Source organism: Octopus sinensis, linkage group LG6 (assembly GCF_006345805.1).
Source record: "Octopus sinensis linkage group LG6, ASM634580v1, whole genome shotgun sequence".
NCBI lineage: Eukaryota > Metazoa > Mollusca > Cephalopoda > Octopoda > Octopodidae > Octopus > Octopus sinensis.
This window is the reverse complement of record NC_043002.1, coordinates 18,936,251-19,005,432: the sequence shown is the minus strand read 5'-3', so window position 1 is coordinate 19,005,432 and position 69,182 is coordinate 18,936,251. Positions and strand designations below refer to the sequence as shown.

Genomic DNA, 69,182 nt, shown 5'->3' with positions numbered 1-69,182 from the left:
GCTAGCTCCATTCCTATTAGGTTCTAACGACTTCCAACTCAATCTACTTGGACAGTAAATGTATGACAGTGGTAGTGATATAAAATCTGCAATGTTGAATTACTATATTGTTCAATTACCAGTTTTATCTTACTGCTTCTTTTCCCATTTCAGAATATCACAACATGTTGATGTGAAAGAAATCTCTCCATTCAGAAGTGTCTTTGATATTCTCATCACCTAAATGAAGACTGTATATTTGTAAGGAGCATTCATGAATAAGTCAACCTCTGTATATAAATACAGTCTATAACAAAGAACAGCGAAATATTTTTTTTCTTTCTCTGGAATGTATGGAAGAAACATTGCATTAAATTATTCTCTGAATATAGAGACACAAGTGAACAGAAATGTATTCATAGAAATGAAAAACACATTATCAATGTGATGTGTATGATAAATAATTCTCTCATAATGAATAATTTAATTAAACCAGAAAACCCTGATACAGAGAAAAAGGCATATCACTGTAATATCTGTGGTAAATCATTCCTTCAGTATTGTTGCTTTACTTATCACCAATGGATTCACGCAGGAGGGAACGGACAGCAGTGTGATATTTGTGATAAATCATTTTCTAACAGTAGTGACGTTGCTAGACACACACATACACATACAGGAGAGAAGCCATATCATTGTGATATCTGTGGTAAATCATTTCTTCAGTATTGTTGCTTTACTTATCACCAATGGATTCACACAGGTGGGGACGGGCAGCAGTGCGATATCTGTGATAAATCATTTTCTAACAGTAGTGACGTTGCTAGACGTACACATACAGGAGAGAAGCCATATCATTGTGATATCTGTGGTAAATCATTTTCTTACAGTAGTGAAGTTGCTAGACACACACGTACACATACAAGAGAGACGCCATATCATTGTGATGTCTGTGGTAAATCATTTCCTTACAGTAGTAGCGTTGCTAGACACAAACGTACACATACGGGAGAGAAGCCATATCATTGTGATGTCTGTGGTAAATCATTCTCTCAAAGCAGTATCTTGACTAATCACAAAGCTACACACACAGGAGAGAAACCTCATCATTGTGGTATCTGTGGTAAATCATTCTCTCGTAATAGTGAATTGGTTACTCACAGTCGCATTCATACAGGAGAGAAACCTTATCATTGTCGTGACTGTGGTAAATCATTCTCTTGTAATAGTCATTTGGTTGCTCACAATCGCATTCATACTGGTGAGAGACCATACCATTGTGATATTTGTGGTAAATCATTCTATCAAAAAAGTCACTTGACTAGTCACAAGCCTATCCATACAGGAGTGAAACCTTATCATTGTGAGATCTGTGGTAAGACATTTTCTCAAAGGCGTCAGTTGAATAGACACACAAATATACATACAAGAGAGGAACCATAATCTTGCATTAGTTGTTGTAATCCATTTTTTGCAAATGGTGTTGTAACTATACACGAAAATGTTCATACCAGACACAACCTATGTAATGGTCGTGTCTGTGGTAAATCATTCTCTCATAGACTTGACTTAACTGTACATGAACGAATCCCTACAAGAGAGTAGCTATGTCATTGTGACGTGTGGCAAATCATTCTCTCGAAAAAGCCACATGCATAAACATGTAGGTATTCACAGAGATGTGTTAATGTCTCAATGTCAAAATTTATTAAGTCATAACAATAATTAACACTATTTGGTCTGCTAAAACACGGGCTTTTTCCTTTCATCAATTACAGGAATTTATTAAAGAAGAATAATGAATAAAATATTTATTTTGTGCTTGTTTTTTTACTCTATATCTAGACCCTGTTCCCTTTCTACCATAAACCTGTCAACTGGCACAAAGTGACATTCCTTCAATACTACCTTCCTCCCTCCCAGTTGTGAGCTAGTTTGTCTTGCAAGGTACTTGGTGACCCTGTCGGTTTTGTTGTCACATAAAAAAGAGAAAAAAAACACCCAGTGCACTCTGTAAAATGGTTGACATTAGGAAATGCATTGTGCAGTTGAAAACAAGCCACATCAAACAAGGGAAACATGTGCAGGTGCAGGCCATGTCAGCTCCAGTTGAACTATCCAACATATACCTGAATGGAAAACAAACGTCAAATAATGATGAATCAAGTATTTATAGCAAGATGAAATTTTTTTTCCTTTGACACGCAACTAACATATATTGCCTGTCATTTTCCTCCAACGTATTGTGAATAAATATGCAAATATTTCTGGCGTCTGTTATTTTAGAACCAATACTTTGAAAGTGTCAAGCAGTTAGCTGGCAGCAACCTAAGCACATTGGGTAAAATGCTTAATGGTATTTCGTCTGCCGTTACATTCTGAGTTTAAATTCTGCCATGGTCGACTTTGCCTTTCATCCTTTCAGGATCGCTTAAATAAGTACCATTTACACACTGGGGTCGATGTAATCGACTTAATCCGTTTGTCTGTCCTTGTTTGTCCTCTCTGTGTTTAGCCCCTTGTGGGTAGTAAAAAAATAGGTATTTCATCTGTCTTTATATTCTGAGTTCAAATTACGTCGCGGTTGACTTTGCCTTTCATTCTCTTCAGAATGAGAAATTAAGTACCAATTGCATACTGGGGTTCAATGTAAGCAAATGGCCACCTCCACAAAAATTTCAATCCTTTTGCCTAGAATAGAAAAGAATACATTGAATGTGTGTCATTTACCAAATCCACTCACAAGTTTTCACCAACCTAATCTCCTCAGAAGGCTTTGGATAAACCAAGGCTATTGTAGAAGGCACACATTTAAGGTGCCATGCAGTGGGATTGAACCCAGAAGCATGTGCTTGGGAAGGTTTCTTATGACACAGTCTGTATACATTGCCCTCTGGTTTTGTTACGAGTAATTCCAGATCTCAATGTATGTTCATAAAAAATGGCACACTAGTAAGAAGCCATATCATTGTGATATCTGTGGTAAATAATTCTGCCAGTGCAGTGAATTTTCTATACACAGACATTGATAGAGGTGAGAAAACATATCACTGCAAGATCTGTGGTAAATTATTTCAAGTGAGCACCTTGACACAGAGTAAAGATCTTCACAGAATGAAACAGAAATGCTGGACCTACATCACAAGCACTGGTAAGAGTGCTATATAAATGGCACAGGTGCTGGTCCCAGGAAAAAAGAATTGGCGATGGGGCCACATGAAATGCTAAACTGGAGGTGTCACATAAAAAGCACCGATGATGGAACCACAGAAAAGGAAGCACTGATGATGGTGTCACAGTAGTAGTACTGGTGTTGGTGATCTGTAAAATGCACGGATAAGGGGCTTACAGTATAAGTACACATACTATTGCCATCTCAGCACCAACCAAAGCGACTCAGAACACTGGATAAAACAAGGCTTTAGCATTCTCTCCTGATGACATCGTGCACTTGTTGACTTCTGGTATGGGAAGTTCTAGGCTTGTAGCACTTACATGTTTTGAAAACCATCATCATTATTAATTAGACCGACCAGTTATAGGTCGCAGATTCGCAGTTTTTAATGGAATACGGTTAGTTAACAATGACTCTCATAATACTACTAATAACAATGTAAATAGGATGGGGCTAATGCAGTTTCGCTCCTCTCCTTAAAAGATGCATTTGTTTGAAAAAATTTTTTTCAGATCCCTGTGTTTTAGATGTTGGAGATTTTCCAAAAAATGCATTTTTCAAGGAGAGGTACAAAACTGCATTAGCCCCAATAGAATTATGTGAACTTCTTGATGTTGCGAGCTGGCAGAACCGTTAGCACGCTGGGCGAAATGCGTAGCCATATTTCATCTGCCGTTATGTTCTAAGTTCAAATTCCGCCGAGGTCAACTTTGCCTTTCATCCTTTCGGGGTCGATAAATTAAGTACCAGTTATGCACTGGGGTCGATGTAATCGACTTAATACCTATGTCTGTCCTCTCTATGTTTAGCCCCTTGTGGGTAATAAAGAAATAGGTATTTATTTTGAAAGGAAAACATAAAAAAACATTAAGAAAATATATTTGCTCGTCTTAAATAAAAACTTCTAAGCTGAAATGTTGGTTTGTTGTTTATGAAAACTTATAATCGGATGTTACGTGATATCCAGGAAATTGATTTGTAAAATGAGAGTAAAACATAATTGATTAGTAAAATGAGGAAGAAGCGATTAAAGAATACCAAATTAATTAATTTCGTTTTTTTTATTTGTTTTGCATGATTCTTTGGTGCTTCTTTCGAAGCGCACCTCTCCAAGGATATGACGCTCACTTGTCAAACAAGTTACGAAACGGGAAATATAGTCAAATAAATGAAGTGTGCAAGAAAATTAGGAAGATTCATTTATTTTAAAATATTTGGATCTTTTCGGTTTGAACGGCAGTTTTTAACATAATTTCTAGGTAACTAAAAAATTTTAAACTTCGTATACTGGTAGAATATGTTTATAAAACATCATTTTCTCTTGGCTTTATTGAGAAAAATCTATAGTTTGTAAGATATTTGTTGTTTTTTTCTTCAATTTCTGCAATTTCAACCAATCACTGATGTCTATTGAGGTAAACAACATTCTGTGCCGTATGAATATGTCCCTCGTTTAAGAAACAGATTGGGTTTATTTACATTTCTGAAGAAAAACAAAGATACCCTTCCCCCTAACCCTAACCCAGATTGAAATGCAATAGATCGATACTAGGGTCATAATTATGGGTGACAATTTCATATGACACCGCTAGAAAAAACTGCCGTTCAAACCAAAAAGATCCAAATATTTTGTACTAAAAAATAAAATTCGGAAAACGGGCACTCGCGAATGTAAACAAACATGTTGGACGATAAGTTACTTTTACCAGTCAGATATTAATGATACAAGGGACCTGACAATATCGTTTGCGAATTGTAAGAAGACCGTTTCACAATCTTTTTTTCATTCTTTGCCCCTTTGGCAAAGAAAAAAGTGGGTAGGTGAAATTTCACTTTCTGTCATAGGGTGGAGGGGAGGGTTTTTTTTTTTTTTTGAAAAATTAAAATTTTACAATTTTTTTAGAATCATAATCTCCGTATTTTTCAACGTATTTTGCCAAAAAGAATTTCTAAAATAGGTGCAAAATGAAGAAATTTGCAGGGAAGGGTTTTAAGTTTTGAAATTTTTTCTTCGGTAATTCGTATTAGAATTTTGAAAGCGTGTTTCTATCTTGTCGGTTTTTCTGTTTAGATACTTTTCACGTCTGCTATTTTACAATTCTATGCATACATGAAACAGTAGAGAAAACACTTTAATTTCACTTCTTGACATTGGAGGAAGGGTTGTTTATTTTTTTTGAAAAATTGAAATTTTACAATTTCTTCTTTTTTTTTTTGGAATCCATAATCTTCGTATTTTTCTAGGTATTTTGCCCCACCAAATTTTTTTAAAAAGTGAACATTTAAGAAATTGATGGGGGAGAATTAAAGTTTTGAAATGCTTTTTTTTTTTTTTTTCAGATTCGGAAAGTAGTAATTAACCAAAATTATATTAAAAAGGGAAATTTAAGAAATTGATGGGGAAGAATTAAAATTTTGAAATGCTTTTTTTTCCCCTTTTTCAGATTCGGAAAGTAGTAATTAACCAAAATTTTTTGTGTAAACTGAAGAAATATTAAGAGAACATAACTCTAGAGAAACGTGGGAGTGTAAGTTATCACTGTTAATAATTTCGGACTCCCTAATTTCGAAGCTATAAGAAGCTACAAAGTTTCTTTAGAAACAATTGTTAGGCAACAATGGGCAAAGATAAAATCATTAGTCCTGTCTTTTCCTGTTTGAAAAGCATTTAAATCACTCTTATTTATGATTGGCTCATTGATATAAATAGTTTTAAAATATGGGAGCAGGATAAATGCTTTAACCTTATCCACTGTTATCTTACAATATTTTTGAGACATATTGTAACTTCTTTACATACATATACTTTATCTCAGGACTTCTCTCTCTGATTGACCAAACATTATGATCAAAAACATTTCAGTTGTAATCGTCCCATCCTAGAATAGCTGTCTCTTGAAGTCCCATATTTCATATGAAATGTCAGAAATACTAAAATAAGAAGGAAAAACGGCAATGTTTTGGTATAAGTATATGGCGTCAGTCATAAGTGAGCATATGTGCAAGTATGTGTTTGACTGTTCAGTTCTATCGAACAGATGAAACACAATGTCACACACTTGTTCATGACGTCATAGACTTTTACCGAAAGACTGCTAGAAAAAACTGTCTTTCTTTTCCAATGAAATATGAGATTTCTAGTGAGAGTTAATCCAGAACTTTGACTGCTATTTCTAACAGATCATGCTCACATAGGCTGAGGCTTCTCTCTAGTTATCGTAGGTAGTTGTGAAGATAAAGGACAAAAGGCATAATTAGGTAAATGCAAAAACTCAACTAGGAGTGACTTTTTATAGTATGTTGCTTGCCAAGAAAGCGTTGGATGAATTGTCTGGTGGTATTTAGTTACAAGCCTTTATATTCTGACTTGGAATTCTCAAAACTTATGTAAGTTCAATAAAATACAATACAAAAGTCGATTTTATCAACTATATATCATGCTAATGTTAGAAAACATTACCATATCAACAGAAAAAGTATTTACAATCTGTAGGATTCTCATCATTTATAAGTTGCGTGTCTCAATAGCTATTGGAGAGGTTTCTTAGCACCCCTAACTTTTCAAGCCAAGGTGGTGATTTGGGGGGGGGGTCCTCATTTTCTTTTTAACTTTTTCACTTGTGTTCTCTGTTTTTTTCTATTTTTCTAGTTTGATTTTGTAAAATGGTAAACACTATGAAGGCAATAAAGCTTTAACTATTTGCCTAAAAAAAAATTGTTTTAAATACTTTGAAATCAAAATTGTTTTATGTTTGTGTGGGGGAAAATCATTTACTAGTAGGAGACTAATACAAGATATATAACATTACTGTTGTTTAGGTTGACTCAGATCCTACAAGACTATAATCAAAGATGTTCCAGGTGTGACCCTGTAAGTTTTTTTTTGATATGGTAGATACAGGCATAGCCATGTAGTTTAGTAGTTTGTCTTGCAATCATGTTGTTCTGGGTTTGTTCTCACCATACAGCACTTTGAGCAAGTGTCTCTTACAATAATTTCTGGTTGACCAATGCTGTGAGTAAAATTGCACAGAAGCCCATCAGTCAGATCATTCTTGCTCTTGTTGGAAGACTTAATCTGTTACCTAGTTTAGCGGCACCACAAGATACTTGAGTGTCTAGCAGTTATGTTCTGTAGTAAACATTCAGGCTTCAGACCTTATCTCTGGTCTAAGAATAACCAGTCCTGAAAATCTTGTAAAAGATAATGGGATTGCCCTTCCTCTTCTGATTAAGTCATTAAAAAAATATGTAATTCTGACTAGAGCAAGTCTGATTTGTAAGATATTTTTGAGATAACGAGTGGGTGCATAGTGATGTTGATAAGTGAATAATGTATGGGTTCTATGGCAAGAAAAAATACAAGAAAAGTTACACAAATTAGAAATGAAATACATATCACTTTTTACATTTGTATATATCTATATACAACATTGTGGAGGCGCAATGGCCTAGTAGTTAGGGCAGCGAACTCGCGGTTTCGATTCCCAGACTGGGCGTTGTGAGTGTTTATTGAGCGAAAACACCTAAAAGTTCCACGAGGCTCCGGCAGGGGGTGGTGATCCCTGCTGTACTCTTTCTTCTGTTGGCCTGCTCGCTTAGCCAGCGGGGTGGCGTCATTCGAAGGCTAAAACAATGCGAACGCATTGTGACCAGCGATGTGTAACAACATCTGATGGTCTGGTCGGTCACGTGATCACGTGATATACATTATATAAATATTTCTGAGCTTAAGGAACCCACAACCAATAATATAAAATTAAATTTTAATAATGGAACCCTAGTGTCACAGTACTCATTGTACCTGTGTTAAGATAGTAAAATGTTGTTGTCATACTGCATGTCTTGGGGATCTAAACCTGACAGGGCTCCTTTATAAATACTTCTGAACCCAGATAGTGTGCTGAAAAAGTAGGCACCAATGGCCAACAATATAATATTAGATTTTGTAAATGGACTTCCTATGCAGTAACCTTTATAGCACTTATTTTTAAGAAACCACAAACACTCTGTCACACTTGTACATTGATACTGGACATCCAGTGGAGCTAGCTTCATTCCTCTAGCCTTCACATGTCCTCTGCATTCAAGCCCATCTCACTACCATGTAACACTGCTGTTTGTATGCATGCATTATACAATCTTCCTTTCACTTAAAGAGAGAGACCTTTGGTTGCCAATAGAGGTAAAAGCTCTCTGAATTTTCTCCATCTTATTATTCTAGTAATCACACTTCCCATACATCCTCCCCACTGCTAGGTTGTGGAAATTATCCACTATTTCTAAAGAGCTTCTTGGGCATTTGAGAAAATCAGTTTCCCAGGAAGACATGGGATGAAGTGCTAATGGCTGGTCTAAAGACACAGGAGCCTTATAAAGATTACAGAAAACTGAGATATCTGGAACCTTGCTGTACTCAAGAAGACCTATCCACCACAGCAGAGTTGATACCCTAAACAATCTCCTAGCTGAAGGGGTTTTTGTTTTACAAGCCACTTGTTAGTACTACATAGAAAAGCACTCATGCTGGTGCCATGTAAAAAAAACCATCTAATACACTCTGTAAAATGGTTAGCGTTAGAAAAGACATCCAGCTGTAGAAACTGAGTCAAAACACATGACTGGAATCTGGTGCAGCTCACTAGCTCTAGCTAAACTTTCTAACCCATGCCAGCATGGAAAATGGACGTTAAATGATGATGATATATATGCACACACACACACACACACACACAGAATACCATACTGGCAGACAGAATGCTAAGGAGAGTGAAATCAACTATTTAATTACAAATTATAGGTGCAAGTGTGGCAAGAAGTTTGCTTTCCAACCACAGGGTTCCATGTTCAGTCTCACTTTATGGTAACTTGGACATGTATCTTGTACTATAACCTCAGGCTAACCAAAACCTTGTCGCTGGATTTGATGGATGGAAACTGAAAGAAACCTGTTGTAAATGTGTGTTTGTCCCACTACCACTTGATGGTGTGTTTACATTCCTGTAACTTAGGTTTTCAACAAAATAAACTGATAGAATAAATACCAGGCTTTAAAAAGAAATGTACTGGGATCAATTAATTTGATTAAAATTTCTTCAGTGTGGTACCCCAGCATAGCCAGTCTTATGACTGAAACAAGTAAAGGGTAAAAGGCAAAAAAAAAAGTAGTGTGTATGCTTGTGTGAGTGGATACGTATGTCAGACTCTTAAATCCAGTTATTATTATAAATTTTGGAGGTATTGTCCCTTTGCATTGAGCAGATGTGTTTAACATTCATCATTGACATTATGTTTACCTCTCATTACAACAGTAATTCTAATGAATTAAAATTTATTCTTTATTACTCAAGTATTGTTTCATACAGCTGGCACTACTGTATTGATGTTAGTTTTGGCAAATATACTATCAACATCATAACCATTTTTTAATTTCTTTCATGTTAGTTTGAGCTGGTTAGGCCATTATGCTCCAAGTCAATTTTTATTCTAATGTTCTCTGAGACTGAAAGGAGGAGTATACATTTCACACATACATTGATATATTAATGAAGCTCACACAGTTACAGTTACTATACTTCCGGATTATAGGGTCATATAACTTCAATACATTGAAAAAAACGGAGCTGATATTAGACATTATAAGCATCGACTTTCAACAGAAAAGGGTAACAGGCTGCACTGATGGAACCAGGACCATCCTTTATCACAAAGGAGTACCACTATTAAATGTCTCTTCTCAAATTTGTAATCAAATGGGTTTTTTTTACTACTATTCTATCTCTAAAAGTATTTTGTCTCTTACATAATGAAGTACATGACCATGTCATGTACTTTATTACCATAGATTAGGTAATTCTACTAATGTCTCACATAGTAAATATGTACCTAGCTTACTTCAATGTTGCCACCCACTTGGCCTTCAAAGATTAAGTAATTCTACTGATGTTCCATTTAGTCAGGTATTTCTATTTTGGTTCAATGCTTGCAATAAGAAGTAACTCTCTAACTCTGTTGAACAAATTATATATTAAAGGCTAAGACTTTAATATGAGTAATATCAAACCTTATAATCAGCAGTTTGAGACAGAAACATACAAAGCAGTTAGGGACCTGTAACACTTCATAAAAAGTAATTTTTCTTATGACCATGTTTGTAAGCACCAACATCTTCCTTGATCTCTAATACAAAGCAGTAGAACAACAAAACAATCTTATTTCTTTATTGCCCGCAAGGGGCTAAACATAGAGGGGACAAACAAAGGGATTAAGTCGATTAGATCGACCCCAGTGTGTAACTGGTACTTAATTTATCGACCTCAAAAGGATGAAAGGCAAAGTCGACCTCAGCGGAATTTGATCTTGTTCAAGTTAGAGAACCATACCCAGTAAAATAATTAGGTAGTTCTAGAAGCTGATGAAATTTCATTAAAACATTTACTTCCACAATTGCTCATCATCTGTAGAAATATCTCACTCTTTATGTGATTAAGCTTTTTACTAAGAAAATTCAAGAATTGTCTGTTCTATTCTTTTACTTGTTTCAGTCATTTGACTGCGGCCATGCTGGAGCACCGCCTTTAGTCGAGCAAATCGACCTCAGGACTTATTCTTTGTAAGCCTAGTACTTATTCTATCGGGCTCTTTAGCCGAACCACTTAGTTATGGGGATATAAACACACCAGCATCGGTTGTCAAGCAATGTTGGGGGGGACAAACACAGACACATGAATATATACACACACATACATATATATATATATACAACGGGCTTCTTTCAGTTTCCGTCTACCAAATCCACTCACAAGGTTTTGGTCAGCCCGAGGCTATAGTAGAAGACACTTGCCCAAGGTGCCACGCAGTGGGACTGAACCCAGAACCATGTGGTTGGTAAGCAAGCTACTTACCACACAGCCACTCCTGCGCCTGTTGTTGAAGAAATTATTGATAGTCTAACCTTAGTCCTATAACCTAGTGGCAGCTTATTAAATTACTAATATTATGTCAAGATGAGAAGTGGCAAGCTGGCAGAACAGCATGCTGTGCAAAATGCTTAGCAGCCTTTCATCCATCTTTATGTACCAAGTTCAAATGCTGCTATGGTTGACTTTGCTTTTCAGCCTTTTGGGGTTGATAAAATAAGTACCAGCTGAGCACTGGGTTGATGTATTCAACTTACCCCTCTCCCACAAAATTGTCAGTCTTGTGCCAAAAATTGAAGCCAACATTATACCAAGATGAAATAAAATATTAGTCACTGACTGGCAATATTTTTCTTCCACCAGATATTTATTCCTACTTAACTTCTTGGATTTCTGTGATTTAAAAATGTTTTCCACCATTTTACTAATTATCACAAAATGCAGTATTTCATTATTATTTGAAATTTTTAAGAATTCCTTTTTCCTGAAAAAAAAAAATTGTAAAGCAATTCTTTGACATTCACTTAATGAGGAAACGAAATAAGATAAAAACATGGCAGAAGCTGTGTCTTGTACTTGCTGAGAAAATGACAAAACAAATGTTAGTCATCAATTAATATTATTTTACCTTCACAGCATATTTAAATATAAACGTTTTTAATGTTCTGAGCATTGAATATACATTTAAACAATTAGAGATGGTGAAATGTTATATACTAGTCAAGGTTTTACAACAAACATCACAGTAATAAAGACTCTTCTGTCTCAATATATTTAATTAAAAGTTTGTAAAAGTTAATTTTCAAAAAATATTCCATAATTTTCTAAGTTACATTTTATTTGTGAACTAATGTTGCATGACTACTTAACATTTAACCCTTTAGCGTTTAAACCGGCTGTATCCGGCCCAAATATTCTACACATTTTATGCTCAAACTGGCCAGAACATGCATCTCACACCTACCCTGCAATGTCACTCCAAAAATAAGCAATTACATCTTTCCTATCTTGAAGGTACAAAATATCAGATAAATTTTTTTAAATGTGAATAAATAAGGATTACTTTTGACAAATTAATCTGAACGCTAAAGGGTTAAACAAGATCACATTTTGACAAATGTCATAATATTATGGTCATTGTCCTTTGTGAATAAGATAATGATTTGACAAGCTTCTGTTTCTGGAAAATGCTTTCCCACAAATTACGCATTGGAATGGTTTTTCTCCTGTGTGGGTACGTCTATGTTCTGTTAAATTCTCCTTTTTATAATATAATTTCTCGCAAAATTCACATTGGTATATTTTTTCTCCTGTATGAATACTTTTATGACGAGTTAGATTACTATTGCGAGAAAATGCTTTTCCACAAGTTTCACAGCGGTACAGTTTTTCCCCAGTGTGAGTCCATTTATGGTCAGTTAATCTCCTTTTAGAACAAAATGTTTTCCCACAAGTTTCACACTGGAATGGTGTTTCTGTTGTATGAGTCCACTTATGATTCGATAAGTTACTGCTACGAGAAAAAGCTTTCCCGCATGTTAAGCATTGGTATGGTCTTTCTCCAGTGTGAGACCGCTTATGATCAGACAAAAGTGTACTATAAGTAAATACCTTACCACAAATGTCACAACGGTAGGGGTTATCTCCTGTATGAGTACGTACATGCCGGGATACATAACGGCTTTGAGAAAATGCTTTCCCACAAAATTCACATTTGTACGGCTTTTCATCAGAGTGAGTGTGTTTATGGTTTAATAAATGTACTTTACGAGAAAACACTCTCAGACAAATTTCACAGTGGAATGTTCTTTCAGTATGAGTGAGTTTGTGATCTTTTAAGTGAGACTTTTGTGAAAAGGCTTTCCCACAAATTTCACACTCAAATGGTTTATTCCCCGTGTGAATAATTTTATGAAAATTTAATCTACCTTTTAACAAGAATGATTTCCCACAAATTTCACAGGAGTATGATCCGCTTCCTGAGTGGCTCCTTTCATGAAGTGATAACTGGCTTTTCAAAGAAAATGTCTTTCCACAGAATTCACAAGGATATGGTGTTCCAGTGTGACTAAATCTGTGATTTTTTAAATGTCTATTGAATGAAAACTCTTTCCCACAGATCTCACACTGGTATGGTTTCTCTCCTGTATGCACACGTTTATGATCCCCTAAACTACTGCTACTAGTAAAAGCTTTCCCACATATTTCACAATCATATGGCTTTTCCCCCGTATGAGTTCTTTGATGAATTAATAGATGACCACTGTGGGAAAATGCTTTCCCACAGGTTTTACATTGATAAGGTTTTTCTCCTGTATGAATACGTTTGTGACATGATAATTTATTATTACATGAAAAGGATTTCCCACAAGTTTCACAATGGAATGGTCTTTCACCAGTGTGACTACGTATATGAAGCAGTAACTTGCTGTTAAAAGAAAATCCTTTGCCACATATTTCACAGTGGTATGGTTGTTCTCCAGTGTGAATACGTTTATGATAAGTTGCTGCACTATTACGGGAAAAAGATTTACCACAGAATTCACAATGGTATGGCTTCTCTCCTGTATGAGTACGTTTATGAGCAGTTAGATTAGAATTTTTAGAAAAAGATCTTCCACAAATATGACAACTGTAAGGTTTTGCTTCTGTTTCCAACATTGTCTGACCCATAATGCCTTAATAGACAATATATTCTACTATTTTCCATAAAAACATCTACAATAAAATGAAAACCTGTTTTCAACCATCACAAAGAAATGCATTTTCTTTCACTGAATCAGTTGAAATCAAATTTAAAATATTATCACAGTAATATATTCTACTGATCTGATATGTTGTCATGAAGTGGTCTGTTTCAATTGCGATATATTTGTGAGAAAATGACTTTTTACTAACGTCAGTCTAGTCACAACTTATTAAAGAAAACATATCTCATATTACATTGTTACCATTAGATTAGCTGATAAATGTCACGTTATGAATTATGATATCGTCAGGAAGAAATCCATTCTTCAACATGGTTAGTCTGAAATGAAAGAAAACAAATCATAGTTTATGACTCATGATACATTGTTGATGTTTTTCAACACAAGATCAACCCTTGTCCCTTTAGCTGAAACTACCCAGTCTTACTGTGTTTTTTTTCTTCTTAAATCCAGAATTGCATTATCTGTGTCTTTCCTGAAATTTGTGGTTTGAGAGAGATTTATCTGCTATTTCTAGCAAGGTAAATAATTACATAGAGGATCCTTTGTTAGCTCATCATAAGCTATATAATTAGAAATGGTAATATACATAAAATATGAAAACAACCATCTCTTTTATTATATTTAGTTTTGCTTCAATGATGATCAACAAAACTCTTTTTCCAATCCTTCTTCTTTAGAACTTCGACTCTCTGGGATTCCCACCCTGTACATATCTTCCCTCAAGTTGTTGACTTGCAACAGTTAAACAGTACATTAATCACATGAATCTTAGTGGTCTCGAAAAAGGCCTTTGACAAAACCCCTTCCTCCAAACGTTAACAGAAAAATTTAATTCAATGCAGACAAAACATTAGCAAAAGGAACCACTTCAATGAAGATTCTTTCACAAGAATTCAATATCTTCTCTCTTTGGCACATAACTATTCCAATAATTTTGGGCTATAATTTCCACATATGACCCTATTGTTCAATGTGACAGTTGCACTTATGAAACTATCAACAGGATGTTTATACAGTGGAATAACAGTATTTTAAAATAAAATTTTCTGCAAATAGGTTTCCAATGCAGTAGATTACGATTATGTAGGAATTTACTGTGGAAAAAGCTACGAAGGCAGATATTTCACGCATCCCCACCTCAATTACAATCGGATTGGGGGAAAGTTTCTTGGAAAAAACCCCAAAAAACTTACCTGTCAGCTACATTTCAAACAACTATGATGGCCAAATTTTATTCCCCCAAAATGATGGAATACTTGTAATGTAACGGTTTCAAACAGATGAGGAGAGAATCAGAAGTTATTCATTTTGCTCCAGTTACCAATTTTACAGCACCCACCACTTATCAGAGATGAATTAGCATTGGCCAGAAAAAATGTCAGTTTTTAAAAAGAATATTCACTCTATAAGATGCACCAAATGTAAGCTATGGACACATAAGAGATGTAGTAATGTCAAAGGAAGACTAACTAGGAAAATAGTTTTTATCTGTGGCAGATGCTCAGGAGCAATAAACTCTGAAAATATGCAGAGACCAACTTCTATTACGTTTCAGGGAGAAAAACTAGAAGTAGTTGATAGCTTCCGCTACCTAGGTGACCAAGTCAGTAGTGGGGGCGGGTGTGCTGAAAGTATAACTGCTAGAGTAAGAATAGCCTGGGCAAAGTTTAGAGAGCTCTTACCCCTACTGGTGACAAAAGGCCTCTCGCTCAAAGTAAAAGGCAGACTGTATGATGCATGTGTACGTACAGCCATGCTACATGGTAGTGAAACTTGGGCTGTGACTGCTGAGGATTTACGTAAGCTCGCAAGAAATGAAGCTAGTATGCTCCGTTGGATGTGTAATGTCAGTGTTCATAGTCGACAGAGTGTAAGTACTTTGAGAGAAAAGTTGGACCTAAGAGGCATCAGATGTGTGCAAGAGAGACGATTGCGCTGGTATGGTCATGTGGCGAGAATGGACGAAGATAGGTGTGTGAAAAAGTGCCACACCCTGGCAGTTGAGGGGACCTGTGGAAGAGGTAGACCCAGGAAAACCTGGGTCGAGGTGGTGAAGCACGACCTTCGAACTCTAGGTCTCACCAAGGAAATGACCAGAGACCGAGACCTCTGGAAGTATGCTGTGCGTGAGAAGACCCGGCAAAACCAGTGAGAACAATCAAAATCAAATCATATATCTGTGTCCGCTGCCAGCCTCGTCTGGTACCCGTGTCGGTGATACGTAAAAGCACCATTCGCTCGTGGCCGTTTGCCAGCTCTGTCTGGCCCCCGTGTCGGTGGCACGTAAAAGCGCCATCCGTACGTGTTCGTTGCCAGCCTCGGCTGGCCCCCGTGCCGGTGACACGTAAAAGCACCGTCCGTTCATGGCTGTTTGCCAGCTCTGTCTGGCCCCGTGTCGGTGGCACGTAAAAGCACCATCCGCTCGTGTTCGTTGCCAGCCTCGGCTGGCCCCCGTGCCGGTGACACGTAAAAGCACCATCCGTTCGTGGCCGTTTGCCAGCTCTGTCTGGCCCCGTGTCGGTGGCACATAAAAGCACCATCCGTTCGTGTCCGTTGCCAGCCTCGGCTGGCCCCCGTGCCGGTGACACGTAAAAGCACCGTCCGTTCGTGGCCGTTTGCCAGCTCTCTCTGGCCCCGTGTCGGTGGCACGTAAAAGCTCCATCCGTTCGTGTTCGTTGCCAGCCTCGGCTGGCCCCCGTGCCGGTGACACGTAAAAGCACCATCCGTTCGTGACCGTTTGCCAGCTCTGTCTGGCCCCGTGCCGGTGACACGTAAAAGCACCATCCGTTCGTGGCCGTTGTGCCAGCTCTGTCTGGCACCTGTGCAGGTGGCACGTAAAAAACACCCACTACACTCGCGGAGTGGTTGGCGTTAGGAAGGGCATCCAGCTGTAGAAACACTGACAAATCTGACTGGGCCTGATGAAGCCTTCCGGCTTCACAGACCCCAGTTAAACCGTCCAACCCATGCTAGCATGGAAAACGGACGCTAAATGATGATGATTTTACAAATGCCAGGGTGGAATAGTCCCCGAAAGTAAACATTTTTTTCAACATAACTGTAATCTACACCATGAAAACGAATAAGGAAACAGCCGAGACGTGTGAATTATGCGAAACTCCTCTCATCTGTCTCCGGAAAAAAATCTTTATATATAAAAGAGAGGTTGTGTGCCTGTCTCCTACGATTTAGATTCCTAACTACTCCCACATTTTGCGGTGCAGTTTAACCAAAACGGGGTATCTTATAGTCGTGATTCATATCGAGCCCTTCTGGGTATTAGCGCGCGTCTACGATGAGTCTACGATTAAAAAAAAAATTTACCATAATTTTTTTTCCATTTTAATGCATTTTTTCGCTATTATATAAGGGAAGTAACTCTCTAAAAATGTCTACGATGAGTCAACGATTTAAAAAAAATTTACCATAATTTTTTTTCCCATTTTTAATGCATTTTTGCTATATTTTGGCTATAACTCTCTAAAAATGCTTATATAGTTATTTCCCTTACAAACTCGAGCAACGCCGGGCGATACTGCTAGTAATAAATAAAACATTTTCACAACGACGTAATTGTAATCTACACCCCTGAAACGTTTTTTGTGGAAAATTTCATTAAAATATATATCCATTTTACAAGGAAACAAAGTCAGGAGTGAGGCACGCTTGTGTAGTTATGCCCAATAAAATCAAGAGCAATTCAAGTACTGAAGTCCATGTAAGCAACTGTACCCTCCCCTAAAATGTGCGATCTTGTTGGTAAACATCAACAATAAACAAAACTGCAATCTATTTTTGCACAGTTGAATATCCCTTCAACCTTTTAATTAATACATTACACAACTAAAACCAAAATTCAAAGGCGGCGTGTTGTGGTAGTAACTGGATGTACAGATCAAATTCACAGATAATGTTAGAATTGAACCAATTTTCAAACTTTACTAATTTTACAGAAACATTTTTGGGGACTTCTGACAGTTTATGTTTCTTGGAAATGACAGAGAGTCGTCATCGCTGTCATGTTTTACCAATGGGATAATGAGGAAACCTCAAAGGGTCGGTCAACCTACTAGAAATCTCCCTTGAATCACGCCTTACCTTTTTCATAAAGATATTAGACAATTTAGTTCTACACTTTTAAAATAGAGAAGGTCCTGGTTGGAACGCTTTTGATCATATGACAACTCGATCGTGTTGGCTTGGATGTAATCAGCCGAATAAAACTGTATTGAGAGAAATGATTTGACGAAGTAGCCACTAGCCGGTTGCTCAACCTAACACCTTAATTCCTTCAGTTGACTCCCTATTTTCAATAAAGAAAGGCATATTGGATAATGTGATTCTACATACCTCTAAAAAAAAAAAAAGACGTGATGGTCACGGTCGAATCGGATTTACTTATCTGTCTATTCAATTAGAATTATTCAGCTTCGATGAGGAAAATCTAGTTGTAATTATCGAACCGGAAGTGCTTATAACGCAGACGAAAAATCGTCGCTGGATCACTTTCGTTTTTCGTTCAACACTTTCACTTTTAACGCACGGCGTGTTTATGTTCTGTAAACAAACACAAAGAAAAACATTTCGGGGAAATGATTGCAAAGGAACAAAGCACAATGATCAAGGCATTTGTAGTGTCGATTTGTTTGATCATGATTGTTTGTTTTTAAAATATTATGAGATTGTAAGATACATATAATCACTTGTTACTTCGCTATTGTTTTTACAAAAACATATAACTTCGTTACGCTTTGTTGTTCAGTTCTGGATCAGCCCTGATCGAATAGTTACAAGTACTCGGTTAATGTTTACTTTAACTCCCGGTCACGAAAACAAAACAAAACAAAAAAAAAGTGTGATGGGTGTAAAAAAATGTGTTAAATGAATACTAAAACAAAAATTTGCGCTTACGAACCGGGATGAGGGTGGGGTGGGTACTTTCGGAAAATTCACAAGATCTTATTTTTTCCCTCATAACTTTGAGGAAAATGGGTATCTTTTAATGAAATTTTATACAAATACCTTCCAAACGGCATAGATTACGATTATAAAGAAATTTGTAGGGAAATTTTTTTCCGAGGGGGTGGGGAGAAGACTTTCGAAGAGAAAAATAATTTTTTTGCTTGAGTGTTATGGAAAAAGTTTGAAAAAAATTTTTTAGATTCATTTAGTAATAGAAAAGAGTTTTAAAAGACCCCATGCATCATAGTGAGAGAAACGGCGTTGAATATGATCTTACAACGGAAAAAAAAGTTAAGGGCGATTTAGCTGTTGTTTTTAGCACACCTCCACCGTTGGGATCTTTTTAAAAACCTTTTTCTATTAAATGAAAAATAAATGAATCTAAGAAATTTTTTTCGAACTTATTTCCATTACACTCAAGCAAAAAAGTAATTTATGAATTTCTTCCTTTCGAAGGTCGTCTCCCCACTCCCTCGGAAAAACATTTTCCTCACACATTTCTTTATAATCGTAATCTATGCCGTTTGAAAGGTATTCATTAAAAGATACCCGTTTTCCTTAAAAGTTAAGAGGGTAAAAATCGAATCGTGTGAATTTTCCGAAATTCCTCTCCCTACGCCCCGGTTCGTTAGCGCAAATTTTTTGTCTTCATATTCGTTTAATACGCATTTTTTTTTACACCTATTACACATTTTTTTTCGTAACCGAGAGTTAATGTAAACATTAACAAAGTACCCTGCTTTTTGACCACCTCGTCTTTTATTTTTGAATAAAAGGTACTTACAATGTGTTCTTTTTTTTAAAGAACTGGAGAGCATAATTTCAGAAAGATTAATCATTCCTCTTCGTAAGTCGAGAGACCATGCAGAGAAAAAGTTCAGGAGTGAAAAGTGAAATCATTAAATGAAAGGCAAAAGGTGGAAACTGGATTAGCGCCGAAATGTTTTATTCGGAATGTTTTACAGTCGAACTTCTTTTTCTTTAAACATGTATTTACATTGTTATATTGTTTAAAGAATTTTGCATGAAAGACATAAGCTGGTGTGGTGGGGAATGATTCCAGAGAACCGATTTATAGTGCAGGTCCTGGGGAGCTAGTCATAACAGTGACGCGAAGAACAAATATATCATCATCATTTAACGTCCTTTTTCCGGGCTGGCATGAGCTGGACAATTTGACAGGAGCTGGTAAGGTAGGAGACTACACTGGCTCCATTATCTGTTTCGGCATGGTGTCTACAGCAAGATGCTCTTCCTAACGCTGAACACTTTATACAGTGACCTGGGTACTTTTACGTGCACCAGCACTGACAGTGCCACCTCAGCTGGGAGGAGTAGTGAGGGGTGTGTGGCTTTGTGTCAGTTGAGAGATAAGAGGTATGGAGGGACAGGGGTAGGTGTCCTGCTGTAGAGCTGATACATGAATACTCCAGTCGAAAAAAAGGACGGTGGGTTGGAGAATGAGATAAAGAGAGCAATAGTGAGAGAGATAGTGGCAGAAATGAGGGGCATCAAGGATGGTGAGAATAAGTAGGGTGATACAGAAGTTTGAACTGGTTGGGTGGGCAGGGTAAAGGTAACTGGCAAATGATGGCGTGAAATATAGGGGAGGCTCAGAGATGGGGTTTGCAGTAGGTCTCTGAGATCGTTGAAGGTGATAGCAGATAAGCAAGGTGTTAATGATGAAGAACAGAGGGGAGTGAAGGCATTGAAAGAAGGTTATTGGTGGATACAGTAAGCAGGTGAAGATAATGGGAAACAGAAGTGGTTTGAGGTGGGGAAGAAGGTACCTAAGAAAAGAGGGGTATGTAGTATGTGCCTATTCTGTTCTCTGGTGATAGAGAGGTGATGGGTGTTAAAGGATGAAAGGTGGAGGGAAATGGTTCAGAGGGCAGAGCTCCTCACACAGGCATTTACTAAGATGGTTTAAGATATCAATTCTACTGTGGTGGATGGGTCTCTTGAGTACAGCAAGGTACCAGATATCTTGGTCTTTTGTCATCTCCTTCATAAGGCTCAGTGTCTTGAGATCAACCCTCAGTATTTTGTCCCATGTCTTCCTGGGTCTCTCTCTTTCATGATTTCCATCCACTTTTAGTGATCAATACTTCTTTATGCAACTGTCCACATACATATGCATCACATGGCCAAATCAGAACAACAGTCTTCTCTCTTGCACAATACATCTAATTCCTGTTATGCCTAATTTTTCTTTCAGTACATAAGGGCTCTTGCACACGTACACTGACATTGCACTTTCAGTAAAGCATACTAGCTTCATTCCTCCATTCAGGACCCATGTCCCACTACCATGTAACATTGCTGTTCTTACACAGACAAAACACAATCTTTCTTTCACTCAGAGAGAGATATCTTTGGTTGCCAACAGAGGTATTGGGTCATCCCATAAATAATGCGTTTTTTATACTTCTATTATTTTACAAAATTAAGATAAACTAAGTTCTTTTTTAATCTAAAACAAGGTTTCCCAACTAGGGGGTGCGAGCAGGGCAGGATTTATAGGGGGTCAAAGAGGGCAATTGCCCTGGGCACTTTTATTCTTATATAAATTATTACTTTAAGGAGAGCAAGAACATTAAAAGTTTTTAGGGGTGCAGGGCATAAAAAAGGTTGGGAACTACTGATCTAAAATATATTCATTCATTTTCTACAATGCTCTTTCATCTATCTGGTAGACTTGCACGGAACCCTCTCCGAAAATTCACTTGTTCGCCATGAAAAATACTCCTCCAGTACTGTTCTGACCTCATATATTTTTTCTGTCCAAGTGATTTTGAAAACTGGAATAAATGATAATCAGATGGGGCAGTGTCCAGCGAATATGGTGGGTGGGGCATCATTTCCTATTCAAACTGCTCCAGCCTTTGGAATGTCATCCTTGCTGTACGTTGCTGAGCATTATCCTGATGGAAGAGCACCTTTCATCTTGAAACCAAAGACGGTTGTTTTTCTTCTAGCCCTGACTTAAGCCGCTCTCCTTTGTTATCATTTGGTTTGGGTTTAAAAGTTCAAAGTGGACTAAGCCTTTCATATCCCACCAGATAACAACACCTTACATGGCTGAAGACCTTCTTTAGCCTGGGGTACTGGTGTTTCTCCTTCTCCTACCCAGTCTTCAGTGCTTGACATTTTTACAGAGAACCTATTTCTCACCACCAGTCACTATTTGGTCCAAAAAAAGGGTTCATTTGTAAAATGTGACAGCAAAGAAGAGCACACATTCACTCTCTGCACGCAATTAGACTTGGAAAGTTTGTGGGGAACCCATTTACCCAATTTGCTGACTTTTCCGATGGCATGCAGGAGTCAATGAATGGTTGAATGACCAAATCCAAGCTTCTCTGCTAGTTCTTCAACAGTTACGATGCGATTTCGTTCCGCCAGGATTTGCAGGATGTCCTTGTCGAGCCCTACAGATCTTCCGGGACGAGGCTCATCTTTTAGGCTGTAGTTTCTGGTTCGGAATTTCTGGAACCACCATTGACATTGGCTTATGCTTATTGTCCAATCTCCATATACTGCATGAATATTCTTTGCACTTTCCATTGCATTGTTGCCTTTATTGAACTCTCCTCCATCCTATTCTTATTCTGGCAATTACACTTTTGGTACATCCTTCACCATTGCTAATTAGGTCCCCTTGGTAGCAGAAATTATCTACTACTTCTAAAGAGCTTCTGGAGCATTTGAGAAAATCAATTTCCTAAGTATCTATAGTTTTTATGGCTTCTTTTTTACTCTTTTACTTGCTTCAGTAATTTGACTGTGGCCATGCTGGAGCTCCACCTTAAAGGGTTTTAGTTGAAGAAATTGACTCCTGGACTTATTCTTTGTAAACCCCATACTTATTCCATTGGTCTCTTTTGCCAAACTGCTAAATTACAGAGACATAAACACACCAGCATCGGTTGTCAAGTGATAGTGGGGGTACAAAGACACACATAGATATATATACAACAGGCTTCTTTCAGTTTCTGTCTACCAAATCCACTTACAAGGCTTTGGTTGGCCTGGGGCTATAGTACAAAACACTTGCCCAAGGTGCCACACAGTGGGACTGAACCCAGAATTATATGGTTGGGAAGCAAGCTTCTTGCCACAGAGCCATGCCTGTACCTGTGCCTCTTCCACATACAAACACAACTTTCTCTGAAAATCTTCCTGTTATTCCACTGCATCTCTTGTGTGTCCATAGCTTACACTTGGTACCTTGTATGGAATGCCTGGGTGTTTTTATGTTCCACAAGTACAGGCACTTTATATGTAACAGCAGCACCCACAAGCCCTCAAGACAAATATGGTCGATCAATGAGAGAGAGACATAGCAGATATGACTGGATATATTTGCAGAGATGAGTGAAAATAAAGTACACCACTTGAATAGCTGACACAACTATCACACATCAGGCTTCTTTCAGTTTCTGTCAACCAAATCACTCACAAGAAGACACATGTCCAAGGTGCCATAGAGTGAGACTGAACCCAAAACCATGTGGTTGGAAAGTCATGTATAACTGTTTTGGAATGAGGCAATAAGCTAGAGATAGCAATTAAATTTCTCTCAAACAAATCCACCAGCTTTAAAAAGAAATGGAAGGATACACTAACTCTAGCATTCTATTTCTTTGTCAAATGTATTGCTTATTTCTTCACATTGTTTTGACTTTATCAGGTATAATCCCATAGCTTCAATATTATAATCACTTGATTATATATATTTTAATGACAGTGTAGAGTAGGTATGAGAGCTGGGATCTGGTCAGTTTTTTGGCCAGATATGGCTAATTTAAATAGTAAAAGGTTAAATAACATAGTCGAAAATAAACTATGCCTGAGAAGAAAAAAAAAGAAAAAAAAAGAAGGCTGATTTCAACTAGGATGCTTTTGAATTATAGGTCTGCTGAATTAGGGTCCAACGACAACACTGTCAAAGAAGTGGCACTTAACTAGCTTCCCTTCCTTGTTCCTTGAAAGGATGAAGGGCAAAGTTTCTGAACTCAGAAAATAAAGCCAGAAAAAAAATGTAACTAAGCATTTTGTCTGGAATGCTAACAATTCTACCATCGTATACATAAAACAATAGCATGTGGAATGCTCTGTTCATTTCAGTAATCTGTAACATCAACCTTTTTTGTGTCCTTATCCAATATCAAATGTAAGTTTTTATTATGTGTATTATTTTATTGAGGTCAAGGAAGCTTACCATAGCTAAATTGGTTTATTGACCAGCAGAGAATATATTTTTCCATTCTGAGATTGTAATATAATGGAAAGAAAATTATCTGCTGTTGTACATAAGTGTTGCTTTGGTAGAATCTATGATCTTCAAATAACATCTATTGATATTACACAGCATTTATACATTCTATTACTGGGTTCAGACACCAAATCATGAGAAAAAGAATACAGTATGTGATAACTAATCAAAACAGACCAAACTAACTAATCATCATCAACATCGTTTAACGCCTGTTTTCCATGCAGGCATAGGTTGGACAGTTTGACTGAGGTCTGGAAACTCAGTGGCTGCACCAGGCTCCAATCTGATCTGGCAATGTTTCTACAGCTAGATGCCCTTCCTAATGCCAACCACTCAGAGAGTAGTGGGTGCTTTTTACGTGCCACCTGCACAAGACCCAGTCAGGCAGACCTGGCATTGATCACATTCAGATGGGGCTTTTTATGTGCCACTGGCATGGGAGCCAGTCAAGCAGACCTGGCATCGACCATATTTGGATGGTGCTGTTTACATGTCACCGGCATGGGAGCCAGTCAGGGGACACTAGCATCAACTAAGTTCAGATGATGCATTTTACTTGCCACTGGAACAGGAGCCAGTTAGGGGACACTTGCTACAGCTATGATTTGGGTTTTACTTGATTCAACAGATCTTCTCAAGCATATCATATTGCCCGACGCATCAAGGGTACTTTTAAATGGGCCAGACATGCAACAATATCATCGGCCATGGCTGCGATCTCACTTTAGTTGCTGGGTCTTCTCAATCACAGCATATATCCAAAGGTCTCAGTCTCCTGTCATTGCTTCTGTGAGGCCCCTCGTCCAAATGATATCTTGCTTCCATGAAGAAACACATTTAAAGACTGATCGTCATTGTTTTTTTTCTTTTTAATTCATAATACTGATTTCAAACCCTGGCACAAAGCCAGCAACTCGGTGGGTGGGGTGGTCTAAATCAAATACATCACCTCCAGTGCTCAAATGATACTTATTTTATCGATCCTGAAAGGATGAAAGGAGGCCAAGTCAACATCAGTAGATTTGAACTCAGAACATAAAGACAAATGAAATACTGTTAAACACTTTACCTGGCATGCTAATGATTCTGCGAGCTCATATATAATTTGTTGAATATTTTAAAGAAGCTTATTAGTTTTAGGCGAAGGCTTAGTGGTTAGGATGTCAGCATCATAATCATAAGATTGTGGTTTCGATTCCTGGACCAGGCGACGCATTGTGTTCTTGAGCAAAACACTTCATTTAACGTTGCTCCAGTCCACTTAGCTGGCAAAAATGAGTAATGCTGCGATGGACTGGCATTCCATTCAGCTGGGGAACACATACACCATTGAAACTGGGAAACTGAGCCCATGAGCCTGGCTCAGCTTTAAAAGAGCACATTTATTTATTTTATTAAAGTTAGGTGCACACTATGTAAGAATGCTATGGTAGCACTGTATTACCACAAAACTTAAATGAATTTAATATTGAGTTTCTAATAGAACAAAACTGAAAGCAAAATAAAAAAATTAAAATTAAAGCTTTTTTCCATAGAAGTAATCAGTTTTGCTTACCATACAACACTATATAAATATATATCAAGAAGAACATGTCAATGTTTATTAGTCAAGGTGAGCTTGATCAGTGTATATTGAATTCATGCTAACTCAATAGACTAAGGATTTTACTGCCAACAAATAAACATATTCATCATCATGTAACATCTGTTGTCTATGCTGGCATGGGTTGAACAGTGTGACCAGAGCTGGCAAGCTGAGTGTGTGTGTGTGTGGGGGGGGGCACCAGACAAGTCTGATTTTGCATGGTTTCTACAGCTGGATGCCCTTCCTAATGCCAACCACTTTACAGATTGTGCTGCGTGCTTTTATGTGATGCTGCATGGATGCTTTCACGCGTTGCTACACAGGCACTTTTTCATGTTGTCGCATTATCTCTGCCCTTTGTCATCTTGCCTGAAAGGTTCAGCTTCTTCAGTTCTTCATCCCATGACTTCCATCCACTTTGAGAGATCAGCACTTCTTTATGGAGCTGTCAGCATCACATTACCAAACCAGCACTGTCTCTTCTCACATGACCATGTATCAAGCAATCAATAATGTGCCATATCCATGGAGAAAAGACCTACCTAGCAAATGACCCAATGTACCAAGTTATAAGCAGATATGGCAGAGAAGGGGCAGTTAGTCTCCTTAAGCAGTACTGCAAATCAGACAAGTGTTTGAAGCTTGAAGTACAGATTTCAATTCCCCTCATTAGGGTACAACTATTATGCAGTGCCACATAAAAACATGCAGCACATTGGTGCTTATAACAAGCAACATGTGATGGTATTCAATGGTCTATAATAAAGGCGGCAAGCTGGCAGAAACGTTAGCACGCCGGGCGAAATGCTTAGCGGTATTTTGTCTGCGTTACGTTGTGAGTTCAAATTCCGTCAAGGTCGACTTTGCCTTTCATCCTTTCGGGGTCGATAAATTAAGTACCAGTTACGCACTGGGGTCGATGTAATCGACTTAATACCTATGTCTGTCCTTGTTTGTCCCCTCTGTGTTTATCCCCTTGTGGGTAATAAAGAAATAGGTATTCAATGGTATTCCACATTATAAATAATATGAAAAGATACCCACCAAGTGACAATATTTTCTCTAGTCATGAGGGATTACAACCACTAGAAAATAATGATCAATTTCAATTGGCAACCTTTTATTTCTGTATTTATATACCAATTAGACAAGAGAAGAAGTGCAACGCTTTTGTTGTTCTTATGACCTCCAAGAAAAATGGGATTGATGTCCAGTTTGAATTTTTATAGGCGGACATCTGTAGGAGAATCAAGGTTTAGAGTTCAAGTGCAAAGTGGTTAGTGTAAGATCTGGTTGATAAAACACAAAAAGAATGATGAAAGTTGTTGCTTAGCCCCAGGTCTGCACTGATAGAGCAAACCTATGATCGGAAACATTCAAGCAATGACCATCTGTTTTTAATATTCTTCCCTTTTTAAGACAGTAGGAAGATTTGACTGATATTTCTAACAGGTTGAGTGACTGCAGAGAAGCCCCGTCATTACAGAGAGGCAGATAAATAAATTGGGTAGACATGCTGAGGTATGCAGTAGAAGTCAGTGGGGTAGAAGAAGCATGATGTGAGTGAATTTTTGTCAATGAAATGAAAACTCATGTCCTCTACATAGTCCTGTAAGAAGTAACAAGAATTTATACAGAACGTAAAATGTGTGCTTGACACATCATCAAACCTTGGGATACATCAACATTAGTAAAATATTGGAATTTTTAGGGAGAGGGCTAGATGATGCCATCGACCCCAGTGCTCAACTGGTACTTTTTTCATCGACCCCAAAAGGATGAAAGGCAAAGTCAACCACAGGAGAATTTGAACTCAAAATGTAAAGATATATGAAATGCTGCTGAGTATTTTGTCCAGAAAGTTAATGATTCTGCCAGCTCAGCTCACCTTTAAGAGTTTAAAACATAATAACCAAGAAACAGATGAAATCATTAGTTTAAAAATAACTTATTATGTCACAACTGGGCTAAATTCAGAACAATCTCATACTGAAATATATATTTGCAACAGGAAAATGTCATAGAAATTTTCAAAGCTAATTAATTAAAAACTTTTATGAAATTTGTTTTAGTTGTAAAAAAGAAATGTAAAAAAACAAATACATAAAAAAGAAATCGCACAGTAAATATTATTAATGTTATTGGATTAAAAATTAAAAAAGTACATTGCTATTATATTCCCACACTCAGAAATATATTCCTGATCTCAGCTATGGGATAATTATCACAGAGGAATGAATCTTTTTTAGAACAAATTCTCATTAAGGTACAGTTTATAAAGAAGGACTTTTCACTTTAAGTTAAGCAGGAATAAAATACTGGTTTCACAGTTCCAAAACATAACAGTCTCTCTCTAGTATAAACCAATCTGTGACGTTTTTTATCAATCAAAAATCACAAAATTTGTGATTCTTTTTTAATCTGAATACACTTATGATGCAATAAATAACATTTTTTAGAAAATCCTTTATCACAAGTATCACATTGGTAGGGCTTCACTCCTGTATGAATGCGTTTATGAATAATTAAGGTACGACCCTGAGAAAATGTTTTGCCACATACTTCACAGTGGTATGATTTTCTCCTGGAGTGAAAATGTAGATGATCTGAAAGACTACTCTTTCCAGAGAATAATTTGCCACACAAGTCACAATGGTATGGCTTTTCACCAGTGTGAATGCGTACATGAACTGCAAGGCTCCCACTTCGAGAAAATGTTTTCTCACAAAGTGCACATTTGTATGGCTTCTCACCTGTGTGACTACGTTTATGAACTGAAAGGGCACTCTTTCGATGAAAGGCTTTCCCGCAGATTTCACATTGGTATCGTTTAACTTCTGTGTGGGTACGTGCATGATTTGATAACAAACGATTATGAGAAAAGGCTTTCCCACAAATATCACAGTTGTATGGTTTTTCTTCAAGGTGAGTATATTTATGAACAGATAAGCTACTATTTTGCGTAAAGGATTTACCACAAATTTCACAGTGGAATGATTTTTCTCCTGTGTGAGTACGTTTATGACCGGTCAAGTGAGCGTTCTGAGCAAATGACCTCCCACAAACATCACAATGGTAAGGTCTGTCACCCGTATGAATTCGCTTATGAACTTTTAGCTGGTTTTTCAGAGTAAATGTTTTTCCACAAAATTCACATTGGTAAGGCTTTTCCCCTGTGTGAATACGTTTATGATCTGAAAAACGAGTAACATCGGGGAATGTTTTCCCACAAACCGTACAAACGTATGGACGTTCTCCAGTATGGCTCCGTTTATGTCTTGTCAAGTGACCAATGTAAGAAAATGTTTTACCACAAATTTCACAGTGGTATGGTCTTTCTCCTGTGTGAACACGTTTATGTACTACAAAGGAGCCATAATGTGAAAATGCTTTCCCACAGGTTTCACAACTGTATGGTTTCTCACCCGTATGAGTACGGTTGTGAGCCAATAATTTAAAATTGTTAGATAATATTTTCCCACAAACTTCACATCTGTGACATTTTGCCTGTGTGTGTAACATTTTTTCCATCAACAGATGTTCATAAGAGGAAACACAAGCAGTAAATGCCTAGATCTTCTTTCTTTTCTAGGAACACATTTATACAAAACTATTTAATCCTCTTAATTTGGATCTTTTTACTAAATTTCATAATGGAATTGACTAAAGCATATTTTAAAAAATGTCCTCTAAATAACATAACTTAAGAACCTGATGAATGCCACATGCTTGAATTAAACATCTTTTAGTAAAAGTCCACTTTTCAAGATACCAGGCCTGAAATTAAAGAAAAGAAAATTTAAGTGTGTGCTTAAAAATACTGTAATAAATAATCAATGATAAATAATGTTGTGTGCTTGGAGCTTACTTCAAAATAAAGCAAAAGAGTGGACTAACATAGAGCATAACTATAAGAATAATTAACTAGCTTTGTTATAGAAATTAACTGCGTAATTTATTAGGAACATATTCTATTCATAAAGACTTTGATAATGGTTTTAGAGACAGCTAAGATTTTGGTGCTAATTCATTTAGAATACTGAAATCTATATATATAAAGCTGAAGTTGTCTGTGTGTGGCAGGTTTGGTAGCCTTCAACTAACACTATCTCCTCCAAGACCCTGAGGCGCAAGTTGACCAAAATTAAGAGTATGATAGAAGAAGGCTTGCTCTTCATTCCGTAGAAGATAAAATTCAAATCGGACCATGTTAAGACCAAAAATTATTTACATAAAAAAGATGCTTTTTTTCTATGAAAATCCCTATTTTTTACGATTTTTTGACTGCTGTGTCACCATTTTTCAGTGTATTTCAACAAGAAAAATGTTCACTTAAAGAGAATAACAAGCTACATAATGCAAATTTTTTTACTTTCCAAAAATTCCAATTCTAAAGGGTTGAAACAAACCTGAGCAATGCCCCCCGATACTGCTAGTATTTATATAAATCTTCAGATCATTTTTTTTTATCAATCATCATCATCATCATCATCATCGTTTAACGTCCGCTTTCCGCGCTAGCACGGGTTGGACGGTTTGACCGGGTCTGGGAAGCCAGGGGCCGCTCCAGGCTCCAGTCTGAATCTGGCAGAGTTTCTACGGCTGGATGCCCTTCCTAACGCCAACCACTCCGTGAGTGGATTGGGTGCTTTTACGTGCCACCTGCACAGGGGCCGGAGGGTCCGGCATCGTCACGATCGGATTCGAGCATTTTAACGTGTCAGCGGCACGGGGGCAACGAGGTCCGGGGTACTTTGGGGACTGGGGTATTTTGGGGATCCGGGGTACTTGGGGATCCGGGGTATTTAGAATGGGTAGGGGGTACTTAGAATGGGTGGGGGGTACTTAGAATGGGTAGGTGACGAGGCGGGAGGGTACTAAAAGGGGATGGTCGGATTGAGGCAGTGTCAGGAGAAGCGTAAGATCGGTGGGCAGTTGATGAGCTATGGCGCTAGCAGCTTGTCTTAAGCATATGAGGAGAAGTGGTAGTGGGAGGAGGAGGAGGAGTAGGGCGTACCCAGTGTAGATGAGTAAGGTGTATCCGGTGTAGATAGAGAGAACGGGGTATACTGGTATTGGTGGTGGGGGGGGTGAGAACAGTGTTCAACGGTATTGTGGTGGGGGTGAGAACAGTGTTCAACGTATTGGTGGTGGGGGTGAGAACAGTGTTCAACGGTATTGGTGGTGGGGGTGAGAACAGTGTTCAACGGTATTGGTGGTGGGGGTGGGGGGGGGCGGGTTCAACGGTATTGGTGGTGGGGGTGGGGGGGCGGGTTCAACGGTATTGGTGGTGGGGGTGGGGGGGCGGTTCAACGGTATTGGTGGTGGGGGTGGGGGGGCGGGTTCAACGGTATTGGTGGTGGGGGTGGGGGGGCGGGTTCAACGGTATTGGTGGGGGGGGGGGGGGCGGGTTCAACGGTATTGGTGGTGGGGGTGGGGGGGGGGCGGGGGTTCAACGGTATTGGTGGTGGGGGTGGGGGGGCGGGCGCACCGCCAATGACTGAAAGATGGGAAAAAGATGGGATTACGGCTTGAGGCAGCCTGCGGTTAAATATTGTAGAGAGAGAGATAGGAAGATAAATCAAGTTATGGCGAAGGCTTGAAAGTATCTTAAAAAAGGTTAAATTTTCGTAACAGTGTATGAATAAACGTATTAACAACGAATAAAAAATATAGTAAGATAAATTTTTTTTAAGAACTTGCTGCGGTCATCGAGCGGGAGTTGAAATTGAAGAAGAAAGTAGTTGAACTGGGAATTTAAATTGCAATCAATGACTGAGTATAATACAGGGGTAGCTAATAGAGAATAGTCACCTTAATGTGGTGCACTCTACAGGTTAGTCACCATAATGCGTTTCAAGCTGAGTTAGTTTGTATAAGACCACTAGAAATAGCAACCAAATCAACCACAATTGTTACTTAAATGCATCTAGGATCACACTGAACTCATCATCATTTTACATCTGTTTTCCGTGTTGGCATGAGTTGGTACAGGATGTCAGAAAGTTCTTATAAAGATTTACTGCCCTCCTAGATGGGTTGGTGAACATGTCTTGCCTCGTCATGGTTTCTGTAGGTGAATTCCCTTTGAAGAAGAGATAGGTGAGGGACTGACACAGCTGAAATGCCTATTGGTCATAGGTGACTTAGAGCTAAACACTGCCAACATTCCTCAAACACAAATTAAAATCAATAAACTGATACAATATCAAATAACGAAAACAGCCTTCCTAATGCACTCTACAGAGTGCAATGGGCACTTTCTTTGTGACACCAGCACTAGTGATAGAGTCATGTAATTTGAATTTACAAATGATTGTGTTTCAGTCTTTAATGAAGGTGTGACTAAGAGTAACTATGGCAATAATATTGTGGTTGGTACAATCTGCAATATGGCTGATGACTAAAGGTAGAAAGGCATGCCTTAAAGTAAGTGTGCCCTCCTCTCCCACCAACTTTGTTTCCTCATAACTTCCAGAATGATGTAGATTTTTAAAATGAAATTTACTACAAATACGCTTCAGATGGTGTAGATTCTGATTATATCGGAATTTGCAGTAAAAAAATTTAAAAAATTCGCACGTGGGGAGAGAAGTTTCCGAAAACTCATACAAGTCAGCTTCGTTTCCTTATAACTTTCAGGAAAAATGAATACATTTTTATGAAAATTTTCTACAAATCCCTTTCAGAGAGTGTAGATTAAGATTATATCAGAATATAATTTGTAAGAAAGAAAGGAAGAATGAAAAACGAACACGCATCATGCATACATGCACATACTGAGGTATAATTCTTTTCTAAGTGTCAAGTTTCATTTTGCAAATGTATGTGATGTATGTCAGTATGTAGGTGTGCAAGTCCAACAGTTTTTTGTTTCTTTTTTGTTTTTGTTCATATTAAATTCCGATATAATTATAATCTATACATTCTGAAAGGTAACTGCTGAATATTTCATTAAAAGATACCCAATTTTTCTTAAAGTTATGAGGAAACAAAGCTGACACGTGTGAATTTTCCGAAATCCCCCTCCCTACTCACAGAAAAAAAATATTTCACATCACATCCCGATATAATCGGAAAATTCAGCAACTGAAGCGTATTTGCAGAAAATTTCATCCAGAAATATCCATTGAGGAAACAAAGTCGATGGGTGGGAGGGCACACTTGTGTAGACATACCGATAAAATAAAGTAAGCACAACGGGTCTTAGTAGTTCAGGTGAAAATTTAGCTGTTTTCCAGATGTTCACTTTGTGCTTGTACCTTACGAGATGTCGTCAAAGCGATATGACTGAAGAAAACTTCTGCCTTGTTGCTATTATTTTATTTCACAGAGAAAAGACGTGTCCCAGAGCTCAACAACGAAGTACTTTGTTACACATCTTTATGCAAGCAAACACAATAAGAGCAATAACAAGGGAATCTTTTATTTACTAGAACGATAATTATTTCTAACATGAGTATAAGGCTTGAAATTTGAGTGAGGGTGTTAGTCTTTAACATTGACCCTGTACTTGATTCGTACTTATTTCATCGCCCCGGAAAGAATGAAAGCAAAGTTGACTTCAACTGGATTTGAAGCCAGAAGAAATATCAAGACATGTCCAAAGGTCAAACGATTCTGTCTTTACACCATCCCCGAAATAATAATAATAATGGTTTCGTATCACATACACCTTCATCGCAATTTCTACCAACAGTTACAACATAAACATCTGATATCGTCGCTAGTATTTACATATCTTATACTATTTCCATCAATATTCACTTATATCCACCTCTATTTGTGTTAATATTTACGTATATTTTGTTATCTGTGTATATTATCTGTTGCTACTAATATATACACACATCCACTTTTATTAAAAAATCCATTATCTCCATCGATATTTACATATATATTCTTCTATTTCTCCCAAAACAAACCGAAATCAGAAAATAAAGCACGTTATGGCTGAGCGGAAGTGCAGACCAAACCAATCGAAACAAGCACCCATTAATGTCCCAACTGAACTATTCATTACAGTTAAAAGTGCTTACTTTGAAATTTATCAGTTGTTACGACAAACAGTTACTATTTCATATGTTGGTAGTTTCAGCATACGGTACAAGCTTCTTTAGGGCTGCATTAATTTTCGTTATTAGGGATATCCGTCTGCTCAAACTGTTTATTGTTGGTGTCGACTGATCATTCCTGCAGCTAATGACTACTGCACACAGTCAGTCACTTATATACAGAGATGGGAATGGAGTTGGAGGGTGGTGGTACTGACAGCTTTATTGCCAGTTAATTAACTTACTGACAGATTTCAATTGCGACTAAGACAACTGATACATTTACGATCTTCAAAAAAAGATAAATAAATGCAAATTATAATTTACATTTTCCAGCCCAGCATCTATGTTTGTTCAACTTGTTAAAAAAACAGTAGCCAGAATGTCTCACACAAATCATATCGCACCGCTGGTAAAGGTACGAAGGTAGACTGCATTGGATAATGAAACTGTTGATATAGTATTCGTACAATGGATAGAAGATCAAAATGATCACAAATGACTTTGATCATGGGTCCGCTCAATTGAGGCCGATCAGAAAAAAAAAAAGAAAAGAAAAGAAAAAGGCACATAGAAATAAAATTTGCGAAAATAATAAAAAAAATTTTTTTTTTTATTTATCTAGTTTCAGCTCACAAGCTGTGGCCATGCTGGGGCACCGCCATTTGGTGTTGCTACATGATTCTACTTCACGATTGCTTTTTAGCAATTGCCATTTGGTGCATGAGAGAGTTCGATGCAGCTGCCCTAATCTGCACCTCCTGCCGTGAAGTTGGTTCATCTGGGATACCTGACAAGAAGAGATCCAGTTTCATTTTAAAGACATCTGCATCGACCCCATGCAGGTCTCTTAGGTTCTTCGGGAGGATATTGAAGAGCTGTGGGCCTCGCCTTGGCACTATGCAGTGGCGCCCAGTTCTGGCATTTGTGTAACTCTCGATGCCAAAGTTTGGGACAAGTCCTTCTAGGATCTTCCAGATGTATATTATGGTATATCTTTCTCGCCTAATTAGTAATTATTGTTTCTTATTTAGGCCAGCAATTTTGGAAGAGGTGGTGGGGAGCCAGTACTTGACTGGTACTCATTTTATCGACTCCGAAAGGCTGTAAGACAAAATTCATCTCGGTGAGATTTGAACTCAGAAAGAAATTCTGTCAATCCACCACCCTAAATAATAATGGCTTCAAACATAGGCACAGGGCAAGAAAGTTGGGGAGAACCGATGCTAATAATGTTTTCTAAATAATCATTGTAATGTGTTTGCAGAGTTGCTGAAGCATGGAACAAACTAACCTGCATCAATTGTTACCTGCCGAGACATTTCTTCCTTTAAAACCTCCATGCTTCCTGAAATTCGCTAACACTACACCTGATATCTCCCCTTCCATACGCATGCACACGTGTATATCATGACTCATACACTGTTCCCTTTCCTGGCATTTGTACATAATTCTATGTACTATACATGCACCTTTGATGAGTTGTAGTGCACCTGAGCACTATACACAATAATTTCATTATTATTATGGGAAGCACTCCGTCGGTTACGACGACGAGGGTTCCGGTTGATCCGATCAACGGAACAGCCTGCTCGTGAAATTAACGTGTAAGTGGCTGAGCACTCCACAGACACGTGTACCCTTAACGTAGTTCTCGGGGATATTCAGCGTGACACAGAGAGTGACAAGGCCGGCCCTTTGAAATACAGGTACAACAGAAACAGGAAGTAAGAGTGAGAGAAAGTTGGGATGAAAGAGTACAGCAGGGATCACCACCATCCCTGCTGGAGCCTCGTGGAGCTTTAGGTGTTTTCGCTCAATAAACACTCACAACGCCCGGTCTGGGAATCGAAAATTATTATTATAGAAGTAACCGAAATCACAACGTCCTCCTTGAACGGGATGCTGCTCCGTTCAAGGCCAGTAAATTTTAGGGAAAGGGTGAAGTGGATTATATCGACCTCAGTGTTCGAGTGGTACTTTATTTTAACGACCCCACGGGGATGAAAGGCAAAGCTGACCTTGGTTGGATTTGAACTCGGGACATAAAAAACTGAAAGAAGTGCTGTTTGTCCGACGTGCTAACGATTCTACTAGCTTACCGACTAAGAAAAAAAAAAAAAAAGCATCCTTAATTAGTTTTATTTATTTATTTATATCAGGTTCTGTGTTCAAGAGAATATAATACCGGGTCCTGACAAAAAAATATCGAATATCATGAAGAGTAAATTGTATGAATGAACCCTGTATGAGAAATGAAAAGATTTATTACACACTGCCACATTGTAATATTTAAACTACATAAAATCGGGCAGCTAAATTTATTATGAGAAAGAAATTTATCCTACCTTTTAAAGAAGGAATCTGCAGAGCAACCCTTATACCATCCGATAGAAGACAAGATACTACATGTGCATGACAGCTAATGATGTCTACAAGATACATGTGCATGACAGCTAGTAATTTGCCCATGAAATATGATTAGATCACGTAATTGCGATTATAAAAATAGAATGTTTAACTAGCTAGATTTTCATTCGTAGATTATTAAAAACGATGGACTACTTTGATGTCCATCTGCTATGTAAATATTTCCAGAACTTTGTTGTTTAAATTCTTTAGACCAAAATTGAAATTTACTAAATTCGTCTCCATCGAGTGTGTGTATATTATTTAATACAACCAATAATTTGATCAGCAGGTTTCCAGCCTGTCTAACGTATATTCACACACATGAAACACTAAAGAAGAATGTGAAACTGGCAAGATAACCCTAAAGCTGTTTTCTATAAAGTTCGGGGGAGGTGGCTGTGACAAGTGAAAAGAGAACAAATTGCCATGGCTTAAAACTTCAACACCATAGAATAGTAATAAAAATTGACATTAAAACTCATTTAAAAAAGGGGATGGGTAAACATTTCAGTAATATGGGTGGCTGCTAGTATTTGTCAGTTAGAGACCCGCTGACCTAAATTACTTGGAGCTAAAAGTCTTGCTTAAGATTCAATTCTTAAAAAGTTCCCTTAAAATGAAGGGAAGTCACTCTTCATTCATATTTTCCTAAGTGTAACCACTAGAGGCGCCACTTTATATTTATCATTGCTCATGCATGCACATGTTGTATACAGGCACACGAATTTGTGGGTTGGATGAAATATCCTAAATGTCTTAATTCAACTTGTGATGAATATATTGATTTGTTTGTTTTACTTTTTACAGTGTTGAATGAAGAGAAAGAAGACGTTGTTCTGATAAGGTAATTACTGTCATATTGTCACTAGTTTCGTTTGATTACAGTCGCTATTTTACTGTTAGTGATATTTTGGGACGGAACCCTTCGTTATTGGTACACGACGTCATTCACCCACACAACCTTCTTTCATGATATAAAGAGGCTAGGCTGACAAAGAGGGTGGATGATGCCGTCTCCTCGTACCGACACAGTAGACCAATTTCGAAGGAGCGCCTAGTTTTCAGAAAGTTATGAGGAAACAAATCGAAGGGTATAAAATATCCGAAACTCCTGTCCACCCGCTCGAAAAACCTTTTTTACAACAAATTCTGGTATAACCCGAATCTATACCACTTAAAATGCATCTCTGGAAAATATTTAAAAATATGCATTTTCCAGATAGTTATCAGAAAACATTGTGCCGAAGAGGGGATGGTTCACATTCTACCAGCACGAAACACTTATGGAGGGCGGAGTTCAGTTATTATGAAAGTGTTCACGAATCGTATTCGTCTATTTGAAATCAATATATTTATTTAAATATATGCATTTTTCATGCTACGTAATAATATTCAATTTCCTACTTTCGATTGCTTTCATTTCCTTCTTGATCCATTGTTGAACTTCCTGGTTTCACTTTTATTTCGATTTTACTTTCATTTTTTGTTATTGCGATCTAAAATGATATCAACTGATTAAAATGATATTAAATGATTTAATTGGTGCTTTGATGGTGTAATTAAACGTTGTTGTTAATGTTATTAGTTTACCAACTAAATGTACTTGAGAGAAGTAAATCTCAACAGATAATATCACATTGAAGTAATATGGATGTGCATACCTACACAAGTGTGTGTACCCCACCCCGATTTTGTTTCTTCATAACTTTCAGGAAAATAAATTCGTTTAAACGAAATTTTGTACAATTTCCTTTCAAACACTGTAGATTCTGATTGTATGGGAGTTCGTTATGGAGAAAAAAACAAAAAAAAAAAACAAAACAAAGACAAAACAAAAATATAAGGTGGGTGCAGCACATACATACTGACACACATTACAATTTTTTCAGAATTTCAAATTTCCTTTTGTAGCTATAATTGTAAACTGTCAGTTTGTAGGTGTGCACGCCCACCATTTCTTTTTTTTTTTTTTTTTTGCCACATTGAATTCCGATATAATCATAATCTACATCATCTGAAAAGTTGAAAATTTGTAAATAGTTTCATTAAAAATACCCATTTTGTGAAAGTTATGAGAAAACAAACTCTGACAGTGGTGGTGGGTGTAATTGTGTAGATATGCCTAACTTTGAAATAATAGCTTATCGGCTGAATGATTCATCTGGAAACTTAACAAAATGGTTATTCTTTTTATGATATTTTCTACAGATCCCTTCCAGACAGTGTTTATTATGATATATATATATCAGTTGAATAAAATGTGCATACCATTTTGATACCTCACATATACCTACGAAATGAAACTTGAAATTTCGAAAAAATTGGGATATGTGTCTGTTTATTTTTTGCTCATTATATTCAAATATAGTCCTAATCTACACCATCTGAAAAGCTTTGTAGAAATTTCATTAAAAAAATACTCATTTTTCTGAAAGTTATGAGGAAACAAAGCCAACTCGTATGAATTTTCTGAAACTCTTTTCCCCCAACGTCAGAAAAAAATTTTCCAACAAATTCTGACATAACCGGAATCTGCACTAACTGAAGTATATTTGTTGAAAATTTCATTCAAAAATATTCATTTTTCTGAAAATTATGAGTTCAGCTTTTAAGCCCTATGAAACAATGTATCATCATCATATTATAAATTTCCCTAGTAGTATAACTTAGACTGGAGTGTATTACATCATACTCTTGTGTTGCTTGATCACATAACATCTCAGTTGTGTAGTCCTACCTCCTGTGATGTGTTTACATTGGTCTTCTTCCAGAAGAACATCACTTGTACAAGTAAATTATCACTGTTAGAGCTTTTTGTTGAGCAGGAACTAATATTTGTTTTCTTCCATTTCAGGTTATACTTTAATGTTGGACAGTTTTGCACCAGAGGACTTTGTAATTTTACAATGTTGGTGAAAATAATCAGAATGTGATATTTATCAGTGTAAATGACAACAATATAACAATGTTGTTTACCAATCAAATTATTAAAATAAGAGTAACCACGATTACACCTTAAAAGAACACAACATATTGCAATTAAGCTATCTGCAAAATATTACAATTACGTCATTGAAGACTGTCTTTTATTTGTTTTTTGTTTTCTGTTGTAAATATGTTCATATTTCAACGATAATACACTGTAATTTTCTGAAAGTGTGTCAGATTTCACAAAATGGTTCAAACACCAGAGAAACTATACAAATGTGAAGTTTATGTGAAAACAGTTTCTCAAAAGAATCTTCTGCCTGCAGATGAATGTGTTAAGATCAAGGGAACGTATTACTATTGTGAGTTTTGTAGGAAAGTTCTTTCTACTGGTGAAGAATTAAATGCTCATAAACTCATTCATTCAGGAGAAAGACCTTACCCATGTGAAGATTGTGGGGAAGCATTTGCTCAAAGTAGTGAGTTATCATCTCATAAGCAGGATGTTCATGTGAAAAACAAACGCAAGCACTGTGAAATATGTGGAAAATCCTTTTCCAAAAACAGTCATCTCTCGAGTCATATACGTACTGTTCATCTGGGAGAAAAGCCTTACCACTGTGAAATTTGTGGGAAATCATTTACAACAGCATTTGGTTTATCAAGCCATCAGATTCTCCATACAGGAAATAAACCTTATATTTGTGAAATTTGTGGGTTGGCATTTTCATTTTACAGTAACTTGGCCGGACATAAACGTATTCATACTGGTGAGAAACGACATCGCTGTGAAATTTGTGGGAAAAAATTTTCTAGGAACTGTGACCTTTCGGTGCACAAATGTATTCATACTGATGAAAAGCCATTTTGCTGTAATATCTGTGGGAAAGCATTTTCTAGAAATAGTTCATTAAAAGTTCACAAATACACTCATACTGGTGAAAAACCATATAAATGTGATATTTGTGGAAAAGCATTTCCCAGAAATCAAGACCTTTCAGTTCATAAATATGCACATACTGGTAAAAAACCGCATCATTGTAATATTTGTGGAGAGGCATTTTCTAGAAAGAGTTCATTAAAAGTTCACACATATACTCATACGGGTGAAAAACCATACAAATGTGATATTTGCGAAAAAGCATTTCCAAGAAACCATGATCTTTCAGTTCATAAATATAGCCATACTAATGAAAAACCATATCATTGTAGTATTTGTAGAAAAGGATTTTGTAGAAGTGATTCTTTAAAACGTCATAGATACACTCACACTGGTGAAAAACCATATAAATGTGATATTTGTGGGAAAGCCTTTTCTAGAAATTGTGATCTTTCAGTTCATAAATATTTGCATACTGGTGAAAATCCATATCATTGTAGCATTTGTGGAGAAGTATTTGCTAGTAATAGTTCGTTAAAAGTTCATAAATATACTCATTCTGAAGAGAAACCATACAAATGCGAGATTTGTGGAAAAGCATTTCCCAGAAATTATGACCTTTCAGTTCATAAATATAGCCATACCGGTGAAAAGCCATACAATTGTGACATTTGTGGGAAATCATTTTCAAGAAATGATTCTTTAAAACGTCATAAATTTTCACATACTGGAGAAAAACCATACAAATGTGATATTTGTGACAGAACATTTTCTAGAAACTGTGACCTTTCAGTTCATAAATACAGTCATATTGGTGGAAACCTACAAACATGACACTTGTAGAATAACATATTTAATAATATTTCATTAACAAGACATTGGATTCACACTGAGAAAACAATTGAATATCCGAGTCATTTGTAGAGGAATTTTTACTTAATGGAAACTTATTCCAGTATAATTGAGGTGGAATATTTATATATTAAACTTTTATTTTTATGAAAATAAACTTTATGTACTTACTATGTAAAATATAGTTTGTTTTTTTCTTTTATTTTACCCTCTGCTGAACTCAACAATTTTTCATTTTATCAGATCAGTATATCTGAGAAACCACTTCTGTAATACACCTAACATATTTGAACTTACTTTCTCATTGTTAGTATTTTTACTTTAAAATATATTGTATAACAGACCTGTTTCTTTTACTCTATTTCAATTAAAAGATAATTTTACTTAAGTAAAAGCTGTCTTACTGCCCTTGTCTTTGATCATATCTAAATTGACAAAGTAGTTTTGCAACATGTTTCCTGTTAAAATGATCCGTTGCAACACATATTGACAGGCCTCTCCTTGCCCCATATCCAATAAACTCTACTGTGTTCTTAATTGACTGAACAGAACAGAAATACAAACACAGTTACAACACAGTATTGTGTCTAATCACTCATAGTGAGCTGCAGAAATAGCTGTATCATTCCCATCTGGTTTTGACTCACTCAAGAAGTTTGCTTGACAACTATGAGGTGTCAGTTTCAGTCTCACTGCATTGCACTCTGGGTTAGTGTCTCCTATCATAACCTTGGATTGACTGAAACATTGTCAATGAAATTTGAGGGAGAAACTGTGAAAGTCCAGTAAAATGACTATAACTACCCTTGGATGATAATGAATTTATTGCTCCTGGCCTTTGTGCACCTGCAGCAGAGTACATTCTTTTGCAAGCACTTGGGCCTAGAGTCCACTTGGAGGAAGTTGTTCTCTAACTAGTCATGATGACCCTGAGAAAGATCATGGGTATTGTTCTACAGGTTTTGAGTAAGTTATTTTAAAACAATTCACAGTTCAAACCTTCAACAATACTGACATTCACTCCTTGATAACCATATTTTTACACATCTGTCATCCACTTAAATCCTAGATACATCATACAGTATCTGCTCTACTTCTATGAACAAGGATTTCAAAAATAACTTTAAATGATAACATCACAACATAGTTTTGTTCATTCTCATGGAAACATACTTGCAACAATAATAAACACCTTACAATTCAATCCTTAATTATTTATAAATGCTAGGCCTCACAGTCTTCTAAATGTCTTTTGGTGTCCACATATCTAATTCATAGTTAACTTTAATTCAAAAAGCTGAGCCTTCATTTTAGAATAGTGTTTCATTATTAATACTAAACAACGGCTGACCCTTATGATAAATCTTTCATTGAAGTAAAACTGATCAAGTCTTCTCCTGCAGAAGCCTTATTCAGTGGATCAACCAAATTAATTCTACATTGAACTAATAGCCATGTTAGACACTGTTGTCTGTGTGACCATTTGTCGAGTCCCATAGAATTTAATCATATTACATGCTACTATGATATGAATGCTATAATTTTCACAATTTTTTGTAATGCATCCACATCCAAGGATTACATGTGGTTGCTAATTATCCATTCCAGACCCATGCAAGTTATACTGTAGTTCAGATAAAACCCTGTCTAGGTTTGTTCTTTTGAGTCCTATCATTAGTATTTACACTTCTGTTTAACATGTCTGCTGTACCAATGAATTTTTGTTGATGTGTTCTATAAACTTTTCTGGCTTAATTTCCTTTCAAGCTTTTGTTGAGGATTTATAAGGATTTCTTGCATTTCTTTCAGCTACAAGGTTGGCATTAGATACAGTCTAAATACCATGTTTTCAATCCCTGTTGAATTGACCGTAATTAATCTACATTACTGCTATTAACTGCAAAGTAAAATTGTTTCTGTGGAGGCGCATTGGCCCAGTGGTTAGGGTGGCGGACTTGCAGTCGGAGGATTGAGGTTTCAATTCCTAGACTGAGCGTTGTGTGTTTATTGAACGAAAACACTTAAAGCTCCATGAGGCTCTGGCAGGGGGTGGTGGCAACTCCTGTTGTACTCTTTCGCCCCAACTTTCTCTCACTCCGTCTTTCTGTTTCTTGAGCAACTCTGCGATGAACTGGTGTCCCGTCCAGCTGGGGGGAACATATACACCACAGAAACCGGAAAACCGGGCCCATGAGCCTGGCTAGGCTTGAAAAGGACACACACACAAAAAAAATGTTTCTAATTTAGATACAAGGCCATGAAAATTGGTACTTTATTTTATTAACCCTGGAGGGGTTAATAAATGTATGTGTTTAATAATAGACTGGTGAGCAAAAGAGTTATGTTGAAAGCGTAGCTGACAGGACCCCATCTGGGATATCGAAGTAAGTATTGTTCAAAATCAGGTTTATAGAAATATCTTAAAGTAGCCATATCTGACTGTGACACATTTTCTGAAAGGGGTCAAAAGGGTTCATATGAGTGCACAATTATAGACATTGCTTTCTATTACTTTTTGCAAGATATTTCTCTAAGTATCTTTCTTAGAAGCAGCTTGTTATTTTCCACACACTCTGTATCTAGAATTATATTGAATGTATATGTTTAAAAATTATGTTGGGTGTGATTTGAAGAAAATTTGGATGCTCTTTCTAGCAAGTTGAATGAACATTAAATTGAATCAATACTGCAATATGAATTTTATAACTTTCTTAAAAGCCTAAGCAAGATCTACATTAGAATACTGTGCATAAATGACTGAGAGATTAACTGTTACATGCTACTTTTATATATATATATGTACTAGCAGTATCGCCCGGCGTTGCTCGGGTTTGTAAGGGAAATAACTATATAAGCATTTTTAGAGATGTAAAGTATAATAGCCATCTCAATATGGCTAACTACAAGGGGGGGGGGTTACTGTAGCTTTTTACGTTCTGAGATTTAATAATAAATTTTTAGAGAGTTACTTCCCTTATATAATAGCAAAAAAATGCATTAAAAATGGGAAAAAAATTATGGTAAATTTTTTTAAAATCGTAGACTCATCGTAGATGCGCGCTAATACCCAGAAGGGCTCGATATGAATCACGACTATAAGATACCCGCTTTTGGTTAAACTGCACTGCAAAATGTGGGAGTAGTTAGGAATCTAAATCATAGGAGACAGACACCACACAACCTCACTTTTATATACATATATATCGATATATATATATATATATATATATAAAAGTAATTTTACTGATGATAGGAAATTAGTGTGTACCATCCTAATCTTACCATTATTAGTGTATCTCATTCTTGAAACCCAAGTTAATTATAGTGACAACTGTAACCTATTAGAATCTACTCTCCTTTTCATTACAGACAACAATATGCAGAAGTTCAGTTTAAGAATTAACAGTGTTGATCTTACCAGACTGAAAGCTTGTAAAAGCCAGGATGCAGATCCTTGTTTTCAGGCTGACATGCATAAAGTTAAAATAATTTCGTTTTATATTTATTTTATACAACCAGTTGTTAATTCTACTTCTCAGGTGGCATAGTTATTCCCTTTTCGTTACTTTTTATTTATCAATGAAAATATTGGTTTCAAACTTTGGCTCAAGGCCAGCAAGTTCTGGGGAGAGGAAAGTTGATTACATCAACATCAGCGTTCAACTGGTACTCTATTTTATCAACACCAAAGGATAAAAGGCAGAATTTGAAATCAGAACCTAAAAATCGATGAAATGCCATTAAGTATTTAATGATTAACGATTCTGCCAGCTCACCACCTTTATCAATGGAAATATTCCTAAATAGTATGATAGTGTTCTGAGGTGATCAGATGTTCCTTTATGTTTAATTTTTTACATATAATTGCAAGGACCTAGTTGTAGTTTGTTGTAGGAACAAACTAAGCTTCTCTCATGTAAAGGTGGTCTTCCTTTTATATTAGGTTGTTTCATTGTATGGGTATAGTGTGGTCTATGTGTGCCCAGTGATCATGTTCTTTATATTTTGTTATAGAGCCAGGCCAAACTGAGGAAAATCCGTGTAATCTCTTTTTCTTTTAATTCTTCGTTTGTGTTAGCCGTGAGTGCTGTTAAGTGTTGAAGCTTTAAGCGTGTGATTTTTTTATGTTGTTTACAAAGTCAGAAAACAGCACAACTCCCATGACGTTCGGAAACAGTTTTTCACGCTAAGAGTTGCTGAAGTATGGAACAAACTGCCAGCATCAGTTGTTAGTTGTCGGAGCACTGTATCCTTCAAAACTTCCATGCTTTCTGAGATTTGCCAACACTACACCTGATTTTCTCTCCTCCATACACACGCAAGCATGTATCTGACTCATACACTGTTCGCTTCCCAGACATTTGTACAGTACTGCATATACTTTATACGCACTTTTGACAAGTTGTGGTGCACCTGAGCACTGTATACAATAATTTCATTATTACTATTATAACGATGTCCAAGTTACACTTGATGTTGCTGTTAAAGAAGGGAGATGGTGGATTTGGTAAGTGCTGCAAGTAGTTGATCAGCATGTTTTCAATATAACTGTATTTTTCAGACATTTTCGTATATAGTATATGCTTACATAAATAAAAGATATTGTGAAGAATGCAGAGAAACTTGGCCATAAATTCAACAATTTTAATAAAAAAAAAAAAAAGTCGAAACACAAAGGGAAGTCACTCTTCATTGATATTTTCTCAGATGTGACTACTAGGGGCGCCACCTTATCCATGATTCTTACACTGCGGCACAAATGGATGCGTAGACATGTTGTCGATATAAATTCGCATTTCATGGGGAAGCTGAATTAAATATGCTAAGTATATATCGCAAAACTGGTGAAACGATGTGTGTTTATCAACTTGAAAGTTTCTCTGTACAGCTGAAAAAAAGAGAGAAGTAAGGTAATTTCTCTGTAATACTGTAATTAGTGGTTGTTTAGGTTACGGTTATATCTCACTGTTAGCAATTTATTAATTGGTTTACTTGGCAACAGAATATTGTCAATATCTGAAATGTCAACAGACGAGACTGTTAAAATTACAATAATTAAAAAAAAATGACTTCCAGTTTGCAAGTTTTGTCTTCTGCTTTAATTTCCTGCATATATATAATCATAATTCCTAATATATATAGGGAAAATATTAAATGGAATTTGAACTTATTTTAAACTTTTCTTTTCATTATGAATGTTATATGGCGTTCTGATTATGTTTTGAACAAAAAATAGGTTTCTTTTTAATTAAAGAGAAAAAATTGCAATTAAAAAGAAGAAAGAATTTTAAATCTGAAATTAATTCGGATTATTATATATGCATGCTTGTATTAATGAATGAAGTACATGTAACTATGAATAATTTTGGTGTGATCTATTCAAACTGTTAGCAGAATATGCCATGTTGATTGACGAAAGTGAAAGTGATATTCTACAGTCAAAAGTTGCCAAAAATACTGTAGTCCTAAATCTCTAAACCCTAATTAGATCCCAATTTAAAATGGAAAATTTTTTCATCTTTTTTTTTTCTTTTTTTTTTTTCAGATTCTGAATTTCTGATCTTCAAGACATAATTTGAAAGCTGTTCAAATGTAAAAGCATAGAAAGAGAGGGATTAACAGAAATAAAAAAAACATGTAGGATTGCTTTACTGGAGCATCATTTAATCAACCAGCAGAAAGATGAAAAGTAAAACGAACCATGACAGAATTTGAATTCAGCGTAATGAACTGTACTGCTACTCCAACGTACTGATGACTCTACCAATTCAAAGCCAGTCAAGTCATACACAATTCATTGATGGCCAAATAGAATACTTGACTGCTGGTACAGTTTCGGTTTCCACCTCATAATTTTACTTTTCACGCTTTATTTTACATTCACCTACAGTAGATACACAGAAGTTTCAATATTATTTTGAAAATAATTGTAAGATAACAAATACCAGATAAATTTTACAATGTGAAGGGAAAAGAGTTTTTCAAAAGAATATTTTATTTACATAGAAATGTGATGGAGGAAACATATATCTATTGTGAAATTCATCCTGACAGTGATACAATTATTGACAAAACACCATACCGCTGTAGAATTTGTGGAGAAGCATTCAGTAGCAATGATTCTTTAAAACGTCATAAAGAAACTCATGGTGAGAAACCATACAAATGTTATATCTGTGGAAAAGCGTTTTCTAGAAACTGTCATCTTACAGTTCATAACTATAGTCATACCGGTGAAAAATCATACGGTTGTGATATATGTGGAAGAGCATTTGCAACGAGTAGTTCACTAAATGTTCATAGTCATATTCATACTGGTGAAAAACAATATAAATGTGATATTTGTGGGAAAGCTTTTCTTAGAAACAACGAACTTTCATTTCATAAATATAGTCATACTGGTGAAAAACCATTCAAATGTGACGTTTGTGACAGAGCATTTATTAGAAGTAATTCTTTAAAACGCCATAAACTTACTCATACTGGTGAAAAACCGTATAAATGTGACATTTGTGATAAAGAGTTTTCTAGAAACCATGACCTTTCTGTTCACATATACAGTCACACTGAAGAAAAGCCTTATAAGTGTGACTTTTGTGGAAAAGAATTTTCTAGAAACTGTGACCTTTCTGTTCATATATATAGTCACACTGGTGAAAAACCATACAAATGTGATATTTGTGGGAAAGCATTTTCTCGAAATATTTCATTAAGAAGACATAAGAAGATTCACTGAGGGAAAACAACCAAATCTGAGCAGCAATTTCATTGACATAAGTGATGTTTGATTTTTATTAAATAAACTTTCTTACATGCCAACCAATAAATTACAGGTATTTGTCCATTTTGTAGCTTCATTTAAAAAATATTTTATGTATTCTGATAAGCCTTCAGTTCTTTGTCAAATAACATCTAACAACAATTATGTCTGAGAAACCAGTTGTACTACTACACAACTGCCACACTTGAATCTATTCTCTCATTGTTAGTTGAAGTAATCCTTCTCCTTCTAGATATTCCTATTGTACAGTAAACATTTACTTTTTCTGTATGAATTCAAAGGTAATAGTTTACGTTTTCAGATGAGAATGTAATAAAGATGTTAGAAAATATGATAAACAACAGCATAAATCAACTCCAAAATTAGACATTTAGTCACACTATTGTGATCTCTAGTTTTTAAAACTTGGATCAAAAGAATCTTATTGTTCTTCAGATCAGCAAACACTATTATTATGCCTAGCTTAAGACCCTTCTGACAAAGTAGTCCTGCAACATTAAGTTCTCATCAAAGAGCTTTATTGTGGTATTTGACAGACCTCTCCCTGACTCACATTCTGTAAACTTTGTTGTGTGACTCAATATTCAGCTTAAATTTCCAGTACACTATTTTTTGTGTATTAATAATCTCAGTGTTATTTTTGACAACATACATTCTAATACAGCCAATATTTATCTTTACACTATGATATTTAGCATACTGGTATCCAACCCATGCAAGCATGGAAAAGAGGATGTTAGAATGATAAAGGTGATGGTTGTGTCATCCATCTGAAGCCCAGATACTTCACACTGGATATATTCTACTTCTATAAACTGATACTTTGAAAATATCTTCAAATGAGGACATGACAACTTATTTACATTTTTGTTTCGACTCTTTGCATTCTGAGTGCAAATCCTGTCGTGTCCTGCTAAAGTAGTAAATTTAACCTATTGCCATTAGTGGAATTCACTCTACTGCAAGCATTCAGTGCAGGTCTCTGGTTTAAGGATACTTTATCCCCTCCTACCAGTCTTGAAAACCCTTTAAAGAGCTTTCCCTCTTGAATAAAAGATGAAAAAAAAAAATCTCATTCAATTCCATGAACTACAGTTGCAATACAATATTATATGTAATTGATCGGAAACAACTCACAATTCAAACTTTCAGTATCTTTAAATACTAGGCAATACAATCTCTCATAATTCTAGCATTGTCCACATATCTCAATTATTGTCAACATACTTCTGAAAGGCTTTCATTTCAGAGCTGAATGTTCTATAATACTGAATGACTACTAACCCTCAGTAACTACAAGTGTTACCCATATCAGTATGCTTACAAATTCATGGCACTTAGATAATTTGTCAGAGACCTAGTCACAGCTTAGAGATTAATTTCTCTTTCTATACCATATATCTGTGTAGCTGAGGGCCAAAAATCAATGGTACTACATATATTAGCAACCAAAAACACACATATATATTTGTTTAACTTAATTTTTCTTATGTAATTATGTTGTATATGACATAAAGGTTTTCTCACTCAACCTTTTTTCTGGGTGGTTGACATTTTGATGCCATCTGGTTAAATACTATTACTTGGTCCACTTTTAGTAGAGTTCACTCTCTTGCTAGTACTTAAACCAGGTTCTGTTTGCCAATAACTAGAATTACACCCACTAGACTATTCTCCCTCTTTTCACTAACATTTGTGAACTCCAAATCAGCCTAGTCCCTATATATCACCTGTTTATTAATGCACTTCTCCATGAGACACAAATCTATCAGCCTCTGTCTATTTCCCTTTACTGCTGTACAGGTTATAGTTTTACAATTGTTCAAAATTTTCAGAAGAGTTTCATTGTCATTGACTGCTTATACAAATGCTTGTACACTTCTTGCCTTGATAAAGAGTGAAAAAAAATCACATTTTTTGGCAGCCAAAATGTTTAATTTCTTGGAAAAGATTCTGCTGAAACTAGGGACATTGTCAATTGTAATGAATGACAAACACCCAATTAAGAAAGGAATATGCCTTCAGATTTTCAGAAACACCATGATTAACTCTACTGGTATAATTTTTTCAATAGTAATCAAGTTTTCTTTTTATATATACTTTCAAAGTACTTATAACCACTTGCATCACGAATATCTTGAATGACTCACCAAAGAAAAATATTAATGTAATAATGGCAATTACTTGATGGGTTTTTAGTTTCTTGACATATTGGTTTTATCTAGTAATGAGCTATTTTGCCATTTCTAGTATCACTAATTAGATCTTCTTCAAACTTTCAATTAAGAATATTCTTTGTAATAAGCAGAGCATTTACTTTCTCAGTAACCTTTTTAAAACGATCTAAGAGATCACTAGTTTTCACCTGTTGCACCCAGTTTTATTGTGAATTCCAACGAAATACTTACAGATCAACAGATAATCAATGAAAAGCATACACTTACGACACTGGTTTGATCTTTGTCAGATTCAGCGACTTGTATTGCCTGGCGTGGATTGTTGAAGGATTCTCACATGTGCCCAGAGCGAAACTCTTTTTCACGCTGAGAGTTGCTGAAGCATGGTACAAACTGCCGGCATCAGTTGTTAGTTGTCGGAGTACTGCATCCTTCAAAACTTCCATGCTTTCTGAGATTCGCCAATACTACACTTGATTTTCTCCCCTCCATACACACACAAGCATGTATCTGACTCATACATTGTTCGCTTTCCAGACATTTCTACATTACTGCATGTACTTTATATGCACTTTCTGACAAGTTGTGGTGCACCTGAGCACTGTATACAATAATTTTATTATTATTATAAAATAAGTCTAACTATCTCCCTCACTTTTTACTCACTGTTTCCAGTGTGTACCACTCATAACAAATATTTTATTGAAATGAACTTTTTGGTTCGTTATGATTTTACGAATATCAAATAGGAAATTACCATGTGCCTGTGCTTTAAGAATGGTACTGAATTTGGTGGTTGATTGTCTTTGAGGAGATAGCGAATTTAGTAGGTGTTACAAAAAGTTATTCTGAAAGTACTTACTACATAAGGGGGAAAATACCGTAAAGTAGACCGAGAATCTAAAGTGTCATGTTTATTAAGAGTGCAACAATTCTAATATAAAAACATTTAAGGTGGCGAGCTGGCAGAATCGTTAGCACACCGGACAAAATGCTTAGCGGCATTTCGTTGTCTTTATACTCTGAGCTCAATTCCGCCGCGGTCTTTGCCTTCTCTCCATCTCTGGTCAGTAAAATAAGTACCAGCTGAGTACTGAGGTTAATGGAATCGACTTACATCCTACAGTCAAATAGTAGGTCTTGTGCCAAAATATGAAATTAGAAATACATGTCCCTTAAATGAAGGGAAGTTACTCTTCATTTATATTGTCCCAGAAGCTAACGAAAGCGGCGCCACCTCTGCAATGTACATACATATATACACGCGATTATGTAGATGCGAAATAAATTAACCATTAGCCTCTTATGTTAAATCATACAAATGTCTAACACATACATTTTACTAAGGTGTAGTGGTTTGTGTGTTTAACTATATACAGTGCTGAATTAGAAAGAAGACAGTGCTCTGGTAAGGTGAATTTTGTGTGATATTAACGTAGGCAGTTGTTAGAAGCTTTAGACTACAAAATTATTTAAATCTTGTTAAATTTTGAATAAATCCAGATTCGGATATTGCAAATTTGCTTTTTATATTTCCCTTTCGCATTAAATACTCTGTTTTTACGTTCACCTATTTAAAATGCGATTTAAAAAGTTACAGAATGTCTCAAGGAAAATTTAACAGCGAATAAAGCTCAAAGCAGTTATTCTTCCTGTCATATTCTCTTTTAAAACTAGTTAGATCAATGATCAAAATATATAAATTAATAATTTATATATGCTGTCATGTCTTGATCATTGATGTAAGCGTTTTAAGCTGGTGTGACATGTTTGTGAAGAGCGTAATTTTCATCTTTATCTTCTGTTGCATTACTGTGTAAAGAAATATTTTCGACGGATATAAAAATGTTAAAAGTAAAACTTGGATGAAGCTCGAAACTAAACTACTGACTAAGCTTAGTCTATTAGTTAACTTTATTAGCGACGCACCTAACCGACTTGCTAAGTGATTGTTAATATATGAATTATTGCGTTCTCCACATCCTTTCTCTTATTATCTACTGTCCTTACAGACGTCGGACCTTAATACAAAGCCTGAAGATTCATAATTTTTTTAAGGAAAGATACAGCAATGATTTATCGTTACCGTCTACCATTTATTTACAGTCTACATAGTTAGTCTCTGCTCTCCCTTGCTTGACCCTTAGGTAAATGTATTAATCCACGTGATATCAGGGCACATCCACAAAACGGTTGGTTTGTGTGAAACATCTAAGAGTTTGCTCTGTCCGAATACTTTATACTTAAGCCACAAAACTATCTGTTATTTCACACGCAATTAAGGCGTTTAATATGTCGTTAGTGGTGACTCTAAGAAAAACTCCATACTCACCCTAGCTCCTGAACTCGAGTTTCACCACCCAATGCAGCTTAATGTCTTTCCCATAACACTCGCGACATCCATATTTCCTTTTTGTGTTGTATGTAGAGATATATCGAATATTAATGCATTCTTTGCATGTCAATTCACTTTCACTCTATACTCTCCCTACAAGATAATAGAATTGGTATTTTTTGTTTGTTTGTGATCACAAATTCAAGGTGGAAATATTAACGCTTTTCGGCCGAACATGTCGAAATGGCACAACACTCCTTTTTCCACAAAATATTTCTTCAGATTCCTATAGTTTTAATAACAGAGGTAGTATTTTGTCAAAGTGAATAAAACAAAACAGATTTTTAAGTGTTTAATTTTCACCCATTCATCTGCCACTTTTCCCCCTTAACTATAAAACTCATCGGGTGACAAGTAACTGCTTCCTGTAATCCTTTATTCTCATATAAAGAACTTTCAGCAAATTGCTATTTAGATCAAAACAGAAAGCAGAACTTACTTATAATGGCTAAACTAGTTTTCATGTCATGTCTTCGTTCTCAGTTTAATTACAAGATTGAGTCAAAAGTTTTGCAATATTTTTCTTATTTGCTTTATTCATCAAGTTACAAAAAAAAGCAGCCTAGCTTTTAAAAATAAAGGCCACCTTGTTGCACCATATGAAGCCATTTTTTTTACCAGTTCTTTGATCCCACAATGATGCTAGTTTTTGCTCTTCGTGACAAAAAAATCCTTTACTGAAGCTTCCACTTCCTCTTGGTTATTGAAGCATCATGTGTGTAGAAAGTGAGCCATGGATTGGAACAAGTAATAATCTGAAGGAGCTAGGTCTAGACTACAAGCTGAGTGTGGCACTGGGGTGGACTGAGCCATCAGTCAATCGGACACTACCCGAGGGCCTGGAGCTCTGAGGGGCCGCACTCTAGATGTTAACTCTACTTATACACACATTCAAAGGGGCCCAGTAAACAGTTATGCCTGATGGCCCTCAATACTCTCAGTCTGCCCCTGGTGTGGCATCAGTTTGATTTCCTCAAGTTTCTGGAGTTTATTCCAGGTTGCTTGAGTGGTAGGAGGTTTTGCTACAGAAGAGCTTGCTTTCTGTTGGGTATTTTTGCCACACAATGGCATACATCCACTTGAGCTGTTTGGAGTATAGGATGGCATCAATACCAATCAACCCAGAATGAACTTGTAGTGAATTATCCCCTCATAATTCCACCATACACAGTATTACTTTGTGTTTTAAATACCCATGTTTGGTGGTAGGTTCTAGAAGTTACCTCTTGCTTAACCACTGCTTATGCATGTTAGGAGTGTGGAAAAAATCCCCTTTTCATCACATTATTAATCTTTGAAACACAGGTCATGTAGGTTTCCCAGGATTGGTTGCAAACATCCACTGGCCTCTGTGTTGCGCTCGGGTCAATTTGTTAGGTAGAGTTTGGCAGGCTAGTGTGCTTTTGCTGAGATTGTGAAGGTGATGGCCCCACTGAACTGTGAAATTCTTAGCTTCCCTCTTACTCTCTGAATGCTTCTCACCAGATATTTACTTTTTTGGCTTGGAGCATAGCCTCAGAATCCATGGTTTTAGGCCTACTTGACCTTTCCTGATTGTTAAAGTTCTTGCAACGTGAGCAAAATTTCTTGAACCTTCTGGTTACTGTACTGTGATCAGTTGTACCTTCACCTTTCATACAACAAATGTGTTTGGTTGTTTCTGCAGTGTTACAACTCATTTAGAACATGAAAAGCATAAATTCCTAAATTAGACTACATTGCGCAGTCATCTGTGTGGCTTTCAAATCAAAAATAGAGTGAAGCAATGCACACTGCATCATCACATCACCTACCACAATACTAGCAGCCTCAGTGGGTACTTTTCATGGCTTGAACTGCTTTGGTCATGCTGCAAACCAGCACATATGTAAATATTGCAAAACTTTTGACTCATCTTTGTTAATAATTGATAAATATTTTATGCTCAGTATCTAATTTAAAGCAGTTAAAAGTACAGTTTGTTGGTTATTTCAAACCTTTCTTGTGAGTCTTTAAATAAATGTAAATATAGGCGTAGGAGTGGCTGCGTGGTAAATAACTTGCTTACAAACCACATGATTCCAGGTTCAGTCCCACTGCATGGCACCTTGGACAAGTGTCTTCTACTATAGCCTCGGGCCAACCAAAGCCTTGTGGTGAGTGGATTTGGTAGATGGAAACTGAAAGAAGCCCGTCGTATATATGTATGTGTTTGTGTGCCCCCGCCCAACATCGCTTGACAAACAATGCTGGTGTGTTTACGTTCCTGTAACTTAGCGGTTCAGCGAAAGAGACCAATAGAATAAGTACTAGGCTTACAAAGAATAAGTCCTGGGGGTTGACTAAAGGCAGTGCTCCAGCATGGCCACAGTCAAATGACTGAAACAAGTAAAAGAGTATACGTCATCATTCTTTTTTGCCCACAGTGTAGGTTTGGTTTGGATTTAAGTAGTCATTTGCTCCAAGCTTTCTTTGTGGGCAGAAAGGCAAGGAGCATACTTCTGTGCATTTCAACAGACTTTGAAACACACTAGGATAATCTTGTGTGTGTCTATGAAGAGAATTACTAAGTCTATTTACATATTTAAAGTTTACACACACACACAATTCAGCTGTCACACAAGTAAAATTATCACTGTTTGGGCTCTTGTTGATCACAAATTAATATTTGTTTTCTTTCATTTCAGGTTATCCCATTCAGTTGGAAAATTTTCTACCAGAAGGATTGTGATTCAACAGACTTAGTTGAAATAAACGCTGTAACATTTATCAGTACTTTTTTTTTTTTTAGATTAAAAATATGCTAAACATCCTGAGCTGAATAGTAAGATAACTGTGACCAAATTTGCAATTTAAACTGATACAACATATTACGGGTGAATGATCTGAAGTAAACACCAAGAGATTTAGATAGAGAAGATATAGTTTAGTGTGAAACTTGTTGGAACATTTGTATTTTTATTGTATTCGTAATTTGAAAAATTGGTATATTTAAGATGATTTAAATACCTGAAACACTTTTCTGGTGTGAAGTTTATGTGAAAACATTTTTTTCAAAAGAGTAATTTGTCTGCATGTGAATGTGTTAAGATGGAGGAAATATACTACTGTGAATTTTGTAATAAGTTTCTTTCTACCAGTCAAGCATTGAATGCTCATAAGCTCATTCACTCAAGAGAAAGACCTTACCGATGTGAGGATTGTGGAGAAGCATTTACTCTGAGTACTGAATTATCATCACATAAATGCGCTTTCCATGTAGGAGACAAACGTAAGCACTGTGAAATTTGGGGGAAATCATTTTCTAAAAATTCCAACTTATCATCTCATAAACGTGCAATTCATGCAACACAAAGACCTTACGACTGTGAAATTTGTGGAAAATCATTTTCTCAAAAAGGAACTTTATCAAATCATGTACGTATCGTTCATATTGGAGAAAAGCCTTATAAGTGCAATGTTTGTGAAAAACCTTTTGCTAGACAATCATCATTAAAATGTCATATATACCTTCATACAGGAGAAAGGCCCTACCATTGTGAAGTTTGTGGGCACACATTTACTAAATTGGCATGCTTCGAAAAACATAAACGAGTACACACAGGAGAAAAACCATACACTTGTGATGTTTGTGGAAAAGCATTTTCCAGAGGATTTAGCTTAAAAAGACATCAAATTCTCCACACTGGATTAAAACCTTATATTTGTGAAATCTGTGGGACAGCATTTTCAGATTACAGTAACTTAGCCAGCCATAAACGTGTTCATACTGGTGAAAGGCCATACCAGTGTGAAACTTGTGGGAAAGCATTCTCTAGAAACCGGGACCTTTCAGTTCATGAATATAGTCATACTGGTGAAAAACCATATCATTGTGATATTTGTGGGAAAACATTCTATGTTTATAGTCGCTTAAGAACTCATAAAAATAAAGTCCATTTTGGAGAAGAGCATTAACACTGAAATTTGGGAAAACATTTCATTGGATGTATTTATTTAAAATACAGAAGCCAATTCACAAATTTGCACCTATGTCATATACCTAGGAAATATTTTCCTAAAAGTTTTAAAACATCTCTATATAGTTCTCATTTCAACTAAATTTTATAGGAAAGACACTGTCATGACCAATGGGTTTTATTCAGTTCCTTCCTATGTATGTTGAAGGTATATATCTCACTCATATTCAATTTGGCATGGTTTCGATGGCTAGATGCCCTTCCTAACAATAGTATGTATACAATGTATAGTGGTACAGTAGACACATTATATCATGACACCAGCTCTGGTAAGGCTACTTTATATCTTGCAGAGCTTAATAGTTTTTACTGCTCTACCACCCTCCAGCTATCTATATGGCTATGGTGTGGCCACACTTAGAATTTGCATCACCAGTCTGGAACCTCTATCTTGCTCAGAACATTGACATCCTGGAACCAACTGAATACTCTCCATCAGGCATCTACCATACTCTGAACACCTTGTTTCCCTGGGCATGCATACTTTGAAGCTCTGATGTCTGGCAACTGACTTGGTAAACACCCACAAAATTATTAACCATCATGCCAACAACAACAACCTTGAGCACCTTTTTGAATTCCATGTGTCTATCACATGTAGGCATGCCTCCAAAGTCAGAAAACAGCACAGCTCCCATGACTTTCTAAATATTTTTTCACACTCAGAATTGCTGAAGCATGGAACAAACTACCTGCATCAGTTGTTAGTTGCCAAGACATTGCTTGCTGAAATTCGCCAGCACTACACCTGATATCCTCCCTCCATATGTATGCAGACATGTATATCATGACTCTTGCACTGTTCACTTTCCTGACATTTGTACATAATTCTATGTACTATACATGCACCTTTGATAAGTTGTAGTGCACCTGAACACTATACACAGTAATTTCATTATTATTATTATTATTCAAGGCAGCATGACTAAGAGGCTGGAAAGAACAGATAGAGCATGAACAAGGGTGAGAGGACAAAAGAACTAAAAGTATAATAGAACAAACAGAATAATTTGAATAAAAGGTGTTAAAAGAGGGAATGGTAGAAAGACAGTGCTAATAATGATAATAAAAGGGGGACAGTAATAATGGGGGGTTATAATCTGGTAGCTGGTTCATGTCTTCTTTCTAACAAAAATTGAGTTTTTGCAAACTTTAATTTGAGGCCTCTTTGATTCCCTAGGGTAACAGAAGAAAGGCACTAATGGCAGATAGTAAGAGAGAGGGTTAGTGATGGATAGTTGCAGAGATGCATGATTGTAAGAGAGTTTAATCGTCATTTACAAGTTACCTGGAGGAGAGGGAGTGATGGATAGCAGTACACAAGGATGATAATAGGATGTATTGGGCAAAAACAGATTTAATGCAGTACTTTGATACACAGGTATTTGATGGAGAAGAGAGTGAAATAGTGTGTTAACTATGGTAAATCAATCACTTAACAAGAAAGTCAGTGATTTTGTGAAATGTGTAGGAAATACAGCTTGACACTTGACAGTTTCATTCTCCTTTATGGACTGAAAGAAAATTTGTAACCATAGTACTCATTTCATTACACATATCTGTGTATTGGTACTGTTGAGAAACTGACATTTGAAATTTTGTATCTCATTGTTATTAAAGTAGTTTTAAATGCCAACGATTTATCATAAATCTTTATAATCTTTTCTGGTTTGTTATTTTCTTAAGACATCCCCCCAAAATAACTTTCCCATCCTTCATTTTTAATATCAATGTGTCTGATAACCTGCTTCTACATTTTCCCTTCCAACCATAAATCTTAGAGACATACCTATAACGCCCTGTATGGTACATCTAGCATCACATTACAATGTATCAGAGGAAAAGATATCTTTGATTCATAATTTTCTTGAGTTATCTACCTGGGTGCCATTGTGTACAATAAATCCATACCGAGCCGAAGTCAAAGGTAAAAAATAAAGGTTTGATAGTGAAGCAAGATCTAAAGAATTTGATAGCTACTTTTGTATTGTGTACACAGCTCATTACAGGAGATAAGTTTGACCAATATGCAGTATAACTTCGTTATAACTTACCATATTACATTTACTATTTGTGCTCTGACTCACATTTCATATGCAACATATAGTTTCACTTGATGAAAATCTGTCTGATGGAATGTTATATGGATTTGTGCTTTGCCCTCTGTTAATAAAATTCACTATGTACAATGTACATAGTGAATTTTATTAAGTTATTTGACACTAGATGCTACCTTCTTATATTTAAACAATTCATTATAAAATTCATTGACAACAGATTAATTAGTAATGTGATGGCTTGCTGCAAATAAAGTATATTTGAATACATCCAAATCAGTATATTCTAACTCTTAACTTAAAAATGAAAGTTTATAGATAGATATTTAGTACAGCATTTCTCAAAGCTTCTGAGATACCCAAAGGTTTATGAAAAATTTCAGGAGTTTTGTGAGATTAGTTGTCTTTTGATAGAATTTAAAAGAAAATTATTTTATATTACCATTTTCAAAACAAGTATTTTTTTTATGTCTCTAAAACAATGATTAGTTTATTTAATGTCTTATTAGAATTAGGGATTGTTTATAGCATAATATAAGTATGGGTTCCATGACAAAATAAATTTGGGAACCACCATCCTAATAAAGTTAATCATCTTGGAGTCTTTATTAAATGAAATCTTGAATTGTGTTCTTGCAATCACCATCCTCGTTTAACATCTATTTTCCATGCTGGCATGGGTTGAACGGTTTGACAGGTCTGGAGAGCCAGCGGCTGCACCAGGCTTCAGTCTGATTTGGCAATGTTTCTACAGCTGGATGCCCTTCCTAATGCCAATCACTCCCAAGAGTGTAGTGGGTACTTTTTACATGCCACTGACACGGGGGCCAGTCAGGTGGGCCTGGCATCGACCATGTTCGGATGGTGCTTTTTACGTGCCACTGGCACAGGTGCCAGTCAGGTGGGCCTGGCATCGACCATGTTCGGATGGTGCTTTTTACATGCTACTGGCACAGGTGCTAGTCAGGTGGGCCTGGCATCGACCATGTTCGCATGGTGCTTTTTATGTGCCACTGGCATGGGAACCAGTCAGAGGACACTGGCATCGACCACATTTAGATGAAGCATTTTATGTGCCACCAGAATGGGAGCTAGTCAGGGAGCACTGGCCACAGCTACAATTTTGGTTTTACTTGATTCAACAGGTCTTCACAAGTATATCACCTGACGTATCAGGGGTACTCTTTAATGGGCTGGACATGCAACACTGTCATCGGCCATGGCTGTAATCTCACTTAGTTGCCAGGTCTTCCTAATCACTGCATATCTCCAAAGGTCTCAGTCTCCTGTCATTGTCTCTGTGAGGCCCAATGTTTGAAGGTCATGCTTCATAAACTCATCCTGTGTCTACCCCTTCCACAGTTAGGCATGGGTTGGACAGTTTTACTGAGGACTGGCAAGCCAAGAGCCTGCACCAGGCTCCAATCTGATCTGGCAAGGTTTCTACAGTTAGATGCCTTCCTAATACCAACCACTCCAAGAGTATAGTGGGTGCTTTTTACATTCCACTGGCACAGGGACCGGTCAGGTGGCACTGGCATCAACCATGCTCAAATGGTGCATTTTATGTGCCACTGTCTTGGACAATCACTGGGTGACCTCTTCATGCATTTGGGCATTGTTCAAAGGGATGTTTCCCTAGTAGCAGAATTTTAGCATACCATTCAGAGGAGTATTATCTATCATCACACACACATACATATATGGTAGCTATCTGTTCCTTGCAGAGTTTGACCTCTTGTATCTATAATTACTCTTTGCTAGCATGAGCTCTTAAACAACTTTTCAGCCCTGAAAGGCATTTGAAGAACTTTCTTGATTTTTTTTTTCTTTTCTTGTTTCAGTCATTTCACTGTGGCTGTGCTGGAGCACTGCCTTTAGTTGAACAAATAGACCCCAAAACTTCTTTGTAAATCTATTACTTATTGTATTGGTCCCTTTTGCTGAACTGCTAAGTTACAGCGATGTAAACATACCAACATCGGTTGTCAAGCAATGGTAGGGGGACAAACACAGACACAAATACATACATATATATATATATATATGATGGGCCTCTTTCAGTTTCCATCTACCAAATCCAATTACAAGGCTTGGGTCAGCCTGAGGCTATAGTAGACACTTGCCCAAGGTACCATGCAGTGGGACTGAACCTGGAACCATGTGGTTGGGAAGCAAGCTTCTTACCACACAGTCACTCCTACATGTGTTCACATATACTGCAGCAATGTCTCATTTCAGCATTGGCTTCATTTTCCACTTATTGATTATGAATGTTCAAAGTGCAGCTCAAGTCCTCCTCATGACTTGCAGATTTCTTGACATATATTGCCTTGAAACTAGTCACTGAAAATAAAATTCTATTAGTTCTTGTATGCTTTACCCATATAGGCTCATAGGTGTGAGATATGCATGCTTTTGTGCAAAAGGAACACCTAAAGAAGGAATGAGAAACTCATGCAATGTTATTGATATTAATTTAGTTTTTATGAAATTTTCTTTATATTTCAGCATTCTTAACTGTTGAGCTCAAAATCTTTAATGTGAGGCCAAATAGATCTCTTATAGGCTTAAACACACTAATTAGGTTCTATAAGCCTTGTTCAGTGTGACTCACTAGGTCACAATCATCTGCATATAAAAGATCACACATCAGAGAGATAAAGACCATGGGTTTAAAGTTCATTCTTTTCATATATATATAATGGATTAACTTCTGTCCTGTCTCTCAGTATTTCATGTGTATCAATGATGTTTATGGTGTCTGAAATTCATGTTACTAAGGTGTTATATGTATGGCTGTACATATACATATATGTGTGTGGATCTTGCAGAAGAGGCTAGGCACTCAAGTATATATGGGGCAAAGTGGCAAAGGTTGATCTCATGGATGTGATTGTAAAAAGATTAGAATAACTGATATGAGGTCTGAAGAAGACATGCTCTCATTGGCAAAACTTTGAGTTCTGGTTGAGCTGCATGTTTTTTTTTTGCGTGTGTGTGTGTGTGTTTGTGTGTATCTGTGTATATGTATACATATATATAAAGCACAAAAAAACACAACAACGTGAGGACGTGGAACAAATATAGTATTATTGGACGCTCAGGAAAGAAGGGAAGAAGGAGGGTGTAACGTTTCGAGCGGAGCTCTTCGCTGGAAACATAGGAGAAGGGAAGAGAGAGGAAAAAAAATCGCCAACGGTACACACGCAGTCACATTATATATATATATATATATATATATATTATATGCCCAACTAGGCCCTTTCTTCCAATTTTTCTTCCCTCAGGATATCCTCATTGCTTCCCTTACTGCAGCTCTTTCTTACTACCAAGAAACATTTCACTCATTATCCACCCTTCACCCCCTTAATAGCTTCATCAAGAGTTTCATTGATAACCTCCCCACACGAAATCAGCAACTCTCCTTCTCAACCATCATATGTTGCTCACCCTCATGCACTATGTCTGCCTTTCTCTTCATTACCCATTTTTGCAACCTACCCAACATCATTCCATTGTAGTTCATTGCTGTTCTGCTCCTCAGTGCTATTATCTTCTACTCCCTATTCAACTCATCACTATCTGGCTCCACTTCATTACTCCCACCGTTTTAAAAATATGATTAGTCCTGTGTCCCCTCTGCAGCAAAAAATATTTTCTGTTCTGACCCTTTTTCATACTTTTACCCATCTTTTTCCAATCGTCTCTCAACACAAGGTTGCTATGATTGATGAGGAGATACTTGGTCAAGTTGTGGTATTTTCAGTAGGTACAGGATTAGAGTTTGATCAAGATAAATATTCTCACATGATTATAAAACTTGAAATTTCAGCTCAGTTTAGCAACACCTCTATCAGTGACTATTTCACCTATATTCAATGAAGAATTCTATAGGTACCTAGGGATGTATGAAAATATATCCGTTTATGTCACTCACAAGGAATACATAACTATGGTATTTTACAAAGGGATGAAAAAATACCAAGTTTTTTTACATACAGTAAACAAGTACTAGTACTCACTCCAACATTTAAGTTATTCAGCTGAATACTGGATGAAATTGGTGCCATTGATATTAAAAGTTAAAACAAAAACAAGAAAACTATCACCAGAAATTTCTATGTCAACAGTGATAAGCATCAATGGGTATTAAATGAACAAATGTGCATACATGAGGCAAATATAATATAATATAATGAAATTATTGTATACAGTGCTCAGGTGCACCACAACTTGTCAGAAAGTGCATATAAAGTATATGCAGTAATGTACAAATGTCTGGGAAGTGAACAGTGTACGAGTCAGATACATGCTTGTGTATGTATGGAGGAGAGAAAATCAGGTGTAGTGTTGGCGAATCTCAGAAAGCATGGAAGTTTTGAAGGATGCAGTGCTCCGACAACTAACAACTGATGCCGGCAGTTTGTTCCATGCTTCAGCAACTCTCAGCGTGAAAAAATGTTTCCGAAAGTCATGGGAGCTGTGCTGTTTTCTGACTTTGTAAATATGTCCACAGGTGTTAGACGGGTGGAGTTTGAAAAGGTGCTCAGAGTTATTGTTATAATAGCAGGAAAGAAGCTCCTCAGAAAATATTCCATGATACGCATCCAGAGAGGCTGCACAACAGCAAAGAAGATAAAGAAAACCATTAGAATGGCATACTGATTATCAAGAGTCATGCTTGACTATGTTTCGAGAAAGCATTAGGTGTAATTGTAACTTAAATTTGGCTAGAGGAATTTATCTTCCTGTAAGAACTGTTATATTAGCTCCCATTTTGAAAGGTATACTTTTACAATCAAGGAGCAGGACAGAATAACAAAGCACTTAATGCACAAAAGGGATAGGTATCCAATTGAAACAAAGTGTTGACAATTGGTGCATGCTCTGTGGAATTACAGAGACGATAAATTTGTTAGGTGCTGCCAATAATTTGTTCAGTATGTTTTCAGCATAACGGTCCAATATTATTTGTACATAGATAGGATAGGAATAAGGAACGTGGTGAAGTAGGTAGATAGCCTTAAAATTTAATAGCTAAACTAATTCTCATAAACAATTGCAACGTGGAAGGTGTTTATAAGCCATTTAAGAAACACACAAAACCATTAGATTCACTTCAACATTTAAATTTAATTTGTCAAAATATTTTTGTCGCTTTGAGACCGCGACCTGTTCACTGACAATATTTTGACAAATTAAATTTAAATGTTGAAGTGAATCTAACGGTTTTGTGTGTTTCTTAAATGGCTTATAAACACCTTCCGCGCTGCAATTGTTTTCGTTCCAGCACACGATCTCAGATCAAGTCACTTGCTATGCAAGTACATCTCCGTAATTCTGATAAAAACTGCTTAAAATGTAAAGGGAGATTACTCATCATACATATTTTTACAGAAGTGGCCACGAGAGGCGCCACCACCCAGAAGTGAAATTTATTCCTGTTCGCGCACTCGCTTTCTTGTAGATGTGAAACAATTATTCATTAGAAGGTTGGATTAAATATTCCAAATGTCTCAATCATACGCAACGAAAGTGAGGTGTGTGCTGATCTGGTTGTTTAACTATGTACAGAGTTGAATGAAAAAGAAAATAAGACAGTGCTCTGGTAAGGTAATTTCCGTGTGATATTATTAATGTAGGCAGTTATTAGATTTGTTAGCTTACAGATATATCTTACCGTTGTTAACGATGTTTTAATGGTGTACTGATGTTAAACATTGTTATGTACTTGCCAATGTTCTGATCTAAAATAAACCTCAACAGACAATACCGTCACGAAGAAATATGGATGTCCAGAATGCAATAATTTTTAAAGTGATTCCCAATTATTGACTTGGTTACATCACTTATTTGATAAAGTTAACCAAATAAGTCTAACCCTTAGTATAATACATATATCTATGTCCACCTGTAATACATGCAAGAAACGAACAAAGGATCCGCCACATGTATACTCGATATACGAGAAACAGTAGCCAGATTCCCTCACATCACACACAACTTCAGAAAAGAAGGACCGTGAAGTAATAGGTGAATTATGCTGAGATATGATGACTGGTTGGAAAGTCTTCGATACCAGTTGTGTTCGTCGATCTTTCCTATCATAGCTAGTCTAGTTTTAAGGACAAAACAGCTTGAAAAGAAGTTATACAATATGGTATTAATTTGTTGAGTGGTTGGCGGAAGAATACTTTTTTTGATGCTGTGCTGCGGCCAGTTGGCTGATGACCTAATTTCCGCATCGGTTTTGTTAGGACTTTTGTTTTTATTTCGGAAGAAAAAAAAAATTCTGTATATATTTTTTTATGAGGTATAATTCAGGAATATTTAAATTATTGATTTGTAAGTTTTGAACACATTTTACATTTATTTAGGCGAAGAAAAAAAAGAAAAGAAAAAAAAGGACATTATTCAGAGTGGTTAATTAATAGGATAACAGGAAATTAAGTGACGCACAGCTGAAATAGTCAAGTGGTGAATCTCTCAGCATCTTGTTTCTCGTTTGACACAAGCCAGCGAATTCTTGGTAATTTTTATGAGGTGAAAAATATAATATTCAGTCCTATTATTTAACGGTCAACTACAAAGAAGTGTAACTTTTATTCGTCGAACTAGTCAGATCGTGTCTTCCGATCCAAGTTGTTATTCCTTTATGTGTTCCATCCTAAACGTTGTGACCATGCTGGAGCATCAGCATTTGAACTGGAATGCCTACGGTATTTGGGTTTCTCCAGCGGTCACATATCTAACTATTAACTAGACTTGACGTTGCTTAACTTCAGTGATCGGAAGAGAACTTTCAAACGTGATGTTTTTTTTTTCCTTAAAAGTTGAGAAATTATTCAATCTGGGTTGGAGACAAACGTAATAAAAGTGAGGTAAAATTCGATAAATTATTTAATTCCGTTGAACAAAATGAAGTTGCACACGGCTAACCCCTCATTCCCGGTGACTAGGTGAGTTTACAGAGAAATTTGTTCTTTTACAACACAAGAACTTCTCTCTCAATAGTCTGCAAGATGGATCGTGAAATGCTTCGTTGTTCATCTTGAGACCATTGGTTCTTGAATTCATTGGTCCAGCCATATAGATTTTTTTCACATTGCTTGGTTGAACTAGTTCATAAAGTGGCTGTGTGGTAAGTAGCTTGCTAACCAACCACATGGTTCCGGGTTTAGTCCCACTGCCTGGCATCTTGGGCAAGTGTCTTCTGCTATAGCCCCGGGCCGACCAATGCCTTGTGAGTGGATTTGGTAGACGGAAACTGAAAGAAGCCTGTCGTATATATGTATGTATATGTATATATATATATATATGTATGTGTGTTTGTCCCTCTAGCATTGCTTGACAACAGATGCTGGTGTGTTTATGTCTCTGTCACTTAGCGGTTCGGCAAAAGAGACCGATAGAATAAGTACTGGGCTTACAAAGAATAAGTCCCGGGGTCGATTTGCTCGACTAAAAAAAGGCGGTGCTCCAGCATGGCCACAGTCAAATGACTGAAACAAGTAAAAGAGTAAAAAGAGAGTAAAAGAGTAACAAAAGAAAAATTATTAGTTGCGAAAGCAAAATGGATTAGCATATAAGGTTGTGTGTTGTGAAAGGAAATTGGAATGTTTTGGCCAGGGTCATTGATAAGGTGCATATTGGAAGGTTGTCAATAAGTTGAAATGTGTGAGGGAGATGGAGTGGGAATGGGGACATTACTAGAGAGAAAGGATGACCAGAGACCCTCATAAGACAGAGTAAAAAAAAAATAATTGGATGAGTTAAAAAAAATTAACAGGAGTATATTTACATCTACACATACGTACCCACTTATATATGTATGTGTATGTTTAACCCTTTAGCATTTAAACCGGCCATATCCGGCCAAAAGTATTCTGCCTGTTTTATGTTCAAAATGGCCAGATCTGGTCTCTCACACCAACCCTACAATATCGTTTTAAAAATTAACAGCTACCTCATCAAAATCTCAAAGCTACAAGATAACGCCTGAGTAGTTCAAGGCAATGTGGATGAAAAAGCATTAATTTTGGTAGAATAATGTGAACACTAAAGGGTTAAATGGGTACTACTGAAGAAGAGTGGTCCTGGTGCGTGCACTCGCGTACTCGTGCATCTGCGCCAGCTAGTCGTGTCTAGCCGATCCTACAACGACTACCTAGCAAAGTATATAAAACACAAAATAAATAATTTTTTTGCTGAAAGTAAATAATTTTTTTTAAAACAAAGCAGATAAAACACAAAGACACAAAGTAAATTTTTTTTAAACAAAGTAAATAAAACAAAAACACAAAGTAAGAATTGACTAGTCACGACTAGCTAGTGCGGATGCGCGAATATGCACTCTTCTTAAGTAGTACCGTTTAAACGTATGTATGTGCAGATAAGCATATAAAGACAATATATATAACATACAAGGAAGGAGAATGACACGGGTGATCTGTTAGCAAGTACTTTTTATAGTTTGTGGATTAGGTGGGACTTATTTGAGACAGCATCTTACAGCTTGATGCTCTTCCTCTGTCCAATCCTTGTTCGTCATGCAAGAGGTTTTTTGTTTTTTATTATTCCACTGATCTTAAAAGTGCAGAACAACCAGTTGTAATATCAGCAGAAAATGTAAACATCATATCACTGTTTTGCTATAGGAGTGACATGCAAATTTGGGAATGTCAATTTATATACACTAACTGGCCCCGTGCTGTCAAAAATGACAGCTAATTGTAGTATTTTGTATATAAATAAGGTACAAAATAATCACAGATACAAACATTCACATACTTCCCTTGTGCATGCACACACATATACTCTCACAGAGTTGAAAAGCTGTTTGATTTTTCTTTTCAGCATTGAATATTCACCATCCCACTTCCATTGCATGCACACACTCACATCCCTTTGACATATGCATACATATACTCATGCAGAGTTGAAATGCTGTTTGATTTTTTTTCACCATAAAACTTCCATCACTACCAAGTTTGCCAATCACCCCTTCCTTTCTCATTCATATGTTGTGACAGAGAAATACACAAGGGTATTATTATAGTAGATACATGCATATATATGTGTGTATGTATAATATATATATATGTATGATATATGTACATGTATGTATATATGTGTGATATATATATATATATATATATATATACATTAGTGTATAATATACACATATTGTTGTCACCCCCTTCAGTCATGATAGACCATGGGATTGCACCTAGAAAGGTTGTTTATAGAACACTGATGTTATCCAAGGGAAAGGTAAAGGCCGATACAGCTTGGCACCAGTGATGTCGTAGCTCATTTATTAATGTGCAAGTGGCTGAGCACTCCATAGACACGTGTACCCTTAACGTAATTCTTGGGAAGATTCAGCGTGACAAGGCTGGCCCTTTGAAATACAGGTACAACAGAAACAGGAAGAAAGAGTGAGAGAATGTTGTGGTGAAAGAGTACAGCAGGGTTCACTATCACCCCCTGCCGGAGCCTCATGGAATTTTAGGTGTTTTCCCTCAATAAACATTCACAATGCCCAGTTTGGGAATTGAAACCGCGATCCTACGACCGTGAGTCCGTTGCCCTAATCACTGGGCCATTGCACCTCCACATATTACACATATACACATATATATATATGTGTATGATACATGTATATATATATATCAATCATCATTTAACGTCTGTTTTCCATTCTAGCATGGGTTGGATGGTTGAAGCATGACTTTTTGCTATTTAAGGATAACATTACAGTCAGTTTTATATCTTTGTCTTCTATCTGGTGGAATGATCTGTAATTACTCAAATGTATGTAATGAAATATTTGAAATATTAATCATTTGTTTTCTGTTCATTTCAACTTTATGTTGCCCTTGTTACTATGTAATACCTCAAGTCCATATTAAATTTACTTTTTTGATTGCATTTTATGAAACTGAAAGTTTAACATATGTGAAAACCAAACCCTGATTTTTATGTTAACTTGTGTATCTTATTGCAACCACCTGTGTGTGTGTATTACAGGCTTCCATACAGTTTCTATTTACCAGTTCTACTTACAAGGCATTGATCAGCTCAGACCTGTAGTAGAAAACACTTGCTGAAAATACCACACTGTGGGACTGAACCTGAAGTCCTGTGGTTGGAAAGTGCAAACTTCTGAACCACAGACCCATTCCTATGCTTATCACTGCTCATAAACTAATGCTTCCTTTCTTTTATTTCAGGGTATACTCTTTTGTACCAGAAAACATTACAGTTCAACAATCTTGGCCGAGATAAATATATTTGCTTTTATCGATGGTTTTTAGGATAACAGTATGATAAACTTCCTTGGTTGCCAAGTAAGATAAGAGTGGCCATAATTACAACTTAACTGATACAAAATATTACAAGTGAGCCATCTAAACTGAATATCAAGTAAGAGATTCGGTTGAAGAAGATATGCTTTAGTGTGGAATTTTGTTGGAATATTTGCATTTGATAGAGATTTCTGTTGCTTTTGTAAACATGTTCAAAGCCCAGCAATAAAATGTGTAATTTTCATTGTGGAAATACATTGCATTTAAAAATTGGTTCAAACACTAGAGAAACTTTACTAGTGTGATGTTAATGTGATAGCATTTTCTTGGAAGAGTTTGTTTTGTCTGCACACATGCTTTAAGATGGAAGAAAAATACTACGACTGTGAATTTTGTAGGGAAGTTTTTCCAACTAATGAAGAATTGAGTGCTCATAAACTCATTCATGCAGCAGAAAAACCCTATCAATGTGAGGATTGTGGGACCGCATTCTCTGAGAGTAGTGAGTTATTATCTCATAAATGTACAGTTCATACAGGAGACAAACGAAGCCAATGTGAAATTTGTGGGAAATCTTTTTCGAAAAATAGTAATCTTTCTGCTCATGTACGCACTGTTCATATGGGAGAAAAGCCCTACATTTGTGAATTTTGTGGGAAAGCTTTTACAGCAGCTTGTGGTTTAACAAGACACAAAACTCTTCATACAGGAGAAAAGCCCCAT

At 36.5% G+C, this 69,182-nt stretch overlaps 7 protein-coding genes across 13 annotated transcripts in view; 5 read left to right on the top strand and 2 right to left on the bottom strand.

Moving 5' to 3' along the window:
- Positions 1-2,403, top strand: part of LOC115213385 (zinc finger protein 239-like) — an 8,244-nt gene extending 5,841 nt beyond the window's left edge. The window contains exon 2 of the mRNA XM_029782332.2: positions 154-2,403. Coding sequence (XP_029638192.1) covers positions 427-1,422 — 996 coding nt within the window. The 5' untranslated portion in view covers positions 154-426 and the 3' untranslated portion in view covers positions 1,423-2,403. The remainder of the gene's footprint in view (positions 1-153) is intronic.
- A 9,240-nt stretch (positions 2,404-11,643) lies between these two features.
- On the bottom strand, positions 11,644-18,544 carry LOC115213363 (zinc finger protein 62 homolog). Of its 4 annotated transcripts, none has more exons than XM_036503665.1 (3): positions 18,135-18,544; positions 12,167-14,101; positions 11,644-11,945 (listed from the first exon to the last, which is right to left on the bottom strand). In XM_036503665.1, the coding sequence occupies exon 2, from the start codon at positions 13,744-13,746 to the stop codon at positions 12,208-12,210; it is 1,539 nt and encodes a 512-aa protein (XP_036359558.1). In that variant the 5' UTR covers positions 13,747-14,101; positions 18,135-18,544; the 3' UTR covers positions 11,644-11,945; positions 12,167-12,207. The 4 variants fall into 4 exon arrangements, with proteins under 4 accessions (XP_036359558.1, XP_029638164.1, XP_036359556.1 ...); XM_029782304.2 differs by having other exon boundaries at positions 11,645-11,951; positions 12,173-14,101; XM_036503663.1 differs by lacking the exon at positions 18,135-18,544 and adding an exon at positions 17,883-18,128 and having other exon boundaries at positions 11,645-11,951; positions 12,173-14,101.
- A 9,451-nt stretch (positions 18,545-27,995) lies between these two features.
- Positions 27,996-33,943, bottom strand: LOC115213046 (zinc finger protein 2-like). Its single transcript, XM_029781950.2, has 2 exons — positions 33,652-33,943; positions 27,996-29,389 (listed from the first exon to the last, which is right to left on the bottom strand). The coding sequence occupies exon 2, from the start codon at positions 29,141-29,143 to the stop codon at positions 28,007-28,009; it is 1,137 nt and encodes a 378-aa protein (XP_029637810.1). The 5' UTR covers positions 29,144-29,389; positions 33,652-33,943; the 3' UTR covers positions 27,996-28,006.
- A 2,799-nt stretch (positions 33,944-36,742) lies between these two features.
- LOC115213493 (zinc finger protein 726-like) lies at positions 36,743-40,918 on the top strand. Its single transcript, XM_029782493.2, has 2 exons — positions 36,743-36,922; positions 38,933-40,918. The coding sequence occupies exon 2, from the start codon at positions 39,254-39,256 to the stop codon at positions 40,718-40,720; it is 1,467 nt and encodes a 488-aa protein (XP_029638353.1). The 5' UTR covers positions 36,743-36,922; positions 38,933-39,253; the 3' UTR covers positions 40,721-40,918.
- Positions 40,919-45,226: 4,308 nt separating this feature from the next.
- Positions 45,227-57,743, top strand: LOC115212808 (zinc finger protein 724-like). 4 transcript variants are annotated; one of them, XM_029781520.2, is made up of 3 exons: positions 45,227-45,643; positions 46,284-47,571; positions 54,758-57,743. In XM_029781520.2, the coding sequence occupies exon 3, from the start codon at positions 55,161-55,163 to the stop codon at positions 56,025-56,027; it is 867 nt and encodes a 288-aa protein (XP_029637380.1). In that variant the 5' UTR covers positions 45,227-45,643; positions 46,284-47,571; positions 54,758-55,160; the 3' UTR covers positions 56,028-57,743. The 4 variants fall into 4 exon arrangements, with proteins under 4 accessions (XP_029637380.1, XP_036359553.1, XP_029637381.1 ...); XM_036503660.1 differs by having other exon boundaries at positions 45,227-45,648; XM_029781521.2 differs by lacking the exons at positions 45,227-45,643; positions 46,284-47,571 and adding an exon at positions 50,982-51,104.
- On the top strand, positions 46,752-51,327 carry LOC115212878 (zinc finger protein 708-like). The gene is made up of 2 exons (XM_036503476.1): positions 46,752-47,358; positions 51,200-51,327. The coding sequence occupies exons 1-2, from the start codon at positions 46,752-46,754 to the stop codon at positions 51,325-51,327; spliced, it is 735 nt and encodes a 244-aa protein (XP_036359369.1).
- A 5,803-nt stretch (positions 57,744-63,546) lies between the features above and the next one.
- Positions 63,547-69,182, top strand: part of LOC115212807 (zinc finger protein 845) — a 7,542-nt gene continuing 1,906 nt past the window's right edge. The window contains exons 1-2 of the mRNA XM_029781519.2: positions 63,547-63,757; positions 68,385-69,182. The exon at positions 68,385-69,182 is cut by the window's right edge and continues 1,906 nt beyond it. Coding sequence (XP_029637379.1) covers positions 68,823-69,182 — 360 coding nt within the window. The 5' untranslated portion in view covers positions 63,547-63,757; positions 68,385-68,822. The remainder of the gene's footprint in view (positions 63,758-68,384) is intronic.

Excerpts from the sequence above, each read along its gene's own strand:
- LOC115213363 (XM_036503665.1), bottom strand. The coding sequence starts at position 13,746 with ATGGGTCAGACAATGTTGGAAACAGAAGCAAAACCTTACAGTTGTCAT.
- LOC115213046 (XM_029781950.2), bottom strand. The coding sequence starts at position 29,143 with ATGGAAAAAATGTTACACACACAGGCAAAATGTCACAGATGTGAAGTT.
- LOC115213493 (XM_029782493.2), top strand. The coding sequence starts at position 39,254 with ATGGTTCAAACACCAGAGAAACTATACAAATGTGAAGTTTATGTGAAA.
- LOC115212878 (XM_036503476.1), top strand. The coding sequence starts at position 46,752 with ATGGAGGAAACATATATCTATTGTGAAATTCATCCTGACAGTGATACA. Across the intron at positions 47,359-51,199 it reads AAAAGAATTTTCTAGAAACT|ATTCGGATATTGCAAATTTG; the intron begins GTGACCTTTCTG and ends GAATAAATCCAG.
- LOC115212808 (XM_029781520.2), top strand. The coding sequence starts at position 55,161 with ATGGAGGAAATATACTACTGTGAATTTTGTAATAAGTTTCTTTCTACC.